A 72,089-nucleotide genomic window follows, 5' to 3' on the forward strand; every position below is an offset into this window, starting at 1 on the left:
TCTTCCTTCGCCGTTTTGGGAAGGTTTGACTCCTTCGCGACGTTTCCCGTAGTCGGCAGCGGAGCGGCGTGCTGGGAACGCCCTACGCGGGCGGCAACCCTCCCTACAGCCGCGGGCGCCGGCAAGCCGGCGTCCCCGACTGCAGGCGGTGCCGCGGGCGAGGGCAGCTGCGACGGCTGCGGTGCCGGTGCGGCCTCCCCTGCAAGCGGCCGTGGCCTCTCGGAGGGGGCGGCCGGCTTCCCCTTAGCAACGTCCGCGAAGCTGCGGCTCGGGTTTACGCGGCTGGCGCGTTTCCCGCTCTCGAATGCGGCGCATTCCCGGTAACAGGCGATATGGTCCCCATTACAGTTGCAGCACGTCGGTCGCTCCTCCTTCTTCTTCGGGCAGTCACGCGACGGGTGCTCCTCGGCGCACTTGCAGCAACGCACAGGCATCCTGCAGAACTTTGCCACGTGGTCCATGCGTTGGCAGTTGAAGCACTGGGCTCCCCTGCCTTTCGCGCGGAGTGGCTCGACTTTCACGTCGAAGTCGGCAATGTTTTCAACCTGAAAAATTTTCCGGTTGTCCACATTGTCGACTAAAACCACAAGGAACAAGGGCATGTCCCTGTGGGTCCTGAGCGACCTCATCAGGCCGACGTGGCGGGTCTGGAAGCCGAGTTCCTCCAGCTGCCGCTGTAGGAACGCCGGTTCCATCTTCAGCGGCAGGTAACGAACGACTACCTTCAGCTGCTTCAGCTGCTCCGTACTCTGCGTGAAGCAGTACAACTTCTCGGTCTCACAGAGTTGCATGAGTTTCGCATGGTCCTCTATGCACTCTGCTCTGACCTTGTATATGTCGGTCCCTGCGAACATCTTCCGCGGTTTTGCGACGGAGTACAGCTTCTCTCTAAGCTCGCTGTACTCCTTACTCCACTGGATGGTAATCAGCGGAGGGCGGCAGGGCGGTTTCGTTGCCGTGGTCGGTGTTATTCCGTCCCCGTCGGTCTCGGCTACTTCCGGTAGGTCTGCAAACCGGTTTGCAGCCTCGACCTGTTCTGGCGTCACCGGTCCAAACGACCTGGGTCTCGCTGTGTGGCGCCGGGAGGGCGCGATGAAGCCTTCTTCATCCGGCTTCCTCGGCGATGCGGTCGTCGTCCTGCGGCGTACCCTCATCTTCTTCCGCCTGGCGCGACCGGAACTTGCCTAGGGGGAGGCAGTGTCCTCTACGGCCGCGGCTGGGCGCTTCCGTGATGTTTTCTCGACCTCGGCAGGCTCGTCAGGTGTTGCCAGCCTGGACGTTGGTGAGGGCGTGGCGGCTTCAGTAGCCACCACGGCTGGTGCGACTGCTGGCGCGGCAGCTGTCGTGGCAACTGCGACAGGCAATTACTTCTCGCGACCCACAGGTACCAGGGACCGGAGTCTCGTTAGTACCTTCACCCTGTCCACTTCGGTTCCCATGGCCAGACGTTGCATGACGATGCAACTCTCATCGGGAGTCAGCATGGCGATGGCGGCGGCAAATTCCTCCTTTGTCAGGGGGATCGGCGGCTCGATCCGTCGTCTCGGCAGAGAGAGTGTGCGGGAGCGGCGCCGTCCGTTCGCGGAAGTTTCCACGTCCGTCCTACGACCGCGAGCAACACTCTCACTCGTCGTCCTCGTCGGTGATGGGGGGCCAGACGCTGCCGTCATCCGGGAAACTTCCCTTAAACCGCCATCTGCCTCACCCTGCGTCTCGCCGGAGCGATCGTCTCGTTCGAGCTCCTCCTCCATGTCGTAACCCCGAACACGACAATTTTGCCTCTTTTGAAAAACACGACAGTTTGCTTTCTCAGAGAATGGGGTCACGCCACGTGGATTTTGCCGCACGAGTTCCTAAAGGCCCTTGCAGGCTGATGTCGACTCTGAAAGAGAAAACGCTGGTTAGCGAGAACACGCAAGGCGAGTAGCCGATTGCGTGAACCCGCGCAACCGATCGCTACAAAATCACGAGCGAGAGGTTTGCCTCGGCAGCTTCAGCACAGAGCGTCCGCACACTTCTGCAGCCACAGCGCAAGTGTGACCCTGATTGCCGAGAAGCTGGAGCGGGGCTTATATATCCCCCCCCCCCTCCTCCAATGTGGTATTCTGTACGCAGTCCATGCCCAGGTGAGGCATGCAGTAGTACTGTGTCCGCTCCTCCCACTGTCAAGCCATTCTGTGCAAAGTTTGCACTGAAAACACATGCTGATGACGTCTCCATTGTCGCTCTGCCTGCCCCTAAAGACAGTTCATTGTGGGATATTTCCTTCCTCCTTTTAATCACACCCAATGCCAGCTACACGACCTAACTGAGGATGTAGTTGCTATCACAATCGATCACGGTTCTCTTACTCGAATCTCAATAGATTCTCTAGGGACACAGTCCCAGAAGTTAGACATCTGTGTCAGAACCTTAGTATGGGTGTGACCCACTTCATGTAATTCTTATAGTAAATGTTCTGTGATTGCTGGTTTTCTAGACTACTGCAAGCTAGTGTGCCATTGGTGTTCTCAGCAATAATGTTCAAAGTCCATACTGTCTGACCTATGAAAGACATGTCACATTGACAGGGGATCTGATAGATCCTGGATATCCACAGTCCAAGGTCATCCTTGGCACTACCAAGTAGTGCTTGTGTTTTAGCCAGTGTGCAGAAGACAGTCTTCACTTGATGTTTCCAAAAAATTCGACCCATCTTTCCATATGATACCCCACAAAATGAAGTAAATACAAAGGCAGCATCCTTCTGAGGTTCCTCTTCTGTTTCCACCAGCTGTACAGTCGATGTAGGATGTAGAGCTATTGCAACTTTGTGTAGCCGTTTTTCCAGAATACTGTCCACAGGTGTTGAAGCTCTTCTTTTAGGCTCATACTGTCAGAGAGGGTGCAACTCCTGTGTACCAATGTTTTGAGCACACCATTCCTCTGTGCCAGGCAGTGGCAGCTGTCCGTATGTAAGTAGAGTCCAGTTTGTGCCTTCTTGTGGTACATACTGGGGTCCAAAGTGCCATCTGCTCTTCTTTTTTATCAGGTCATCCAGAAAGGTTAGCACACCATCCACCTTGACTTCCATTGTAAAACTGACATTCAGGTATATGACATTGAGGGAATCTTTTGACTTCTCTCTTTGATGCGGCCATGTAATGAAGGTATCATTGACATAGAGGAAGAAACAGCGAGGTTTCCATTCGGCTGTTTCCGGAGGGCCCTCCTCAAAATGTTTCAATGTTCCATGCACGTACTGGCAACAACTGGTGAAATGGACCCTCTATGGCTACTCCTTCTGTATGCTCATATGAACCACTGTCAAAAAGAAAGTATGTTGATGTCAAGACATGCCCAGAAAGGATATTCACTCTTACATCAAATTTCTGGCCAATAAGTTCCAAAGATTCTTGAAAAAGCACTCTTAAAAAGAGAGACAATGTTGAAGCTCACAAGTACCGGTATGTCAGCGTCACTAAGCATGAACTTGTCAAGGTACCCAACAAAATCCATGGAGCTGCGAGTATGTGAACATTTTCCGATGTAAGGGCTAAGCATATCCTTCAGGTATTTAGTGAGTGAGAACACCAGGGCACCAATGTTGCTAACAGTGAGACATAAAGGCACTCCATCTTTGTGAAACTTCAGAAATCCATTAAATGTCAGTGGAACAGCTGTTCTTGTTGAAGCTTCTTAATAACTTCACCTGGCAAGCTGGAATCTTTGTGAAGCACCATGGTCTTCCTCACCACTCTCTTGGCAGGCTCAGTGTCAGTCTTATATACTTTGTCTCCTAGCAGGCTCCACATATTCTCAAAGTAATCCTTGTGGGATATGACCTCTGCTGGGTTACCTTTGTCATCTGATAAGACCACAATACCTAGATCATCTCTTAACTCTCGTACGGCTGCAATACTGGTAGTAAAAGTTGCTGTAATCACTAAGGAGGGTTAATATGCCATTAACGACTTCAGGAGTAGCTAATTTGAAGAAGCCTGGAAAAAGGATGTGACCATAGCCTTTTCAGTAGCATTGTAACAGGACTAAAACCAATACATTTAGGAAAGCATAAAACTCACAGGGTAAAGATGGATTTGAGACCCACTCCCCATGTTTTTTCTAAACATTTGCCTTTAAAACAAATACATTCTTTATGTATTAATACCAACTTTGAAAAAGTTTTTCCCTCTGTGATGTCGGTATCTCAAAACTTGGAAGCATTTAGCAGCTTCTCATGTTGATGAAAATCACTGTGGAGTACATGGCTGAGTGTATGTCCCATTGTACCAGTTATTAAGGCTTTCACCCACTCTGTTCATGAAAGGACCACAGGAACAATGACTTCTTAGCACACTGACTGCTGCACACATAGTGATGGATGTTTCACTGCCACACCAGGTGAGACCAGACCAGAACACAGTGTCAGACATAAAGCACTGCTGCAGCCACTGGTGGCCTCATGCTTCTCTGTGCATTCTGTAATTAGTCCCATCTCGTCTTTGCAACATAAACAGCAATGATCCCAACACACTTCCCTGGGGCACATCTGTAGTTATTTCTACATCTATCAGTGACTCTCCATCCAAGATACACATGTGATCAAAAGTATCCGGACACACTCAAAAATATATGTTTTTCATATTAGGTTCTTTGTGCTGCCACCTACTGCCAGGTACTCCATATCAGCAACCTCAGTATACATTAGACATTGTGAGAGAGCAGAATTGGGCACTCCACAGAACTCATGGACTTCAAATGTGGTCAAGTCATTGGGTGTCACTTGTGTCATACACAAGAGATGCGAGATTTCCACACTTCTAAACATTCCTAGGTCCACTGTTTCCAATGTGATAGTGAAGTGGAAACATGGAAGGGACATATACTGCACAGAAGCGTACAAGCCAACCTCGTCTGTGACCGACAGAGATGCCGACAGTTGAAGAGGGGTCCTAATGTGTAATAGGCAGACATCTATCCAGACCATCACACAGGAATTCCAAACTGCATCAGGATCTACTGAATGTGCTATGACAGTTATGTCGGAGGTGAAAAAACTTGGATTTGATGTTCAAGCTGTTGAAACCTGTTGTGACTACGACCGGAAAGGTCACGGAGTGGCCGAGAAAGCGCAGCGGGACCAAACAGAGTGGGCCGTGCACAAACGAATAAACGGAAAGGATGGACACGAAACGATGACAGACGACGGAGAAAGACCTTACGACAACAACACGCAAGACACAATGGAGTGACAAAGACAACCAAATGAATCCAAGATGTCCACAATTAACGAGACCAAAGTACGATAAACACACTGTCTTGTCGAGGCAATATGTCGAGACACACACAACAATTAGACTTGCTGGCAGAGCGAGAGGCCAGCTCTTAAATTCTCTATCGGGGGCGCCGCTATTGGCTGCTGGAACCACATGTTCCACTGTGGCACCCTCACACTATATGTAGGCCAGTACGCGCACACTGCCACAGCTCTTTTTGACAGTGGTTCATATGAGCATACAGAAGGAGTAGCCATAGAGGGTCCATTTCACTAGTTGTTGCCAGTACGTGCATGGAACATTGAAACATTTTGAGGAGGGCCCTCCGGAAACAGCCGAATGGAAACCTAGCTGTTTCTTCCTCTATGTCAATGATACCTGCATCAGATGATGCAGAGGTCTCTAGAGGTCTTTGACATACATGACATCTGGCGGGGATTCAAATTCCGTGGTGCGCCGTACCAGACAAGCGGCTGCTCATAAGCCACACATCAAGTTGGTAAATGCCAAACAAGAAATCACTTGGTATAAGGAGCGTAAACTTTGGACGTTTGAACAGTGAAAAAACGTTGTGTGGAGTGACGAATCACAGTACACAATGTGGCGATCCGATGGCAGGGTGTGGGTATTGCGAATGCCCGGTAAACATCATCTGCCAGCGTGTGTAGTGCCAACAGTAAAATTCGGAGGTGGTAGTTTTATGGTGTGGACGTGTTTTTCATGGAGGGGGCTTGCACCCCTTGTTGTTTTGCATGGCACTATCACAGCACAGGTGTACATTGATGTTTTAACCACCTTCTTGCTTCCCACTGTTGAAGAGCAATTCAGGGATGGCAATTGCATCTTTCAACATGATCAAGCACCTGTTCATTATGCACGGCCGGTGGCAGAGTGGTTACATGACAGTAACATGCCTGTAATGGACTGGCCTGTGCAGAGTCCTGACCTGAATCCTACAGAACACCTCTGGGAAGTTTCACACCTCTGGGATGTTTTGGAATGCTGACTTCACGCCAGGCCTCACAGACCGACATCAATATCTCTCCTCAGTGCAGCACTCCGTGAAGAATGGGCTCCCTTTCCCCAAGAAACCATCCAGCACCTGATTGAACATATTCCTACGAGAGTGGAAGCTGTCAACAAGGCTAAGGGTGGGCCAACGCCATATTGAATTGCAGCATTACCGATGGAGGGCCCCATGAACTTGTAAGTCATTTACAGTGAGGTGTCCGGATACTTTTGATCACATAGTGTAACATGCTGTGTTCTCCCCACCAAGAGAACCTCAACCCAATCACAGGTCTCACTGGATATTCCACATGAGTGCACTTTCAATAATAAGCACATATTATGGTACTGAGTGTAACATGCTGTGTCCTCCCCACCAAGAGAACCTCAACCCAATCACAGGTCTCACTTTTGGAAGTCAAGCAACAGGCATCTGTCTGACTACTTTGATCCATGGCTTTCAGGATGTCACGTACGCAAAAAAGTGCAAGTTGCGTTTTACATGATTGATGTTTTCGGAACATGTGCTGGTTGGTATGCAGAGGGCCATTCCGTTCAAGATATCCAATCATCTTTCAGCTCAGAATATGTTCTAAGATTCTACAGGAAATGGATATCAAGGATATTAGATGGCATTTTTGTGGATCACTTCTGCTGCCCTTCCTTAATTACGGACAAAAACAATGAATTACTTGTTGTTCAATATAACTCAGCCTTAATTCTTGTTTTATCCCTTAAAGCAAGGGTCACAACAAGGTGAGAGACCATTATTGTCCATTCATAAAATTATTTGATTTTATAACTCTTTTCTTTTTTTCATGTTAACAAGCTAAGGTTTTCCCTCCCCACCTCCCAAGACCAGATCTTGATATGAGAGTATTCTTTTATTTTCATGAAAATAAGTGATTCACACCAGACCAGCAATGTTAAGCAGTAACATAAACGAGACTTTAAAAGGAATAACTGTTCCCGGATAAAAAGAAAAGACTATATAAAATAATGGTCTTGTCTCAGGTTCTCTCATTTCATGTTATTAAGAAGGAACTGCAAGAGAGTATTATAGTATGTCTCAAAGAAAATATAGAAATTCATTTAACAATATCATTCTCTTTTAAATAAAACTGATCCAGCTTTGCAGTGCTGACATATTCTCAGCGTGAGTTGTAGAGCAAAAGCTGTGTAGAAAATATGCTTCAGAAGGTTATTAGCTGTAATGTTCTTGCAGAAACAATCTGAATAGGGATAAAAATAAGTCAGACAACTGAAAATTACATTGTGGCAGTATACAGCTTTTTTTATCTTCACTGACAATGTTGATAAACACATGGAAAAAATTGTAGGGGCACCACCGTTTAGGATAGCGAAAGTTAGTTTTGTGCAGTATTCTGAGCACAAGTTACATCCAGGTGTGGGCCAGATCGCAGTGAGTTACAAATAACAACCGTTCCGAAGTAGAATAGAGGCCACAGGACCATCAAATTGCTGAGAGAATATACGTAGCAGTTTTGCATGTCGCAAATCACAGGCAGAAGGGGCCCACTGGCCAACCTAGCGTGTTATGAGTATGTGACGTGAAGCAGCATGTATGGCAAAACAGAGGCGCACAGCCACGTATAAATAGGTGCAGATTTCTAATGAGATTGATTCAAGTGTGGCAGCTCTCCTGGACGGTGGGGCGTGTCACACCACCAGCTACACGCAACAGATGGGGCACCAGCGTTCCAGTGCATGGCGGGTCGCTGGTTCAACCCTCTGAGGCCGACCCGGCGTCCGTAACCAGCCAGCGGCTGGCCACTCCACGACTCGCTACCATGGGCAGTCGTCCTGGCTTCCGACACATGCCGGAGGCATCCTGAGGCGAGGGACGCAGATTTGGATGCCGGATCATGGGCACTTGCTGTCACTGCGATCTCAGCTACGCCGGCAAGAAGCATGCAGCTGGCTGCCTGCAGCTCACACCAAGCGGCACTGAGTTGGCAGGGATGCAGATCACTGAGTCATTGCCGGCATCCTGACGATGACGATGACGCAACTACGTTGGCTGACACATCGTGCATGCACAGTTCGCTGAGGCAGCCATTCCGCGCCAAGCTGTTTCGCAGACAGCGAAGTGGGGTCCTCAGCATTGCGGGACCCGGAGATGCAGACTGAGGGGAACACGGCACTGTAGTTGGAAAGCTCGGACGAGTCTTAATACAGTGCCTTCTACCTCTTCCCGCTGCGTTTGGTCGTCCTGATATATTTGGTGGCAGAAGTTGCCACTACATTTGGTATCAGAATAGTGGACGTCGTCTGTCCAGTACGTCGTTCAAGCCCACCGCCTGCATTACATTCACAATATGTGGTGAGTTTTGACCAGTTTTCTTTTGAGTATTGGACGTTTTCTTTCCTTTTTGTGTTTTTTGGGTATGGCTCATGGCAGGCCATTTTAGATGTTTTGCGTAGGCATATATATTTTTTTTTTTTTGTCAGAATAAGTGTTAGTGTATTTGTGGCAGTAACATTTATTTTATTTTATTTTATTTTGTTTTTTCATGGCATTTGATTACTTTTGCATTGGTTTGAGTATGATGTTGCTGAGTATGATGATACTGAGGTGTAGGGAGTCAGGTTATTCTTATACTTAAATGTTTTGTTTTGGGACTAACTGGGAACGAAAGCAACGCAATGCCAGAGTCAGGGACGTGAGGTGTGTCGGAACCAGAAGCGGTAAGGATTTTGTTGGAAAAAGTAGCAACATTGACAGTAGACAATAAACAGTAGAGAAATGAATTAACATCTAGAGGTGAACGGGAAACCGCATCTGATCAGTCGTTGTAGCCTAGGGTGCTGGAGATTGATCCAGCTGCTGCGAGTTTGATTATTCTGTTTTCTGGCAAGGCATCTGAGGATGTACGTTCATTTGTGGAGGACTTGGAGACTTCAGCAGTGATGAATGGTTGGTCTGATGAGCAGTTGTTACTTATAGCCAAGATTAGATTATTGGGTGAAGCGAAAACATATGTAAGGTGTTCTGAGGCCTTCAGGAAGGCTGGACCGTTTAAGCAGTTAAAGGAAGGGCTTTTACAAAGATGCAAAAAACAGAATAGCGCTGAGTGCTTTAGAGAAAGGGGGAGCGATGGAGAAATCTGCAGACAGGGTAAGGGAAATTAATGAGTATACTTATGAGCTGGTCAGAGCGATGAAGCGAATAGTGTTCTGTTGCAGGAGGCTGAGCAAAGGGCACTTGATGTATTTTTGAGAGGGTTACCGGTGCATATGTCATGGAAAGTGCATGAAGGGACTCCGAAAGATTTGTATTCAGCCATTCAGCTGGCAATTCAGTGTGAGGAAACAGACATGGCAACAGGGGTATGCGAGAGGCAAACAGTGTTTACAGCGGGTGTGAAATGTTTTAAGTGTGGTCGTACGGGACATGTGCAGAGGCAATGTATCCAGTCACTGAGGAATAAAGAAAGGGGTGGAAATCGGCAGTGGGGAGGATGGAGAAGTGGAGATAGAAGAGGTAGACAAGTGTTAAATGGTAGAGGGGCCCCAAGACCCATCTAAGGGAGCTCCCATAATTTCAATGCTACAAATACGTATGCAGAGGTGGAATGTTCAGTGGCAGTATCCATAGAAACTAAAAAGTTTAAGATTTTGTTGGACACAGGAGTGCAGGTGTCAGCGGATACTATTAATATAATGGGACAAAGGAAGTTAGACCCACCATGTTATAGGTTGCACGGAGTGAGGGATGAGGTGGTCATGCCTTTGGGGTCAGTGACAGTTGACTTTCGAATAGAGAAAGTCCGATTTAATGCATGCATGGAGGTAGTACCATGGGTAAGCGAGGGCTACAAAATGATCCTAGGAGTAGATTTCTTGCATCAATGCATCAACATCATGCCAAAATTGACCTTGGACAATGAACTGTGGAACTTGGTGGAATGTTATTTCAGCTAGGGGCAACTGTTGTCAATGTAGAGCTGTCACGAGGGGCATTCAACATAATGAAAAAACCAATTGAACTGCATACATTAGCATTAAGGCTTAATTCACATGGATGTGTGTATAGTGGCACCGGGAAGTCACTTTGGGTAAGTGTGGAGTCAAATCTACCTGTGGGTACAGTATGTGTTATTGAACCATTGGAGGATAATGAAGTTTTGGGTCCATTGGGCTGTTTTGTGAAACATAGTGTTGTATGCGTACAGGAGGGGAACGACAGGTGAGTAGTTCCCGTGAACATGGATAATTTTAGTGCTGTAGATGCAAATTTGAGGAAAGGAGTTTTAGTAGCAAATTTGGATGTGCCAGATGACGAAGACTGGAGTTCGAGAGGCAGCCGAAGCGATCAACCACTAACTGCCAATATAACTGCATTGCGTGACAAAATTAAGCATTTGAAAGCAGTAGGAAGAGAGCATATGGAAGAATTGTTGTGGGAATTAAAGGATTTGTTTTTCCACAAGGGCCATTACCAGCAACTCCATTAGTTCAACATAGGATACCAACATGGAATGAAGCACCTGTTTACCATAAACCATACAGAATACTGAGGTATTTGCAGCAGATTGTGGAGGTTTTCACTGATCAGCAGCTTGTGGATGGTATTATAGAGCATAGTAATAGTTGCTGGGGACCGGGCATTGTTGTTGTACCTAAAAGATCTATCGATGGAACTAAGAAATACAGGTTCTGTTGTGAATACCGATACCTCAATAATAAGACAGTAATGGATGCATACCCCATTCCAAACATATCGGAGACTTTGGATCACTTAGGACAGTGCCAGTACTTTTCGACGATGGATTTGACAAGTGGTTATCATCAGTTAGAGGTGGCTCCAGAGGATCGTCCAAAAACTGCTTTCTCTACTCCTGGAGGCCATTACCAGTACATTAGAATGCCATTCGGTTTGAAGAATGCTCCGGCAACATTTCAGAGGTTGCTAGACAGTTTCTTGAGGGGTTTGAAACCACACCAGAGTCTGGTCTACTTGGATGACATTACAGTGTTTTCAAGTAGTATGGACCAACATAGACAGCAGTTAAGGGAAGTCTTTATGAGGTTAAGAGCAGCTCATTTGACGTTGAGCCTGGAGAAGTGTCATTTTGCATTAGAAGAAGTACAATATTTGGGTCACATTATCAGTAAGGACAGAGTATGGAAAGATCCGAGTTTGGTACAGACCGTAATGGATTTTTGGAAACTGAAAATAGTTAAGGAAGTGCAGTCATTCATCACAATTTGCAATTTATATCGAAAGTTTGTGAAGGGTTTTACAGATTTAGCACAGCTATTGATGCGATTGTTACGGAAGGGTGTGAAATTTGACAAACTGAAAGAAGTGTTAACAACTAGTCCAGTTCTTGTGTTTCCAGATTTTGAAAAGGAGTTTATACTAGCATGTGATGTATCGAATCAAGTATTAGGGTGTGTTCTTAGTCAGGAAACTGACGGGAAAGAACATCTTGTAGCCTATGCGTCTAGGCAGTTGAATGTAGCAGAGAGGAATTACTCAACAACAGAGAGCGAGATGCTTAGCATACTCTATGGAATCACATATTTTAAATGTTATTTATATGGGAGAAGATTTCGTGTAGTGACAGATCAGGCTGCATTGAAGTGGTTGTTGGGGTTGAAGGATCTGTCCACTAGACTTACTAAATGAGGTGTGAGGTTCAGTGAATTCGACTACGAGGTGGTGCACAAGCCTGGGAAGAAGCACGGTAATGCAGATGCACTAAGTAGGAAGGTGGCAAAAGTACAAGTCATAGGTTATGACCTAGGAGTATGGCAAGAATTACAGGACGGAGACAACGATTGCAAATTGTATTGGACACAGCCACAATTTAATGTGTACGACGGTCTTCTGTGCAGGGAAACAAAGTTAGGGCCAAGGGTAATAGTGCCAGCGAAGTTGAGGGGAGAGGTTTTAAAGGAAGCACATGATCACTTGTTATCTGGTCATGGAGGGTGTAGAGTGATGAATAGGAGAGTGGCGGAGAGGTATTGGTGGAGAGGTAGGAAACTAGATGTGGATCAGTATGTCAAGAATTGTATACCATGTGCACAGAGAGCAGATTTGTGTTGGAAACAGATACAGCTACAACAATTACCAGAAGCAACATGTCGATTTTCTTTGTTGGGGATTGATGTCTTAGGACCTTTCAGGCAAACACCATCGGAGAACAGTTCGTTCTGACAATAATAGACCATTTTTTGAGGTATGTGGAGATGGAGGCTATGCCAAATCAACAGACAGCAATGGTTGCACGAGCATTAGTAAACAACTGGATTTTGAAGTTTTGTGTATGAGAGACAATAATTACTGACCAAGAGATCAACTTCATGTCAGATTTAATGAAGGAACTGTGTAAATTGTTGAACATAAGAAGTTGAAGACGAGCATGTTGCATCCACAGGCCAACAGGACAGAACGGGTACACAGAACAATCGGGAAGATGCTGAGTTTTTATGTGGATTCTCATCACCATCAGTGGGACGAATATTTGAAGCATATTGTATGTGTGTATAATGCAAAAGTCCATACAATTACTGGTTTGTCTCCATATGAGGTAGTGTATGGGCGAAAAATGCCGTCACTGTTTGATTTGGTGAGGCTACAGAAAGGAAGGACCGGTGAATCTGTACACCAAATAGCAAGGACAATTCGAGATGTTTGGAAAAAGGATACATAAGGTGAATACAAAGGCTTTGGAAAGGCAGGAAGACACAGTAAAGCGGAAAGGAACTTTACCGCAGTATAGAGTGGGGCAATGGGTAATTCTGTCCAGCCCCTATACACAAAAAGGGAAAACGAAGAAGTTCCTCATGAGGTATCAAGGGCCATACCAAGTTGTTGAAACCACATCTCCCATTAATGTTAAGCTTCAGCTGCCAACTAGAATAACGATAGTACACATTGGGCGGATACAGCCATTTAAGGGTTGCCCAGATGTGATTCCAGACATGTCTCAGGAACGAAAGAGGAAGAAAGAGAGAGTGAAGAGAGGTGCTAAGCACACAGAAAACCAGGAAGATAGAGTACAGCATGAAGTACCGTATGCTTTGCGATCCAGAAAGTAGTAGAGTATTTGTAGTTTTTTTGTTTTCATGTCATGTATATTGGGTTTGCGTAGAGTGATTAGGCCTTGTATTTTCATATGTTGTATGTATTTATGAGTGAGCCTGCCTGGGCAGTCTTTTTGAAGAGGGAGGAATTGTAATGGTTTGTAGAAGTAAAAACTGAGGAAGTATTGCTGATCTCTGCAGTTAACAGCCGGTACGTCGAGATGGCAAGGGAGGAATTATGAAGCTGCCATAGAGGGAAGGTAACGGTACGTCCAGCCAGAGTGGTAAGTACCAATCCGGACACATGCATGGTGCAGTTATTTGTAGCCAGGGGGAAAGGAATAGGCTGTTCAAGAGACATTGTGGAGCCGAAATTTAGCTTGCAACGGGTCAGGATGCATTGGATCTTCTCCACCTGCGAGAATTTGATAGTAGTAGCAAGTTGTTTTGAGTGGGGAGTATTTGCAGAAGCAAAACATATAGAGCTCGAGGGGAGCAGGATTTTAATCAAGTAACATAACAGGACCAACCTTCCACTTGCCAGCGTCAATTTCAGGAGTCATGCAATTGAATGTTACGCAGCCACAGCTGTACTGGCCAGAAGCAACTTTAGAATTTTTGCCAAGGCAGAATCTGTCCTTGTTAAATCAAACTCTGGAGCCAGGTCTGTTGATATCTGTAAACCAGTTCATTTTAGAGCAAGAGGGGCACATGTCAGCCAAACAGCTTGTGCAACATGTCACTCAGTATAGGGAAAGGCAACGGCAAACAACGATCATTTTGAGCACCTCTGTGCCACGTGTCATCGCAGCCTTAACTTTGTTATGTGTTGTTTTCTTTCTGATCAGGCGGAGAGCTAACTCCAAGAAGGAACCGAGTGTACTCCAAGTCCTAGTGTATTGGATACCAAGGGCGTGAGACGAATAGCTAAGGGTTTGACTGAGCAGTGGTCGCCCAGTAAGGAATTTTTACATTTTGGTTTATGGCATGGTTTTAAGGGGCACTAGACCACATTTAAGTTTTCTAGCAGTAAGGAAATATGGGTGCCGACCAAAACAAGTTAAGAGCTAGTTAAGGGTCGACCCGGGGACCGGGTCTTTCCGAAGAGGGGAATAATGTAGTGATACCACCATATAGGATACGGAAAGTTAATTTTGTGGAATATACTGAGCACAAGTCACATCCAGGTGCAGGCCGGATTGCAGTGAGTTACAAATACCAACGGTTGCAAAGTAGAATAGAGGCCACAGCACCATCATTATTGCTGAAAGAGTAAACTTAGCAGTTTTGCATGTCGCAAATCACAGGCAGAAGGGGTCCACTCGCCAACCTAGCGTGTTATGAGTATGTGACGCGAAGCAGTGCGTATGGCAAAACAGAGGTGCACAGCTGTGTATAAATAGGTGCCGATTTCTAACAAGATTGATTCAAGTGTGAAAGCTCTCCTGGACGGTGGGGTGTGTAAGACCAGAAATTGATCTTCTCATGCTAAGCTCATCATTTTGGAGGTATATTTCATCAATACATTTTAAAAAGCTACATATTTCAGAATTAGTGACAGCAAACTGATGAACTCATTAATTTCAACTCAAGAAAGCCTGTTCTGTTCATTATATTCTTCCTAATAATTTCAACAGTGCCAAAAACTGATACATTAGCGTGTAAGTTTACTATGTCTGAGGACACAAATGTCATGCCTGCTGATATTGGTACGTTAAGAATGTTATTGGGCAATTCACAACTATTTTTGACTGGATATTGTCTACCAAAGTGAAAATATTTCTTTAAGAAACTGAAACATTTCCTGGGAACTTTAGTGAAAGGATCACCTCTTCTGTCAACATTTGGTCCTCACAGGCTTCTTTATGGATATTAAGCTGTGCCCTAAAGTGTAGATGTACATGGATTCGTGACCTTAAGCTGCAGTATTTCTCTGGGTGGGAACAATTCTCTATATATTCTTTTTGGATTTTCACTCATTTTTTTCTGTGCTTCCAAGGTTAGATCCCTATTGAATATTATTGTCATTGAAAAACATTTCAGTCTTAGTTATATATTCAGCTTTCCCCACTGGTACCACCAAGTTTCCTTTATTAACCCTACTAATGATGGCACCTCCATCACTAGCATTGATTCTATCCACAATTAATTTTTCATTACTCTTATTATTAGAAGACCTGTTAGATTCACTATTAATAATTTTGTTTACAGCTACTGCAATCTTACTTTGTTCTATCTTTGAAGTCTAGAGAATAAATAGCATATAACACATTCACAATAGTATCTTTAATGGCTCTAAAATTAATTTTAGTTTTCATGTTATATTTCAAGAGTTTGCTTAACATTACTTGCTCCTGTTCATTTAACTTAATGTTTGTCAAATTCACCACTTTTGGATGAAAACTTAACTTCCACTCACTATCTGTAATAAAACCTACACACTGGCCCATTAACTTCAGAATTTTCCTGTCATGTTTCAGTCTTGTTTCATTAGCTACTTTGTCAACATTGTCCCTTACGACACTAAATAAAAAATCAAACATTACAGAAGTTACAAGCTCTGCTGGCTCAAAGTGTAATCTATACAGGTTTTTGTCTCTTTTTTAATGAACAACCCTCTAATTGCACTTCTCATAATCACAGTCTCTCATATTCATTTGCACTTTAGTAATTTTTGATTCCTGAACTTGCTGCTGAACCTGTCTTGTATGTACCTTGGCACCATTTTCTTTACAATACATAGCTTATTTAACAAGACGTGTTGGATGGAATTAGCAAGCCCAATCCTAAGATTCTTGTATTTGTGGTATGTTGCACATACCCAGCTGTTCACAACAGTTCCCATGGAGAATCTTAGGATCACGCCTGCTAATAACATCCAGCACATCATATCTAAAAATTTATGTATTGCAAAGAAAGTGAGATGGTGCACTCAGCCCTTGTGATTCCAACTGGGGAGCTACTTGCTTGAGAAGTAGTGGCTCTGGTTATGAGAGCTTACAGCGGGTGGGCGAGTGGTGTGCTGAGCATGTGCCCCTCCATATTCTTGTATTCACAGCTACACCAAAAACAGGGGACAGTGATTCTGTCACATAATTTTATTGATTTATTAGATGAATTTTCCTTCTGATACAGCACCAAAAGCATAAATGATATGGCCAGTTTTTGGTGAATAAAAAGGTAAGTTAAGCTGAGTCAACTGTTGTTTTTCTTTGTTATGTACGTTACTATGTTTTGTAGTTTACTATCTATTTTTAAATTGATATTTTCACTTCATATTGACATGATAAATAAATAAATAATAAATGACTAGTTAGCTCTAGCTGCAATGTTCGCAATTTTGTTTGGTAGAGAGAGAGAGAGAGAGAGAGAGAGAGAGAGAAGACATTTCACTGGACCATAAACAAGTTGTGTAATCTGAAGCACAAAGCTGTTATCAACACTGCCTTAACAGTAAATGTCCTGGTTGCAATTTCTAAACCTTCCACACGAAACATGTATTTTCAGTAGTTTCCAAATCCCTCCAAGATAGATCTGCAAGAAGTTGGCATTAAGAACTACAAGAATATCAAGTATAACCAATAATGTTGATCATTAACAGTCAAGTACTGACGTGAAATGTCTTGCGTTCTCAGTGATGGCTTGGGCTTGTAATTGAGTAAGTCTAAATGAATTGCTCACAATAGGATTCCATTTATTTGTATACACATGCCAAGTAAACATACATCCATTTGATATAAAAGATCTGAAAAAGAAAAATTACAGAAGAAGTCTTAAATATGCAACTAACATCAATTTGCAATTTGTTTGGTACTCAGCCCAAATATCATGGGACCATATAATTTAAGTTAATGCTTTGAAAACAACTCTTGACGTCACAGGCAAGAGAGCTGCAGTTAGGACAAATCCTGCTTCCACACAAACTCTGCCTTGTATGGAGGCCCCATGTCACAGCTGGCAGCACAGGTAAACACAGCCAGTGTTCCCCAGTCCACACTCCGCTCACAACTGTCAAGCCCAAGGTGGTTCAGGAGTTGAGGGAGAATCTGAGAACAGAAAAAAAATCCACAACTTCAATTGTGAGCAAGGTGAGAATGTATAACTGCAAATATTACAGTTGCAGAATTGATGTATATCAAGGGTGTCTGAAGCAGACTGAGCTCGGAATCTCCCGTGGCACTGGCGATGCTGCAGGATGGGCGGCAGTTCTTTATGTCACAGTAGGGGGTAAGAACTAACTGCCTATCAAAGGGGTTGGGATGACGGTGAGACAGCAGTGTAGCCCACAACACACAAATACCTGTATATACTTACTGACTTGCAGCAAACTTCACACATACTTTCAAATCTTCATGAAACTCCTTCACACTGACAATCCCCGCAAAATGATGAAAGGAGAAAAGTTTATCACTTACTACATTTGTAATGTTCATGCAATAAAACTGCAACATGAAATTGCTGTTTTTATTTATTACTTGTTTACTACTAACACTATTCGCAACAGATTTTGGAGACAGTATCCACCTATGCTGCTGAATGTACCTGGAAAAATATGTCATTGTATAACACACAGTTCAGGAGATAAATTTCATACCATGACCTATGTGGAAATAAGACTGCAAGGTGAAATTTGCTAGAGATACAGGTAAAATAACTGAACAAATACATGTGAAATAGTTTAAACATCTGTTGAATACGCATGTGCAGACAAAGCCACGGGCAAAAAGTTCATTTCAAACCAGTGGAATGATTTCAACTAAATTTGGTGCACATATTAGTTATGATATGGGCAGAAATGCCGTGGGTAAGAACCTTCAGCCTCCTGTTCAGGTGGAAGTGGTTTAGGGAAGGATATGGACAGACAGAGAGGGGGCACAGGAGGTGAAAACCACAGGTGGGTGTGGCAGGAGGCGGCGGACACCACAGGGTGGGTGTGGCAGGAGGTAACGGACAACACAGGCGGGTCTTCCAGGACGAGGCACAACAGGTGGGTCTGGCTGAAGAGAGACGGACACGACTGAGTGGTAGGAGGAGACTGACACGGGGAACACAGGAAGACAACGTGATACTGGCTCACTGAGGCAGAAATACTGGCAATGACAAATGTCTTGGACTATATGTTATTCCGAAACATTTGTTCACATTGTGAAGAACCAGTGTTAACAATGGAACAGTATTCCAGGGTAGTCACCCAACAATAAACCTAAATTTATATTTCCCACCATACTAATCCTCTAACTGATGTCGTCGTCGGTACTCTACTCTGTCAACTGTCTCTAGTAAACAGTCTTAATCTCAAAATTGCCAAGGCATCAAAACAAAGTGCAGAGAGTGATAAAAGAGGTGTGATTGTCAAAGGCCTTCACACTGGATAATCAGCAGCAGCTGCAATTCACTTCTTTACATATGCCATACCTCTAGTTTATGATATATTGCTTCAGAACAGTTAAGCCAAAATTGCAGTGTACTTTTGAGGAAGCACCTCCAGAAAGACGCATTGTGGGGAACCCCCAAAGTTGGCAAAAAAGCTCAAGTGCCGATTTTTGGAGAGTCTGAAGCAATCATTGCCATAGTTGGTGAAGATTACACTTGTAAGCAAGCTGACAATACTTAAAATTTGGCAGCAGGGAGGATCTTTGGTACAATTCCTACATGCTGGAAGTACTGATAAGGAGAAATGACCACTGGCCAGCACATAATCATGGTTGCCACAAGTTTTCCCATGACTAATTTTGAGATCTGTCATAAATTGACAAAAAGGCTTCTGTATTTCTCTCCCGTGTGAGCAAAAATCTCAAGTACTAACATCAACATCTCTTGTAATGAACTATTTTTAGATGTAGAAAGCAAGTTAGGGAATGACCACTGTTGTTATTTTATTTCAATAAAACTAAAGACATTTGGTGACAAAAATATGAATTACCTTGGAGCTGCAAGACAGATTTGAAACACCTTCACCAATTTCAGAAATAACCACAGAAAATAGTAGGCCTCTTGAAGGCAGTGTATAAGGGAGGGAAGAGTTGTATAAACCAACACTATAGGTGACCACCAATAAAATGTTGGTTCTACTATGTTTGTTACTGTCGGTTATTACCCACTATGTTATGTCTATTATTTTACAGGTATTGTGTGATTTTTCTTTTCAGAAATATAAGAGTACATAGCTTACAAACCGCTGGCGACTTCCACAGTTTTCTTCTTCTTATCGCCCATACTTTCTAATATATAAATTGTTTTCCTAGTGCCAAAATGTAATAAAATATATAACATTTCTATAAGACACCACACTGTACAATGTACTTGCAGTGAGAAAGTCACAGTTCTGAAATCCACTGCCCAAGGCCTCAGGCCTGCCAAGGAGCACCGCCGTCCTGGGTCCTTGGTTAAACCATGAAAATCCACCGTATTATGCCAGACATAAACAGACCTGGCCTGTGGGCAGACCAGTGAGACTAGGCCCAATGGGCAGGGCATACACATTAGTGGGAAACAGTGGACTTCAGATTGGCACACCCAGTCCGTTAGAGATACCCACAAAATGGCCTGTGGTTTTGGCCTCTCGTGAAAGTCCACTCATGTGGCCAGCTATTCACTTGTCACAGACACCAAGTTTATGAAATGAGACCGCAGTGATTAATCCATACAACGGGTAACTTGCACAAGCACTTTGTGAATCAATAATAATGAGGATAGGTAGCAACTCACCGTAAAGATGATTGCTGGGCCACAGACAGGCACGTAGAAAAGACAATAACATCCTCACAACTAAATTTCTGGCCATAGCTTTTGTCATAAAACAAGAGCCACACACACATTCACACACAACTCGTGCACACATGACCGCCGTCTCCAGCTGCTGCGTCAACAACCTTTGAGAATCAGATCCAAACAAACCATTCCTCACACCTCCATGCCTCTCAGCAGCTGCTAGACCAGTGGCAACGTTGTGACTCGCCGATCTTTCAAAGTGCCGCCACGCAGTTACACGCGTCCTCTAAATGCGGCGCTGTCTGCCAGCCATGCAGCAACAGCGCCACCTAAGTGGCCAGCCAGCCAGCGGCTGCTAGACTTGGGCTTAGTACTGATTTGACTGTTACAGTGTATACACGTCTTATTTTGTTTACTTGATCTGTGACTTACATGTATGTGTCATCCTTGAAATATATTTGTTCAACTTGACGTTATAACAATTAACGACGAGGTAGTGAATTTTTCTTTTTCATCGTTGACCCGCAGGTTTCCATGGCTACTTTAGAGCAACTATTGCCAGGTCTCAGTGAACAGCAAACGCTTCTCACATCGGCGATTCGTGATTTCGTCACGACATCCAATGCGGGTCGTCTCTCGTTGTTGTCTATACCTCCTTTTCCTCCTTATGATGAGACGGCGGAAGACTGGTCTGATTACGAAAAACGTCTTCGACAGCACATCTTGGCATTTCATGTCGCGGACGAACAAACGTGTAAGTCTCTGTTCCTGTCATGGATTTCACCTCAAATGTATTAGTTGTTGTTGCAATTGGCTCCTTTGACAGATCCTGCATCTTTGTCCTTTGCTGAAATGTGCTCACTTCTGTCCATCTATTTTCAAAAGCAAACGCATGTGGTAGCCTCTCGTGTTGCCTTTTATAGTTGTCAAAACCAACCAAATCAATCCTATCGCGCTTGGGCTGCTGAATTTGACGGCCTCAGTAGAAAGTGTCAATTTGTTACTGATGTTCACAAAGAATCCTATGCCGATTCCATGTTACAGGATGCTATTATCCGGTCGGCGCCCGACAAAGACGTTAGGGAATGTGCCCTTCAGTTGGCAAATCCGACTCTAGATGAAGTCCTATCCATCGCGCAGTCTTTTGAAATTTCTCGCGCTGCTGGAGCGCAAATAGAGGCATGGGGTGACGTCGGGGAAGTTCAACCACTGTGCGCTGTTGACGAAGCGTGCAGCGAGCGTATCCCCGCCGGCCGGTGTGGCCGCAGTACGCTCCCAAGTGCAGCCTCGGCCTAACCGTAAACAAACCTCTAAGAAACTGCAGCAAAACCCTTCATGTCCGTGGTGTTTTATGAAACATTCACGGGAGGATTGTCCCCAATGTTGGGCCCTGTGTCACAAATGCAAAAAGAAGGGTCATGTGTCATCCGTTTGCAAATCAGACCACATACCTGATGTTCATGAACTCAGGGAAGTTATTCCTCACTGTCCAAATACTTGGTTGGGATGTTCGCATGCAGGTGGATACTGGTTCTGCTGCCACTATCATCAATTCTCAGATATATCTTCAGTTGGGTTCTCCAATCCTATCACCTGTCAATAGGCAATTACGGACGTACAATAAACAGAAGATTTCTCTCTTAGGACAATTCGATGCTGAGGTATCTTACAAATCCGTCGTTCACACTGTTCCCATATTTGTGGTCGACCATAGTAACACAGAGAATCTTTTTGGTTTCGATGCCTTTCGCGTTTTTGGGTTCTCCATAGATGACTCTGTCAATATCGTCTCTGATGCTATTCCTTATGCTCAATTGGATTCCTTGTCGATGACATTTTCGTCCCTTTTTTCTCCTGGGTTAAGCCGTGCAAACGACTTAGAAGCTCATATCACGCTTAAATCCACTGCTTGGCCTAACATAGAAGAAGTGAAGAGGCGGAGGTGTGGGGGGAAAGGTGGGGGGAGGATGGGGAATTGGGAAGGATGGAAAGATGTGGAAAAGGAAGGTATGCAGCCCGGAAAGGAAAGAGAGCCGCACTAGCTTGGGGTCTTGGCTCGCCACGCACATTTCCACAAAAGAGTTGTGGATCCCCTGTGGAGTCTGATTTTGATAAAGGCCTTACTGGCTGAAAGCTATATTTGTGACAGTCTTTTTGTTGTGCCTATCTGTGAGTAGCAACTATCCTTTTCATAATATTGTCACATTCCATACTGGATTTTCCTTTGTTTAGCTTTCCTACAACCTACAACATTTGGCTCTGTCAGTTGCTGGTGGGTGGTTGACTGCTAGTCTGATTTGTCCCGGGAAGTGGGGGGGGGGGGGGGGGGGGGACGGGCTCCTTGGCAGGTGACATCTTGTCTAACAACATTGGAGGAGGAGGAATCTCCGGCTACGCGCATGGAGTGATTACCAACAGTCTTGTGGGTGTGGGGGTTGAGGGAGCTGGTGTCCCCTCCCTTAACAAAAAATAGAGACTGATCTGCTGCTAGGGCCAGGAGTTGCTGTTGGAGATGTCGTTACATTGGGTGTGTATTCTGTCACAACTTTTGCAAAGTTTGCCATCATATCAATAGGCTGGAGTCATCCAACCATTTTCTTAGCATCTTGATAAGACAAGGATGAAGTGTTTTGTATTCCTTGATTTTCTTCTCCCTCACCAAAACTCAACTTGGCAGCACATGAGGGGAATGGTGCTCTGGGAGGGGGGGATACTGTAAAGGCTTCTGTCATGTGTTGTCCTGCCACTTGCCCCATGAGCACACTCACTGGTACAGCAGGGGGGGCATATGTCCACACCTATGACACTTAAAACAGCTCATGGAAGGAGGTAAATGGTGCTTAACATCACACCTATAAGCTATGACCTTAAGTTTCTAAGGTAAAATATTTTCATTGAAGGCTAGGATGAAAGCTTCAGTGCCCACCTTATTGTCCTTAGGTCCTCTCTGGACATAAACAAAATGGACTCCACACTTCTCAAGGTTAGTTCGGATTCTTGATCTGTTTGTAGCGTTAGGTCATGATAGAAGATGACACCTTGAATCTTGTTGAATCTGTTATAAGGAGAGGGGTAACTGGTGTAACCCTGAGCTTGTCGCAGGTGGCATTCAATTTTTTGATCAACAGAGATCCATTTCTCATCTTCTCTACTCCAGCAACTTCTCTGGATCGATCCTCAATATTTTCAATGAAGAAGAGTGACTTTGTTGCACAGATACTCCATCTATTCTGAAGCATACCAAGAATTTAGTTACTTGTCCGCCTCCATTTCTCCTAGCCTGACACTCATGCAATGGTGTGATCAAACACGGAAACATAATGGGATTGTATGGCTCTGCACTAAAATTTTGCTTTCTATCTGCTGAGACAGCTGGCACAGCCACCAGTATGGCTGAGTTTGATTCATTCCACTGTGGACTGTCCGCCCTAATGACACTCACTCTGACTGGAGGCTCTCCACACAGGCACCACTCTGGCACAGCGAAGGCTACCAGTTGCTCAGAGTCCCGGTGCCCAAGACTGGACAAGCACCTACTCCTTGGCACACCTGGGAAGGTAATAACTTAGGCAACAGCAGTGCAATTTCTGTGTTGTCAGGGGGCTACAATTGTGGTGTACATGCCGACCCCTCCCCAACAACAGATTGGCTATCACACTGGATTTTGGACAAGAACAGAAATCCATTCGAATAGTAAGTACAACAGATCACAGCGCATGGTGAAACCATGTAAGGTGCCCTTCCTCAATTGGTCTACACTTCAGTGAATTTGGCAAAGTGGATGTCAAACTTTAAAAAGCAACCACAAATAACTAAGCCAAAAAGGTTGAGTGAAAGGTTATGAAACAAGAGGAATAATAATGGTGGAGGTTTCAACATAAAAGCTCCATTAGGTATAAGACTCGTTTTTATCACCTCTTACAATATTTAAGGAGTGACTGCCAGTTTATTCTAGCCCCTGAAACCACAGGAGGGAAGGGGGGAGGGGGGGGGAGTGGAGGGGGGAGGAAGGAAGAAGGGAAGGGACATAATAGCAACACTGCTGTGTTCCCAGTTTCCCTTTGACAGAGCACATGTTTTCTCATGTGGAGATGGAATAAACATGAATACAGCCATTTTGCTTGCACTGGATGACCTTTGTACATTTTTTCCACCTGAAGTGTGGACTGCAGCATCGAACTTTTTCCAGATGTTGCTCTTCAGCTACTAGAGTACAAATGCAACTCTATATATTGCAACAATTTTCATCTTACACTCTACACAGTATTATGAAACACATATTCGTTAGAGGCCATTTGATGCTGACAATCTGTCTTTTCACTCTGTCAGTGCTACTTCACAACAGCATGATTATGACTGCAACTTCTGTACTAAACGATGACTACAATCACTCCAAAGTGCTTCAGTACGAGAACATTTGGGCACGCATAATTTCCTGGGAATGTAGAGCGTGCAACAAGCACATTGCTTCCCGCCATCAGTGGGAACCTTTGCACTTTTTAGTGGGAGACAGGCAACTGGGGCCCATGTGTATTTCATTGTGTAATGTGTTGAGGTTATGCTGTGAACTGATTTGTGTGCAACAATGTCTACTCACTCCAAAGGAAGCACACTTCAATTTATAGATGGCCACAGACAAAGAAAAGTCTGTACGGAATGTTACTTCTAAAGATTTTTGAATAAAAATTTTAGATGTGATGCTCTGAACATCAAGTATTTGATAAAAAGTATAAGATCAAATTACTGTCAGGAATAAGACACCGTAAGTTTCAGAAATAATAACTGAAATCCTTTGTTTTGAAATGCAAAATAAATAGTTCAAACTGGTATATAAGTCGACGGTTACTAGCTAGCAAAATGTTATTTCCAGCCTTCTCACTGCAGTTTTGCAAGCAGGAAAACTAAAATCTTGCTGTGACCTCCTCCTGAAATTTGCAAAACAAAACGTTGTCACTTTGTATTTCCCATACTGGTGCATTTGCTATTTAGACACTACTTTTTTTCTACAAATGCTTTTGCATTTTCTTTTTCAATCACCTTTTCATCTCAATTAATGCAGCACAAGGTTCCAAGCAAAGAAGGATGATGATGATGATGATGATGATGATGATGATGATGATGTTTGGTTTGTGGGGCACTCAATTGTGCGGTTATCAGCAATCATACAAATCCCCAATCTTTACACAGTCCAATCTCGGGAGGTTCACAAATGATGATGAAATGAAGGACAACACAAACACCCAGTCCCCGGGCAGAGAAAATCCCCAACCCAGCTGGGAATCGAACCTGGGACCCCGTGATCCAGAGGCAGTAACGCTAGCCACTAGACCACGAGCTGCAGACAAGCAAAGAAGGGGATATGTAGCAGACTGCCTGTCTGGAATGGGGCAATGCATGGACATGTGAATATCCTTGCTTACTTGTGTTCTTTCCACCAATTTTTGTGTGCGCCCTTTTAATCCTGTATGTATGCGACTGCACTTGAGAAAAGGGAGATTGTGTGGACATGCCTTTAGATTTATGCTTGCTCTATTGATGATATTTGTTTTATGTGCATTAAGCCATGATCCAAAACATAATTCTCTGCCAAAAATTTTGTCTTCCAATACGGGAGACATCATCAGAGACTCCAATGAATTATGAAGCAGTTACAGTCAGAAATAAGCTCAACAAGCTGAACTATTTATACACATCCATGCAACAGTTGGCTTGTGATACCAGACCACTGCCCAAGATTGCAGAGTCATGCCCATGTATATTGTGGATCTTGTAGTGGAGCAGAGTTTAACAGAAAAGAAAAAGGATTAAAATTAGACAAGTTGTGGACCTTAGGATTACATAAAATAAGCAGCACTAACTCTTCCCCAATACAAGCTCCGTAACACACCAGCGAGACACCATGATTTTAGGCAGTGGTCTGATGTCACAAATCGATCATAGAATAGATAAATATAATCGGTTTGTCTTCCTGAGTTTCAGACTAACTGCTTTCTAAGTTTTTAATACCTCTGATGATGTCTCCAGCTTCGGAAGATGAAATGTCAGTCAGAGAATTATGTCTTGGACCACTTTCTCCTACCTCATTTCTAGCCTCCAGTGCACATGTGTACGCTTAATAACTGACACATACCTGAAACTCAAAATTCCTGTCTGCTCCACAATACTGACAGGGTGGTACTGTCAAAGGGTCTGCCACATTTGCAATCCACAGTGGCTCCCCGCCCCTTTCGTAGCGAAGCACTTGGCGTGGATGTCGATTTGTACATTTCTTGAAGTGGTGGAAAGTTCGGTCATCCGATTGCTCAGATCTTGCCATACGTAGGAGGTCTTCATCCACCTGACTGTTACCTGCACAACAGTCATTCATTTAAGTCAGATCCTAGTTTACTTCCAGCCAGTAAAATGTACGTGTGTGTGTGTGTGTGTGTGTGTGTGTGTGTGTGTGTGTGTGTGTGGAAATGGAAAGCTGCAAAAACAATTAAATACAAATATAATTGGTCCCAGGTTCAGTTCCAAAATTGACTACCCATTCTTTGGTAATCAAGATATTCACAAAGTACTTTTGGCTGTAAAAGATAAATAACCTCACCAGGAAAAACATTAGTTATCCCCTTAAAAGTAGACATAGTAGAATTGGCACCAGGTGTTTCTGTGACCCTCCACTGTGAAAGTAAAACATGGCAGTCAAGTGGTGTGTATGTACCAGTCAGATGCATGAAATCAGCACGGTAAGAGGGAGTCATGATACAGTCACACAAAGGAGCTATTGTGTTTGGACGTGCCTACAATCACATCATGAAGGAACCTGCCCAATGTGTTGGTGCATTGACGTGGTCTTTCCTTAGTGTGTACAAGTAGTGGTGTAATACTGTCACAGTGAAAGAACATTGGTTGTAAAAAAGAATCCTATCTGATTGGGATCGAAGACAAGTGCTACCTCTTGTTAGTGACAAGTGGTTTCAAATCCAGCAGGAACTGCTGCTGTCAATGGATGCGCGTCTATCTCAACTGCTTTCTGATTGAACATTCCTACGGGAACTGCATGCAAAGGACATTAGGAGTTTGGAACGTCACAGAAAGCCGCTGCCCATAGTCACACAAGAAGCTGCAGGTCTTCAGCGGACCAAACAATACAGAAACTGGACAATATCCGACTGGAGGCATGTAGAATGGTCTGAGAAGATTCGATCTGTCCTATTTTCAAATCATACAAGATGATGAGAGCCTGGGTTGAGGCCTTTTTCAAGGCTAGAGGCAATGTTAAATGACACACCAGCCTAAAGACTGTGCCTTCATTTCATAGTACAGAGAAAGTTTAGCCTAGCTCAGCAGGTGGCGCCAAGTCTGCAGTAGTTCATTGTGCCGCACCAGCACCACCTGTAAGCAGCAAGTGAAAGTCTGTGATGATGTGTAGTCAGTGATGCACCAAAGGAACAGTGGGGTTTAAGAGATGGCTGACAGCTGGCAACAAAAATGAGCAGTCCTGAAGGTTAGAACTATGGGCCAGCCATTGCTGCCTTGGTTTCAGAAGAGCCTTTTCCTCGTTGCTCCTTGACAGCACAGATAGTGGAGGAATTTTGTGCTGCGATGTATGGATCCAAGGTGAACCAAAGGCCAGAGCAAGTTTGTTTTGTCTGCCCACAGTGTGGCTGGCTGTGAGCTGACAACAAGCAGAACAGGTATGAGTGTAAAGGAGTTTAATTGGGTACTGATTTTGTACTATATACTGCCTTTAACTGACTTGTGTCTAGCTGGTTCTGCCTGGATATCCAATGATCAATGTTATATTATGAAACTCCCTGGCAGATTAAAACTGTGTGCTGGACCGAGACTCGAACTTGGGACCTTTGCCTATTGTGGGCAAGTACTCAACCAACTGAGCTACCCAAGCACGACTCACTCTGGAATGTTATATCATCATTTAATTATATACTGTCTCAGAGCTTTTATGCATGTCTGCCTAGCACTCCATTTTTGTGGAATCTTTGGGCTAGTATCTAATGGTATTAATTTTGCTATTTTGGTACTATTGTTATTGACATTTTATTCTAAAATTTTGTTCTGCTCACTGGATTTTAATTCTTTGAATTGGTCTATTGCATTTAATTCTGTAATTTTGATACTGTCCTTTTTTTCTTTAGATCTTCTTCTCTCATGGTTCCAGAGTTCTTCCCGACTTGAATTTTGCAGTAGTTTGTTATTAAGTGATTTCTATTAAGGTTCTGCCTATATATAGTGAACTTTTATCACTTATAGCAGAATATTTTTGTGATTCTAGTGTAATAAATTGCACTGTCTGATAAAGGTACATGCCATCACAACCCTCCGTCACTTCCATTCCTCAGCCTATGCTGCTGTTAATACTACCTCCCAGGATCCACCCTCCTCTGCTGTTTCACACCGAGGCTAATGCTATGGCATTAGCTTTCCCATGCCATTCAAAAGTTTTGTCTGTAACATTCCTTTTATTTGTTTGGCAGTAGTTTTTTCAAGCCAATTTTTAATCTTATGCAAAACAGATAAATCATTTTCTTGTACAACACCACTAGCTCTTTCTACTGAAACAAAAATAAATATTCAGTAATGGGTCACCAAAGTATTCATAAATTCGACAAAAAATGTTGGCAACATATTTACTTATTAATGAGTCTAGAATACTTTCAAAATAACAGCTTCATCTGTTATAACTGATAACAGTTATTTTTCTGTGGAACTACTAAAGGACACTAGGCATACTACATAATTCGTTTGCTGAACAATTGGTGCAGTCACAAAATGGTTGAAAATTTGTTGCAGTTGATTATTTCCCTAAATCTGACCTCATGTGGCACAAAAACTGTGAATGATGCAGCCTTGAAATTTTAACTGTTTGAAGGGCATAAGTTTTGCATCTGACCCTAGTAAATCCTTTTGATAACTATTAGTTTCAATTCTAAGCATCTTAAATTTAGCCAAAACTGTAATAGAGATCAAGATTTAGCCACCCCCTATTGAAAGCCTCCTATAACCATGCTTTTTTTTATCTATAGCTTAAATTTTTCACACATTGGTTTTCTTATACAGCGAAGTTCAGTGCAAAACTTCAACCAGAGTGGAGATGGCCACGTGGGGCCAATGGTCCACGTGATGTGGAACGATCAATATGCACATGTTTTGTCCCCTCCCACCAGTTCTCTTTAATCTACACTATTACACTAAGACAAGACATTGTTTAATGTTGCTACCAAAAATCTCACAAAGCTCTCAAAAAATTTACTCCAAATTCATGCGCAATGCTCTAATAAACATTCAGATGTACACGGACTACATTTTTAACAATAATATACCGGTTTTCTGTTACAATCAATTGCGAGGAAGAACATTCTCTGCTGTGAAAAAGTATGGTTTAGTTTCCTTTCTCACAGTCATTTTTAACTATGATAGCAGGACAATTAAACCAGTTGACAAATTGTTTCTCCCATACATAATCTCTCCCCTTACATATGATTTTAAACAAAGATTGTATACACAACAATGTGCTGTTTTGTTTTCTTCCTCTCAGTCAGTTTTAACAGAAAACAGGAAAGCTGTATTTATGGCTTACTGGATTGCAATTAGAACATTACTACAGAATCTGAATCGCCCAAAAATTTGTACTCATATCCATTTGCAGATTAAAACTATGCAAAATACCTTAGCATCATTGAAGCTACTATCATCAAATATTCAGCTGTTGGAGAGGTCTCGTTCCCACGCCATATACCGATCAGCCCAACTGGTTTACCCACTCATTTTATGTGAGTTCAGTTCCCAATCAAGGTTTTGTTTGCAATAACAATAAACAAGATTCAAGGAGGGGGGAGGGGGGGGGGGAGAGAGAGACAGAGAGAGAGAGAGAGAGAGAGAGAGAGAGAGAGAGAGAGACAGAGAGAGAGAGAGAGCGAGCGAGCGGGGCCAGAGGAGGAGATGGACAAAGAGACTGGGGAAGGGAGGGCGAGTGGGAGGGGGAGGGGGAGGAAGAGGAGGAGATAGAATTAAAGGGGGAGGAGGAAATGGACAAAGAAAGGAGCAAGGAGGAGGAGGAGGAGGAGGAGGACAAAGAATGAGAAAAGAGAAGGAGATAAGGATGTGTATCCAATTCCAACACTAATATAGCAATAGCCAAGTATTGCTGGGTTCGCTAGTCTACAAATATTATCGTCAGTCGTTTGACATGCACAGCTCCATAAATGCTTCATCTAGACTTTTTTTGCATTATGGTCTACGGTGATTCATGTCCAAGCCACTCCTGTATGTTTGCTGAGCAAGCCTTAGTTTTTGATAGTTTTCACGTTAAAAGCCCGTGCCCCACTTCCATTTGTCAGAACTTTTAATACACACTGAATGGAAAATTTCTGTTTCACACACATAACTATAGTCTCAGACACACTATTCACCACTACATTCTTTTGTTTATCTCCTTTCCTTTCCAAACCTTTTGCTACTTGAGACAGTGTAGACGCAGAATTGTTTACCTTATATAGGAATGTTCAGACTGTGCACTACAGGATTTGCATTGTTTGTAATATTTGTGTCATGTCTTGCCTTTAGGTACTGGGGGACATGGGGCTGAAACACTAGCTTCAGTGTGCAGAACAGTTACAGACAATTAATATGGGTCTGGACAAGGTGAGCAAAGCTTAACTCATAAAGCTGTTTTATCAAAACAAGAGCAATAGTGCTGCTGCACCTCATGAGTGTCAGCATATTAAAGGAATATGGAAGGTCCTGTTTCCACATCAGGGTTGAAGAACATGATTAGAAAGTTCAAATTAACTGGTGATTTGGGAACTGCCCATTGGAGAGGCCACACAACATGTTGTTGAAGAAGTTGCTGTTGCAATGGCTGAGAATGCTGGATGAAATTTGTGATCTTCAAGCAGTGCATGGGCTGTGTCATGACAGCTGAACATTCCACAGTCCACCATTTGAAAAGTTCTGTGAACAATTGTGAAATGGCATCCATACAAATTTCACATTACTCATTCACTTTTGACATGTGACACAGACATTCATGTTGTCTTCGCTCTTACATTTTTTGCAAGTGTTGAAGTTGTTGATGTGTGACCTTTGAACACTTTTTGTAGTGACGAAGCACACTTTATGCTCGCTGGGGCAGTGAACACTCAAAATTATCGCTTCTGGGGATCATCACCCCCAATGAACATTCACGAACAGTTTGTAAGTCCACACGTGGATACACTGAAACAACGGTCATGTGTGCACAAGTGGGTACCAACCAACAACTGGGAATTGTGTTCTTTGTTCACAGGGTTATTGCTAACAGGCATAATTTAGACACCTCATTTTGAAATTTATTACTAAAGGATAGAAATTTTAAAAATACCAATTTTCCTAAAAGAAATGTGTATGCATTCACTCACTCCTCCAATAAAATCCTTCATGAGATATATCAAAATAAATCAAACGTAACTTGTTTCCTTTCATTGTGCACATTAATTCTGCACTAAGCTTAAAATTGTTGGCAAGTTGCAATCCCAACAATCACTTGACTAGAGAAATGTCCACCAAAACCTGACGCATTACTCTCCACTGCAAGAAAGTGCCTTGAGGCACAGGAAGAATTACAAAGGTGGAAACAGGTAGTGGTGCAAGAATCAGCCAGTTCAAGAGGTTAATGGCAGAAAGACATCCCAAGCACAGAGGTTGGAAGCGACAAGGTAGGTTGGACTAAAATAAAACATCAAAAAGGTTGGATGGGTAAGACACATGTGCGCACCACTAGCCCACAAACAAATGTCCATTAAGTGTCTTCCGTCTCAGAAACCATTTGGAATAGAGCTCATGTCCATAAGAAGCTTTTTGCTTCACATGAGCATTCCTGTCACTTCTCTGAATACTGACCATTTCTCCTGGGATACCCTGCATATCTGAAAATACTATGCATGTTAAAACTGTGCTGATTTTTTGAACACTCTCTTTCTCTCTCTCTCTCTCTCTCTCTCTCTCTCTCTCTCTCTCTCTCAGGATACAAGAATTAGGACTGATTATCATATACAAGGAATAAGTCTTCATGCAACTGATAAAATTCCGATAACTGCTTTGTTACAATGAACTCCCAACTGGCACAAAAAACACAGGTGACATCACTGTTTGGAAGTAATTAAAATGTCATTTAAGAACACTGTGTCCATATAGTATTAAAGAGTATATAGGAGCTAGGTAATAAACCTTCAGAATAAAATCATAAGTACATTAGTCAAAGAATGCAATTACTACTAATAAGTTTTTGTTCCTGTGTGCAAATATCTTCTGCTTTTTAAAATCTGTTTCATGCACAAAAGGAAACAAATACAGTGGTAACAATAGAAATGTGGACAAGTTGAAGTGCCGACAGCAGAGGAGAAAAGAATGTACAGCTATGAGTAGAAAACTGCATTTATGGTATTGTGCATTAGTGCTAATTCACAAAAAAAAAAAAAAAAAAAAAAAAAAATAGTGTTTGCATTTTGTATAAAATTGTTTCTCAGTGATTCTGTTGTACGGCATACAAGAATATTTGATCTGCTTTGATATGACTTATAACTTATTGTCTAAGGTTTCCTTATCCCTAGCCAGAACCCAGTCCCACATAGTCATCCTGTGTTGTTGCTTGGCTCATGAAACCCTCCAAATGGCCTTACCATCAAATTACCCATATCCAACTGCAACACCACCCCTTCCAAAATGACATCCATCCATTCATGTTTGCAAAATCATGTCAATAAGGCCCAAACTTCCTTGCAATACCTCCTCTGCATCCATACAATTCTCCTGCTATGCAATGCTAAATCCGTGGATCCCATATCACATACAAACTCCTGCCCTTCACAAACTACAGCAGCATGACCACCACCTCAAAAAATACTCTCCTCCCTGCTCACTTCCCACTCCCACCTTGGGAAAGCACTATCCACCATCTCTGCAACAACCTCCATGCCTCCCACACGCCCCCTCATAGCTGAAAAATGGTGCCTTCAAACCTACTACATTTACCCCACGCTCAAAAACTCCCTCCCGCCACCATACAGAATCTAGAACCTAAACAGACTGAAAACACAGTCACGAATCTATCCTGCAAAAGCCTTAGCCTCACAGATACATCAGTCTCTTCCAAAGGTCTCACCTTTTGTCTGACTCCCAAATTCAGTCTGGCAGGACTTGCTAAAGACCTTCTCTCCTTTTCCTGGTCCTTATAGTGGAAACACTTTCGCCACCAACTATACCAATCACACTCCACCAAAGACCAATGTTGAACCCTGCCGGACTCAGTTCACTCCTCCATACAACCTTGATCCATCCTCACTGTCCCCAAGAATCACCCCCTGTAAATTTTCCACAATTTCTTAAACTCAAGCCTTGCTTCACCATCATTCCCCAAATTACTCAACATGCCAGCTAATCTTACATCTGCAGAAAGAACTGCAATCCACCAACTAAAAACTAACCATGACCTTATAATCTTACTTGCTGCTAAAGGCTCCACCATTGTTGCTTTGAACCGCAAGGGTCACCTGGCAGAAGGACTCCGCCAGCTGCCAGATTTCTCTCCAGTCACTCTTCAAATCCTTAGGTCTATCTCAGAAGCTCTTCCCAAACTCCATCTCTCTCTTTACCCTTACCACTCCCCACACTCCTACCTTCTACATGCTTCCTGAAGTCCATAAACCCAACCACCCAGGACACCTATTGTGTCAGGTTACTGTGCCCCAAAAGAGAGACTCTCTGCTCTTGTAGGCCAACTACTTCAGCCTATTACCTGCAAACTACCCTCCTACATAAAAGATACCAAACATTTCCTCCACTGACTCTCCGCCGTTACTGTTCCTTTACCGCATGGTGCCCTGCTCGTCACTATTGATGCCGCTTCCCTTTACACTAATATCTGTAATGCCCATGGCCTTACTGCACTGAGCACTACATTTCCCAATGCCTGAGAGATTTCAAACCATCAGCCTCCTTCGTAGTCATCATGACCACCTATATCCTCACCCACAATTACTTCTCCTTTGAAGGCATTACCTACAGACAAAACTGGCACCATCCTATGCCAAGCTATTCAAGGGCCATCTAAAGGAATCCTTCCCAAACACCCAGAATCCCTAACCCTCACTTGGTTCAGATTCACTGGTGACATCTTCGTGATCTGGATTAAGAATGAGGACACCCTATCCACATTCCTCCAGTACCTCAATACCTTCTCCCCTATTTACTTCACCCAAGCCACATTTCTCAATGTTGACCTCCACCTCAAAGATGGCTACATCAGTACCTCTGTCCAAATCAAACCTACCAACCACCAACAGTACCTCCACTTCGACAGCTGCCACCCATTCCACACCACGACATCCCTTCAATACAACCTAGTCACCCATGCTGTCGCATCTGCAGTGACAAGCAGTCCCTCGCAAAATATACTGAGGGTCTCACTGAGGCCTTCACAGACCACAATTACCCTTATAACCTTGTCTCCTGCACCTTATCTTTCCAGTCACCCACCATCTCAGAAAGTCCCACTGTCTAGACACAGAGGAGCATTCCCCTCCTTAGTACCACCTAGGACTGGAGCAACTGAATTACATTCTCTGCCAGGGTTTCAACTACCTCTTGTCGTGCCCTGAAATGAGAAATCTCCTATCCAGTATCCTTCCCACCCCTGTCACAGTGGTATTCCGCTGCCCACCTAAATTACACAATATCCTCATCCAGCCATACACAACCCCTGTTCGCAAGCTCTTGCCTAATGGGTCATACCCCTGTAATAGACCTATATGCAAGATCTGTCCCATACATCGTCCCATCACCACCAGCTACTCCAGTCCAGTCACAAACATCACCTATCCCATCAAAGGCAGAGCTACCTGTCAAACCAGTCATGTGATCTACAAGCTAAGCTGCGATCACTGTGCTGCATTCTACGTGGGCTTGACCACCAACAACCTGTCTGTCCGCATAAATGGCCACCGATAAACTGTGGCCAAGAAACAGCTGGACCACTCAGTTGCTAAGCACACTGCCCTCACAACATTCTATTTCAATGACTGCTTCACAGCCTGTGTCATCTGGATCCTTCCAGCCAACACCAGCTGCTCTGAACAATGCACATGGGAACTCTCCTTGCAGTATATCCCACATTCCCATACCTCTCCTGGCCCTAATTTAACTTGTCATTGTTTACCCATCTATCGCCTTCCCTGTTGCCATTTCAGCACTACACAGCCCCCTGTTCTACCAACTCACACACAGTCTATTTACTTCTCTCCTTTTCCACTGCCCCCCCCCCTCCCTCTAACCTTCAAACTGTACCTAGGTGTCCTACCTCCTCTCCACTATGTCCCTGTGTGCTCCACAAGCAGAACTTTCTGTCCCTCCACCTCTACCATGCTATCACTCCCCCATCCTGCCCCTGCCACCTCCTTACTCCCACCACTCACAGTGCTTCTCTCATCATGCACTGCTACTCACAGTCTAGCCTCGGCAGCCAGAGACAGTGGTCATGAGAGTGAGAGCTGCAAATGCGTGAGTGGATGTATATGTTGTCTAATTCCAATGAAAGCCTTTGTGACCAAACGCTTACTTGTTTGATAGACTGTTTGTGGTGCCTGTCTGCGACTCAGCATCTCTGCTATATGGTGAGTAGGTCTCTTACGCTTTTCATAATACTGTCATTATTCCATCCTGAATTTTTCATTGTTGTACATTTAGAATTTCTCCGTAACATGAGTACCTGCACGTGCACCCACACCCTGCCTCAAGAACTGCTTCATGCATGCTGAATTGCCTGCGACGGCATTCTGGCGCTGTGCTGAATATTTTGGACATTGCAAGTTATGCGTTGTACAATCCGTACATCCAATCTCTCCAGTTCATCTGTGCTCTTAGTGCATGGTAGCATAATAGTTCATTCACAAAAGTTCGCAAAGAAAATGAAGTGCTTGCTGTAAGACACTTTTGATGTACATGAAAAAGTTTCAAGTACATAAAAAAAATTAATTTTTCCCACAAAAACTTCAAGGACAAAAATCAGTGTTCTTGAATACAAAATCTTTCATTTACACTGAAACATTTATCAAATAGTGAAGAGACAAATCTTCACTATTTTTTATTAGCTGGCACTACATATGCAGTACAGTTACTTCAGGCATGGAATATATATTGTTGCACATGAAGACTCACATCTATCTGCTGCTAGCATACAATGTCTGGAGAGTTACTTCAAACTCTGAATCTTTAAGTGTTTAAATAGCTTTTATTTTCAATTCTTTTTGACATCCCTACGCACCTCTCATGATCAAAGATCTTGATACTCAAATATCATTGTTTCTGTTATGTGGGGATAATTTTAGCATATTGTAAGCAGAAGAGTATGTACAGTTTTTGTTTCACTGGCCCTATGAATGCTGTTGTTAATTAATCATGAACAAGGAAAATATACAGCATCATCTGGAACAGCAAGTCTGTTTCTTGCCAGCATATTTCATCATTTGGAGAAATGCTCCAAAGTAGGAAATTTAATTGTTTCAATATTTTTTACAATACTCAGTATGCATTTTCAAACCGTGTTTGCATTCACACACTACTTCCACAGTCAAAAAAATCAGAGTACCCATATTTAATTTTCTGTCGTGTTGGAATAATTTCATGACATAATAAAGTGATTAACATTTTCAGTTTTTATTTAACTGGTGGAATGAATCCTGTGCATTTATGTCACATGCAGAATAGATATTTTAGCATCTGAAACATACAGTCTGTTTTCTGCCAGTGAAATGTATGAATTTTTTTACACCCACTGTACCTATTTTCCACACTTTTTGATCCAGGATTTGTACCATCACTGGAAAAGTTAAAAATAGTTTTTGTGTTGTCCTTTTTGTACATTTTTTTGTTTCTTGTATTTTTTTTCTTTTTTAAAAGAATTCATCCAGAAGTGTAAATTTCAATCATTAGGTTTAGCTCTCAATGATTAGTGATGCTTCTTTGTGTGGTAAAGCTTGAAACAGGTAACAACACATAATGGTACATTGCAAGTTTTGCCGTGTTATCTGATTTCCTAGTGCACTTTCTATTTCATCCAAACTACTCATCTATGCACTAGCATACTTTTCTTTGAATTTTGACCCACAAAAACATCTAAAAAAGGCCTGCCTGTAAAATGTAGTGGATTCTCATTACTGGTACTCCTTCCTCTATCAGCTTTTTTCAGTTCTGTTGCCTATTTTTCCAAGTGTTTCCCTAAAACAAGAGAGGTGAATCTCTGAGTGCCTTTTCTGCCCTGTAATCGATCTGTGAAGATCTTGAGCATTTAAAATGCTCTAATCCAGGATGTAAAAAAATTACTTTTATAACATTTCACAATCTTATGTACTGATCCTACTTAGCTCTGTTGACTGCCACAACAGTCAATTGAACCCATAATAAAGTTATAATCTACACTACATAGGGGTTTCTCAATTTCTTTCACCAATATTACTATCAATCTTCCCTGTTTCAATCATTTGTATTATTTTGGATACCGACAACATCCATATTCCTCTTTTATTGCACCACTTCATAGCAAGTATCTTATTAGTTGACAAACCTGATTTCTCCTTGTTTCAATTTCCTCTGTAATTTTGGCATGCTACATCTATTTGTAAGGAGAGCGCCACATGCTGTTGTTCCGTGGCTGTAAAACCAAAAGAATAGGTCTGGGCTGGAATACCAATTTGACACACAAAGCTATGTCCCGTTTCATCTATAGTCTCATTAGTGTAACCCCTATATTGCCACTTTTCCCTAAGTTGTAGAACCCAATTTCTGTTGTTGCTTCTGTATATACAAGGAAATCCAAATTGTAACCAGTCTGACATTCATAGAGCACAAATGTGTTCACTCTGAATCAACATTGCTTGGATAGAATAAATTGTTTAAAAGATAATCAACATTTCTACAATACGAGACTCATCAATGCAAAGTTTCTGATGTGGGATAAATGTACTGTGAAACGTCTTACGAACTTTATCGACTACATCACAAATTTTAAACAGTTACCTCCAGTACCCACAGTGTCATTAAATTGCAGCATTGTCAAAAGTAAAATAAAATGATTTCAGGACATAATTTCACTGTAAACTGGACCAATGCAATCACCAGTTAGTTCCAGTTTTTTAACTAATCAAATAGCAACAAAACAATAAAGTTCCTCGAATGCAGTATCTTTCCATTTCGGCAGTTGAGATATACACATTCTGGAGTATTTGTGCTGGTGTATACATAAAATCAATTCGTTTCATCTGCTATAAACAGCAAGAGATCTTCTGACAGAAACGTCATAATGAAATTGGTCAAACGCGAGTAGGACTTGCACTCTGAGGAATCCACACAAATGTAATTGTTTATATAGATTGATCATGAATCCCAGGAATTGACGATCTTGACAATTTTTGCCTGTTATCGATATCGATACCAGCAAGTTACCAGTCCCAGAAGTTCCAAGACATTCAAGAATGTTTTAATTTTAAGTTTAAATTTTTTGTGTAACGTAGCATTTGCTATTGTAATTCCTGAGAAAATGGGATCTTAAAACAGGGACAGACAGACAGTCAGTCAGATAACAACGAACAAAAAATATGCATAATTTTATGTGATAATTACACATAAACAGTTTCTGTATTCTTCCTTTATTTATGCTATGAATCCTTGCTTATTGCCAAATTTCATGATTGTAGGTTATAGGGAAGTACCTATGGGTTTTGGTGAAAGTTTGTGAGTATCAAAACATGTGGCATAAATGGCTGTATCTTTTGATTGTATTGACTTGGCAGCTCATATTTTTTTACCTGTTAAGGGAATATATACCAGTATGCGATGTAAATTTCAACTTGATACGTCTACCCCTACTGAGAAAAATGCTTCTTGACAGACACGTAGACATACAACAAAGTGAGCTTATAAGGGTTCTGTTTTTACCGACAGAGGTACAGAATCCTAAAACTGACAGAATGCTTATGACATTAACCAGTTGACATTTATGTCCTAAAGTCAAGTCATCAAACACATACTTTGATGGTTGGAAATTTGTTTGTTTCCAATCAAAAGTGTCACTAAGGGATGCTCTTTCCCAAAACATTTTGCTGTCACTTTCTAATTCAGATCCTGAACAATTGTCGACAGCACCTCTTGCAGAAGCATCAAACTGGTGTGCTGTACCAGCCGATTTGCATAGAATGCTGAGAACTAATAATTCCAGATTCTGCTGAAGATTAATCACTGCTACAGACACGTGAAAATTCACACCTACTGTCTCCAGGATATTTCTATTCGTGCATGGTAATCTGACATTTCTCTCATGGGCAAAAGAATGCAAAATTAAGTCTGATGAAAACACACAAGGTGAAGTCAAAATCTGCAACAAGTGATCACAGCAGCAAATGCAGATGCACATGCAAACTATGCAGCTGGAACTCTGAACAGCTACTGAAAGAATGGTGCAGAAATTCAGTTGTGTGTGTTAAAACATTAGATGTATGCACTGCAACATGTCCATAGCACTTGGGGAGCAACAGAACATGAGTTAACTTTTCCACAGGAGTGAAAAGGTTAAAAAAATGTTCTTGAATTTCTGTATGTGATGCTAATGTATAAGCAAATTATGTAGCTACCTAAAAATTGTATGAACTTGCTGGATATTATATCATTGTAGAAAATTATTAATGAACAAATAAACTACTACTACTACTACTACTACTACTACTTGTTATAGATCTACATCTATACTCTGCAAACCACCATGAAGTGTATGCAGGGGGTACGTCCCATTGTAACACTTATTAGGGTTCCATCCCATTCCAGTCATGAATGGAGTGTGGGGAGAATGACTGACGGAATGTCTCTGTGCAAGCTGTAATTATTCCAAAAATATCCTCACAATCCCTATGTGAGCGATATGCAGGGGGCTCAATAATGCATATCATGAAGCAGAACGTTCAGGGATGTGGAACGACTCTAGTAATACATTAACAGCCAGGGGCAAGCATTACTGGCTGCTTCTGCATAGTTGTTAACAACAAATTATGACTATGGCTAATCTACTTAAATTATAATTATGGTAATTATTTCTTGATTACTTTGTACATATATACATACATGTAATATATTTCCACCCCAAGAAACTCAAAAACACACCCCTTGTCAACCAAGTACCACCCAGACCCTGAGTACCTCAATAATTTATTCCATCTATGCTATGACTTTCACAAGTCAAGTCTTGAAAAGAGGTCCTCCATCTCCTATCTTCCCCAAAGCACCTGTTGCCACCTTTCATCAGTTATCTAACGTCCATAACACCCTAGCCAAACACTGTGACATTTCCAAACCATTATCCTGATCCCTGTGCAGGTTGAGACATAGCAGTGTGCAGTCATAACACAGTGATTGCAAAAGTCAATGATTAACAAATTAAACAATTACACATGATAATTAAGAAAATAATTAGAAGAAAAACATATTAACTGATGTAGCATTTTTTATTACACTAAGAATGGTGAAAACTGCATTATGATCCGAGTATATATGGAGATATTTGAGTTTTAATTCAGTAAGCCTATCAGAATTAACTCGGAGGAGGCTGGAGTGTGAGGAGGCCAGAGAGCACATTTGGGAGTACCAGAGGCGGCAGCCTTAAGTATTGCCAGTAAGCATGGCAAGCGAAGGCGGTGGGGTCTGGAAAGTTGGAGAGTAAATGCAGGGACACAGAAAAAGGACCTGAAGCAAAAGTTAAGATGCAGTTTATAGGGGCAGACATTCCTTCATTTACGTTCCTGTGTCCTTAGGTGGGCCCAGCCCAAAGGAAAAATAGTCCACCTCACATTTTATTGTAGCAGATACTAGAGGATTTCCTGTTTTAGTTAGTAAAGCTTAGAATTTGATCCCATGTCAGTAAATCGAGGATAATGATACAGACACAAGCAGAATTAATATTTTTTAACTGACATTATGGCCAGCAAGAATCAGGAAAGTGGGGTGATACACGATTGTTAGATGCTGCTTGGCATCTGGACCAGATAGACATGTGCCAAGTGTCACTCTGTCATGGTTGCACAATGAGCTTTGCTTGTGCACATACTGTGCTGGTAATGTTGTCTAAGTAAAGTCACACAGGCAGTGATATTTAAGACTGTGTTTTAAGCATATTTCTGCTGGTTACAAACTGCTGAGACTTAGATACAAGTAGTTAATCAGTAAAGATTATGGTATGTGTAAAGTATCATTAAACAGTCTGCCAAAATGTGATAAGTCTCATGTGGCAAAGAGCATTAACTGCATATCCCCCAACATACATTAGCTGTGGTGTGGTACTTACAAAAGAAATTCTTATGTGAGTGAAGTTCCATGTGTAGCCTTTGCGCCACTCTCATTTGAGCAATCTCTGTAAATTTGGAAAAGCATCATTTTTTATTTTGTTTCAATGTAATTACGAATGTACAACCACTTACTTTGAGGACACTGGGCCTCCACAATACAGATAACCTTTACAAGAATTAGTTTCTCTTTATTTGTGATTGTATTAAAATTCCCCAAGTGTGCTTATGCTGGAAACTTAAGTAGGCAGAATCCACATGTTGGATGGCAGCAGTTGCCCTACAGGTGAGTTTGACAGATTGCCAAAGTTCAAGAGCACAGTACAGGCAGGTAGGTCAGTGTCTGTATATGCACATGCACCCCTGTAAAATGCTGCTTACTGTAACAGTGTGTTATGTCCAACAGTATGCTGTAAATTTGGGCTTGACATTCTAATTTCTCCCAGAGTATGCCAATGCATTTGAGTTGCGTTCATCAACAACATAAGTGTTGGATTCACAGTAAAAATTAATCTGACCACAAGACGATATTGGATATGTTTCAAATCATCATCAATATGAAACTTGCCCTGGACATCTGCACACTACAACCAACTCCATCTCCACCACTTTTAAGATCCCACAATACCAAAGGCACGGTGTGGTGTCACCGGCAGACACCACACTTGCTAGGTGGTAGCTTAAATCGGCCGCGGTCCATTAGTACATGTCGGACCCGCGTGTCGCCACTGTGTGATCGTAGACCGAGCGCCACCACACGGCAGGTCTCGAGAGACTTACTAGCACTCCCCCCAGTTGTACAACGACGTTGCTAGCGACTACACGGACGAAGCCTTTCTCTCATTTGCCGAGAGACAGTTAGAATAGCCTTCAGCTAAGTTAATGGCTACAACCTAGCAAGGCGCAATTTGTAACATTGCATGTACCTCAAGATAGAGTCTCACTTGTATCATCAAGAATGCTGTATACCAAAGGACGATATAAAAGTTAAGTGTTCCAAAGCTACGTTCTTTTCTTTATCGCACTCATTACGAATCCTGTTCCAGACTTAACGCAAGACGGCGTGAGTTGACGCGTGCCCTTTCGGCTACTTCACTGTGGACTGGCTTCCTTGTCAGTCCACTACACATGGTAACTTGTGAAACAACACATTATCTATCAGCTAAACTGTGTCCACTGCACACCATTTAATGTATGCATGAGGGCTTTTAAGCTGGCTGATCACACAAAAGGAGAACTGTTCTGTCTTGGTCACATACAGTCCCGTTGTTCTGCACAATGTCTCAAAGCACCTGAGTGCCAGCTACTGCTACATGACACACAACATTTGTATGCTTCCATCCAATACTAGCTTCTCCCAAACTTTGGATATGGGAACTTACCCAGCAACATGTCCTCACATTCCAACCCTCTTCACTGACATCCCCCACCCCCCTTGTTGAGAGTAAAAATACATTTGACTCAGACCACTATTAAATGATCTTCCACTTCATTTTAATAATTTTATGTTAAATTAAAATTTAAGATCATTTGACTGCAGTCAGACATGAACTCACTCTTACTTTCAATTTAACATTTGACTGTTCCCACAGTTCCGTCATCGATGGAAAGTTTGAACACCCTCCCTCTGCCCTAATTCTTAATTGCACTCTTCATCTCTATTCCCCTTAATCTTTCTTTACTTCTCACTCTGTTCTTATCTCCGGACAAACAGGTAAAGTGGTCACCAAGGAATTGTCTCTTACCTTCACTCTCTCTGACATCCCCCCTCCATCTTCGTCTATCTCACCCTGCTACAAGGGGTGGGGCCTGTCCTTACCCTGAGAACTGAGTGACCTGCCCTTCCTTGTACCCTTTTAAACCAGTCCCCATCATCTCTCTCTGTCCACCCCAATGACAGAACTACTAGTAAGGAAAATTAGGTAGTGTGACACTTTTTTATTTGTCTATCGATGGCACTACATATTTCGGCTCCCAATGGTAAGTGCTTGCCAACAATTCTGTCTTGTAATTTATACATATGTATATGGAGAAGAGATTGACATAAATCGTTAACTGTTCTCTGTGTCATCTTTCGTGAAGAAGAAAAATTATAGCATGATTCACATTTTGTGGAATTGTCTTCCATTCAGACATTCTGTAAACAATTTGAAAAATCCTTCTGCATTAGTATGCCTCTCACTTTAATGATTTGAAACACATTCTCCAGACACATTGTCTTCATAGCTCAAATTGCTTATCATTTTATCTGACAATACTTCCAAAATGAAATTACGTCCATAATTCTTTATCCATGTTTCTGATTCATCTTCAGAAGTTTACAAACATTTAAAGAACTCTGAATGAATGCTTGCACTATTTTCTCTCGTTACTGTGTCATTTTTAATAATGAAAGAAGTTGTTTTATTATTTTCATCATACTTGTATTGTTTCTCTAACCACATTTTCATTGTAACAATTTATTTGTACACAAAATTGAAGTACTTCATCATAATAGTCGATGGGACCAGTGGCCAATAGAAACAAGCATACTGAGTGGCAGTTTGGAGCAGCTATATTGTTATCAGAATGGTTTTTCTGCCTCCAATTAAAAATCTGATGGGAAGAGAAAACTACAGCATGTGGCAGTTTGCTGTTTGAACTTACCTAGAACACAAACTGTTGTGAGATGGAGTTAATGGCAAAATACAAATGTAACTGAAATGTACACAAAAAGAGCTTAAGTTCTACTCTCTGTCCACCTTTCAATATATGTTTCACCTGCAAGATACCAGTACAGCTAAAGAAGCTTGGGACAAGCTAAAGCAAGACTATGAAGCCTCTGTCCTCTTCTGACAAACAGGGTTATTAAAGACCCATCTGACAACCAGACCTGAAAATTGTTCATCATTAGAACAGCAGCTTGAAATTTTGCCAAATAAGTTCTGGGCAGAAGGACTATACCTTGGACAAAAAAGAAGCTGAATCTTTGACATCTCAAAATTTTTTGAAGCAGTGCATGTGTTCACATTCCGGGAAATCAGCTGGCAAAGTTGGGACAGATGTAGTACTTAGTGTGCATTGGTAGGATACTGTGAAGAATCAAAGGTACACAGGATTTTTTAACCAATTTGCAGAAGAATCATAAAAAACAGGGATGATGTTCTTTATGAAGATACTTCTAAACAGCGTAAGAAAAACTGAGTTACATGAACCAAGTTGATTGTCCAGCTTGAGACTACTACATCAAGTTACAGGCCCAGCTCAATGAATACTAGCTGCATTGAGGTATCTAGTCCAGATGATGCAAATGATAATTAGCAACTGCAACAACACAAGCCAGTACAAAAGTCAAGAATTTCAAAGCAAAAAATCTGTATAACTTGAGTACTTGCCCATCTAAACAGTCAGCTGACTCTGAACCTTGGTCACTGGAAGAAGCAATGATGTGAGACAACACTGAAAATTGGCTGAAGGCAATAAAATCCCAAGCTGCAATCCCACAAAGGGAACCACACTTGCGACTCTCCCTGTTTCCCTTCGAGCAAGAAACCAACAAAAGCAAAATGCATCTTTAAAACTAAGAAAGATCTGAAAGGCCGCATTTTATATAATAGAGCAGAGCCAATAATAAAAGGTCATCCTTAGAAACAAAGCCTTAACTATGATGAAATGTGTGTTCCAGATACAGGGTACAACTCATTAATGTATTTTATTTGCTATGGCTTATGAACATGACCTAGACACTGATCACCTAGCTGTTGTCACAGCTTTCTTACACAGTGACTTAAATGAAGGCATCTATGTGAAAGCTTCGGAAGTAGCACCAGTTATGAAGACAGTGACAGATACTGGTATTAGAAGACTAAAAATGACAGTATATGGATTGAAGGAACATGGCCACTGTTGAAACCTGAAATTAGCCAGAAAACTGTTGAACATAGACATTTTAATAAGTGCTGTTTGTGTGAATGGTATAGTTATTCTTAGTCACAATCAATAAAAGAAAAATATCTTCAAGAAGAAACAAGTTAATAATTCAAACTGAGTGACTCTGGTAATCCACTAACTGTTTGGGTATCTGATTACTAGGAACTACAATGGATGTTTTCTGTGGATAGATCTGACAAACTGTGTGGGTTAAGTTCTCAACAAATTCAATAAGAAAGACTTTAACGCAATCTCTATGATTGCTCATTAGTCCAAAAAAAGAAGAAGATCAAGAAGCTATGAAAGATCATAACCTATCATCAAGTGACAGGAAGCTTCTTTTCTGCTCAATTATGTACAAGTCCTGGCCTATCTTTAGATATCCCCAAGGTACCAAGAACATGAAGCTAGTGCTTTCTAAAATGGAGGACTACCACATAATATGTCACTCTGATAGGTTGGGCCAGACAGTCCAAGGGCAGAAAGTTGACAGCTGGGTATCTGTTTAAACATGAAGGAGTGGGAGGATTCTGAAACACAAAGGGACAGCCAACTCTAACTTTAGGTGCAACTGATGCAGAATATAGGCCCCGACCACAGTGGGTCAAGAGGTTCCATGGCTTCAAAGATTAGACAGCTTGAAATACCTCTGAACCCCATGGAGGATCACACCAAATTACTGTGCGACGAGTCAGCAACTGACGTGTTAGTTGGTTGGTTTAAAAGAGGGGGGAAGGGACCAAACAGCTAGGTCATCGGTCCCTTGTTCCGAATAAAACAATGTCACAAGGGTGAGAATACAACAAGCAAGACTGACAACACAAACTGGAGAGAAAGGAAAAACCACAAGAATGTTGGAAGGGCAACAAACATTTAAATGGAAAAAAGGGGAGAAGAAAACCACAGAAACGCAAGAAACATGTAGAAGAGATTAAAACAACAAAGCAGATTACATGGCTGGCTGACCATGAGAATAAAAAAGAGAAGCCAGCCACTCCGCAACACATTAAAACCTCCACCCTAAAAGCACTGGGGTGGCGGACACAGAGGGACAAAGGACATATGTTACAATTTAGATCAAATGATGATAAAACCCACCCGCACGAATAAAATGTAAAACGAAATCAGCCGAAGAGGCATTGTCAGATAAAATTGGCAGCAATGATTCCGGTAACTGAAGATTTCGACGCAGGGCAGTCAAAGTGGGACAGTGCACCAGAATATGGGCCACTACAACCGGGCGCTGCATCAACACTGAGGCAGGTCTTCAGAGTGCAGGAGGTAGCCGTGGGTCGCCCGAGTGTGGCCACTGTGGAGCCAGCAGAGAACCACAGAGTCTCTGCGAGAGGCCTGCATGGAGAACTGCCACACATTCGTAGTCTCCTTAATGGTGATGTAAAAACAAATGCAGGTCAGTTATTGGAATGCTCATCTCCATAAGCGGTTTCCGTGTAACCTGTTTGGCCAGCCTGTCAGCAAGTTCGTTGCCTGGGATTCCAGTGTGTCCTGATGTCTACACAAACACCACTGCACCAGGGCTTACATGGACTCCTGGATGGTCGCTATCAATGGACGACGCGGGTAACACTGGTCGATAGCTTGTAGGCTGCTCAAGGAGTCAGTACACAGAAGAAACAACTCCCCAGGGTATGAACGGATATGCTCAAGAGCACGAGATATAGCCACCAGCTCTGCAGTGAAAACACTGCAGTCATCAGGCAAGGAATGCTGTTCAATATGTCCTCCATGGACATACGCAAAGCCGATGTGACCATCAGCCATCGAGCCAACGGTGTTAATCACTTCATGGCCTCGGTACACATCAAGAATAGAGATGAAGTGACAGCGGAGAGCCACGGGGTGAACTGAGTCCTTTGGGCCATGTGAAAGGTCCAGGCGAAGCCGCGGGCTAGGTGTACACCATGGAGGTGTACGCAGTTGGACTTCGAGTATAAGTGGTAAAGGCAAGGACTCCAGTTCAGATAGAAGGGATCAGATGCAATTGTAAGCCCTGACCTGGGCCGCTGATGTGGGAGATGAAGCGCCGTGGGTGGGAAAAGGAGATCGTAATTTGGATGCACAGGAGAACTATGAATGTGTGCAACGTAACTGGTGATCAGTTGAGCATGCCTGACCAGCAATGGAGGAACTCCAACTTCCGCAAGGACGCTGGTCACCGGACTCGGCCTAAAAGCTCCCGTTGCTAGTCGAACACCACAGTGGTGCACTGGGTTGAGTAAACGCAATGCTGAGGGCGCTGCCAAACCATAAACCAGACTCCCATAGTCAGGTGGTATTGAACAAGGGCTGCAGTTGGTGTTGCTCAGGCAGCGGAGGGCATTGAGGTGGTGCCAGCACATCCACTTAAGCTGATGAAGGTGAGGAAGCCAAGTCAAATGGGCATCAAAAACCAGTCCTAAAACTCGATACGTCTCCACTACAATGAGGGAATCATCAGTAAGGTAAAGTTCTCGTTCCTGATGAACGGAATGATGCCAACAGAAGTGGCTCCCAAAACTGAAAGCTGTGGGCTAGAGCCCATGACTGTGCCTTGTGGGTGGCTCCCTGTAAGTGCCACTCAGCAACACCAGTGCTGGTGGAGCAGTACGAAATGCAGAAGTCGTCTGCATACAGACAGGGTGAGATGGACAGCCCTACAGCTGCTGCTAGACCATTAATGGCCACTAAAAATAGAGATACGCTCAATACAGAGCCCTATGGGACCCCATTTTCCTGGATATGGGGAAACTATGGGAGGCACCAACTTGGACATGGAAAATATGAAGCGACAGGAAATTCTAGATAAAAATCGGGAGCGGGCCTCGGATATCCCACTCGTATAATGTGCCACGGATATGTTGTCACCAGGTGGTGTCATACGCTTTTTGTAAATTAAAAACGACAGCAACAAGGTATTGGCATCTGGAAAAGGCTGTTCGGATGGCAGACTTGAGGGCACAAGATCATCAGTGGTAGAGCGGCCCAGGTGGAAGCCGCCCTGGCATGGAGCCAGTAGGCCACATGACTCCATGACCCAACCTAAATGCCGACACACCTTACATTCCGGCAGCTTACAAAGAATGTTGGTGAGGCTGATGGGCCAATAGTTATCCACATCAAGTGGGTTTTAGGGTTTGAGCAATGGTATGATGGTGCTCTCCCGCCAGTGTGATGGAAAAATGCCATCGCACCAGATCCAGTTGAAGGTCACGAGATGTCGCTTGTAGTCAGACGAGAGATGATTAATCATCTGATTGTGGATCCGATCAGGCCCAGGAGCTGTGTCGGGGCAATGTGCAAGGGCACTGAGGAGGTCCCATTCTGTAAATGGGGCATTATAGGGTTCACTGTTGTGTGTAGTGAACAAGAGAACTTTCTCTTCCATCCGCTGTCTGAGAGTGCGAAAGGCTAGGGGGTAATTCTGGAACGCAGAGGCGCGAGCATAGTGCTCAGCAAAGTGCTCGGCAATCACATTTGCTTTGGTAGATAACATGCCATTTACGTTAACACCAGGAACACCTTTGGGGTCTGGCACCCAAAAACTTGTTTGACCTTTGCCCAGTCTTGGGAAGGTGACGTATGGCACCCAATGGTCGACACATACCTCTTCCAACACTCCTGTTTCCGCCTTTTGATAAGCTGGCGAACGTGAGCATGGAGCCGTTTAAAGGATATGAGGTTCTCCACGGAAGGGTGCTGCTTATGCCGCTGTAGAGCTCACCGACACTCCTCAATTGCCTCAGCGACTTCCAGTGACCACCAAGGGACTGTCTTTCGCCGGAGGCACCCTAAAGAATGAAGGATAGCGCTTTCCGTCACAGGAACGATCGTTGTAGTTTCCTGCTCAACCACCACATCAATGTTACCGTGTGGGGGAGATTCAACAGTGACAGCAGATGTGAAAGTTTCCCAGTCTGCCTTGTTTAAAGCCCATCTGGGCAAGCATCTGTGGGCCTGACGCTGAGGCAGTGACAGGAAGATGGGGAAGTGGTCACTACCATACAGGTCGTCATGTGCTCTCCAGTGGATAGATGGGAGAAGGCCAGGACTGCAAACCAAGAGATCAATGGCCGAACATGTGCCATGTGCCACACTGAAATGTGTGGCGGCCCAGTATTTAAGAGGCACAGGTCGAGTTGTGACAGTAAACTTTCGACATATCTGCCTCAGCCAGTAAGAACTGTGTCACCCCACAAAGGGTTCTGAGCGTTAAAATCTCCAAAAAGTAGGAAAGGTTTCGAGAGATGATCAATCAGTGCAGCCAATGCGTTTAAGGGTACTGCACCATCTGGAGGAAGATATACATTGCAGACAGTCATTTCCTGCATCGTCCATATCCTGACAGCCACAGCTTCAAGAGGGGTTTGAAGGGGCACAGGTTCACTGCATACTGAGTTCAGGACATAGATGCAAACTCCACCTGACACACTATTATAGTTGCTACGGTTCCTGTAACATCCCTTATAGCCAAGGTGGGGAGGGTTCCGCATTGCCGGGAACCAGGTTTCCTGGAGGGCAATGAAGAAAGCAGGTGAAAAACTTAACAGTTGCCATAGCTCAGCCAGGTGGTGGGAAAACTGCTGCAATTCCACTGGAGGATGAGGTTACTGTGAGGCCAGGAAGGCATGAAGTGCGCAAGAAGGCAGGTTATGCCTCAGGGTCACCTGCTGCCATTGATTGAGTATTTGTAGCCATTTCTATGGTGGATGAGGCCTCAGTGAGATCCAGGTCTGCAGGGGACACTAAGATCTCCACTGCATCCTCAAATGCAGAACTGATAGGGAGTGGTGGTTTTGGGGCCATCAGGCCATCAGAGGGTCCTGTTTCTTAGCAGACTATTTCTTAGTTTGCCTGCTCTCTCCTCTTTAGGGGCTTGCTGGGAAGATGTCTCTGAAGCAACTTCAGGCACAGAGAAAGACCATGAAGATCTTCGTCCAGCAGCTGTTGGTTCCTTGAGCCACTGGCGAGTGTCTGCCATGGCATCAGTGGAGACCTTGGAAGAGAGGGTCCCAAGGGACCCCTTCCGCACAAGAGGAGCCGGAGGAGTTGTTGCTTCTCTGGCAGGGGAGGAGGGGATCGATGTCCCCTGCATTTGGGGGGATCTTGCTCCCAAAGTAGGTGCTTTCGGAGCAACAGAGGAAGATTTGCCCCCTACCATCAAGGGGCAGATGTATTCTGGTGGCCCGGAGGGTCCACTGTTTGTGGCACAGAGTGAGGAACCACAGGCACTTGGGATGGCGATGGTGATGTAGCTGCAGCGTATGTTGACACCAACCGAATGGGGTGTCGTCTTTCGAATTTACGTTTAGCCTCTGTGTAAGTCAACAGGTCCAGGGTCTTGTACTCCATAATCTTCTGCTCCTTTGGGAGTACTGGGAAGTCTGGCAAGCAGGGGAAGTGGTGCTCTCTACAGGTGATGTAAGTGGGAGGTGGCGCACATGGAGTATCTGGTTGCACTAGATGTTCGTAGTCTCAACATGTGGTGCTGGAAGTGGAGTGGGTAGACATTTGCCCAAATTTCCAGCACTTAAAGCACTGCATAGGGGGAGGGACGTATGGTTCAACATCACAGCGGTAAACCATCACCTTGACCTTTTCAGGCAATGAATCACCCTCAAAGGCCAAGATGAAAGCACCAGTAGCAACCCTGTTGTCTTTGGGTCCCCTGTAGACCTGCCAGATGAAATGAACACCCCCGTTCTAAATTGGCGAGGAGCTCGTTGTCAGACTGCTCGGGGTGGTCACAATGGAAAATAATCCCCAGGACCTTGTTGAGGCTTTTACGGTGAGTGACAGAAACAGGAATATTACCCAGCTTTTCACAGGCGAGTAATGCTCGGGTTTGGGCTGGGGATGCTGTCTGAATTAAGACCACGCCATTTCACATCTTGGACAGCACTGTCACTTCTCCAAACTTATCCTCAAGGTGTTCAATGAAAAATTGAGGCTTTGTCAGTAGAAAAAAAGGGTCTCCATCAGTTCTGCTACAGACTAAAAACCGAGGCAAATATGGCTCTCTCCATTCTGTAGCTCTACATTCCTCTCATTGTGTAGCAAGGGAGGGAAACGATTTAGGGTCATACCTGTCAGCATTGTATTCTATCTTGCCCTTCTTAGAGACTGCTGGTGCCGTACAATCACCAGCAAGATGTGACTTAGTCCACTTCACTGCGGGTCATCTGCCCTGATGCCACCTACTCTGATCAGGGGCTCTCCCCACAGACACCACCCAGCCACAGCAAAGGCCAACTGGCATGATGGCCGTTTCCGAGAGTCTTGATGCTCCAAGAAGACAGGCATCTACTCCTTGGCATACGTGGGGAGCTCACAGCTCAGGCATCAGCAGTGCAATTCCTGTGTTGTCAGGGGGCTACCACCAAATGGATACATGATGGCCCCACCATAACAGACTGGCTACCGTGCTGGATATTGGGTGGAGGGAAATCCAATATTGTCATGGGGGTGAAAGAGGACAGGAGACAACGGAAGAAGATGACATACCCGGAAAGTGTCCTCACACAAATAGTTGACTCGCAGATGGAGATGCAAAGCCATGACAAGAGATTCAGGGGTTCGAATCTAAAGGCACTCGTGCACCACGTAAGGCCTCCTTCCCCATACTGCCTGCACTTCTGTAGAATTTTGAAAGTGGCAGGTCAAACCATAGAATGGGACCTGAACTCACAGGGCCAAAAAGTGTGAGACTCCTTTTAGTCGCCTCTTATGACAGGCAGGAATACCTCGGGCCTATTCTAACCCCCAGACCCACAGGGGGAAACTGACTTGTATAAGGTTATTTGCTACAAGAGTTGAACCAAAAATACAGGCACAAAGCACCACTTTACACTTTATAAGAGAGAAAATAGTCATCCCAGGTGACTAGAGACAGAATGCTGACAAGCATGACGATAAAACCTCAGGCATGGTCTCATCATCATCTCCTGCAAAAAGATTTTGGACTACACCCCCTGCCCCTCCTGGAATGATTCCAATGAGGGTTGTTTGTTAAAGTATCTTTCGCTTGCTAGAAGGAAGTATGGATACTTTGAGGTTTTCACTTCTTGTATCAGAAGTTCACGATTACAGTTCTATCTTGTTACAATGTGCAAACAAAATTACAATGTGCATTCAAATCAAATAACACCTATAAATGACTTAACACAGATTGCTTACAAAACAGTCCTAGATTAAGCCTGTTGCTAAAATGTATGAGACCCTAACCAAGCAATATTAAACACACCATCACAAATAACAGCAGCACAAAGGTTTCTTACACCCACGGAAGAGGGTTATGGAAATGCTCAAAGACTTCAACAGGCAGATGTTGAAGGTAGACGTCAACAATCCAGCAAAACTCAGGGTTGTCAAGTGAAATACCCTGATATTTTTCTGATTTCCAGACAAGTTTTAGCATTTTTCTTCCCAAATTATGAGAGTTCAAGGGTAAGTTAAGACGTAAGTTGACAATCTGTCTTTGCAGCTACAGTACAAGAAACAACAGTGCAAACAAGGAAATATCTTAAAAAGCTTGCAAGCAGATGCATTTCCTGATGTGAGCAAAAAACTTAAGTACTAACATCAACAACATTTGTGATGAACTGTTTTTCCATGGAGAAAGCAAGCCAACTGGTACGTGTGTTTCATTACGACCACTAATGTTATTTTATTTTAATAAAACGAAACACATTTGGTGACAAAAATATGCAATTCCTTGGCGTCAAAAAGACAGGTTTAAAATACCTTCACTGATTTCAGAAATAACCTCAGAAAAAAAGCAGGCCTCTTGAAAGAAGTTTATAAGTTGGGGAAGAATTGTGTAAACCAACACTGAGGTGACTGCCACTAAAATGTTGGTACTACTATGTTCATTATATCTACTATTTTTCAGGTTTTGTGTGATTTTTCTTTTGAAAAACCACCAGCGACTGACAACTTTCTTCTTCTTATAATCTATACTTTCTAACATATAAGCTATTTTTGAAGTGCCAAAATGTACTGAACAAATAAAATTTCTATAAAATGCCACACTGTGCAACATACTTGCAGTGAGAGTCACAATCACTGAAATCCAGCACCCATGGCCTATAGCCTGCTCAGGAGCACTGCAGTCGTGGGTCCATGGATAAACCACGCAAATCCGCTGCATTATGCCACACACAAACAGACCCGACCTGCAGGCAGATCAGTGAGACTACATCTGACGAGCAGGTCCTGCTCGTTAGCGTGAACTGAATGGCTTCAGATCAGGGCCAATCCATTACAGATACCCACAGAAATGATCTGTGGTTTTGACCTGTCACAGAAATCCAGTCATGTGGCCAGCTATTCAAGAGCCACAGACAGCATGTTGATGAAGTGTGACCACAGTGATCAATCTGTGTAACAGATAACTTGTTCAAATACTCTGAGGATCAATAATAATGAGGATAGGTAGTAACTCACCATAAAGATGGTTGCCGAGCCACAGGCAGGCATGTAGAAAAGACAATCAACTCTCACAACTAAAATTCCAGCCAGTTTTTGTCAGAAAATGAGAGCAGACACACAGTTACACAATCACTCAGACACAACTCATGCACACATGACCACTGTCTTCAGCTGCTGTGTCAACATCTCTGAAAATCAGATCCAAACAAACCATTCCTCATAATTACCTGCCTCTCGTCAGCAGCTGCTAAGGTTAGTGGCAATAAGTGGTGGTAGCACTGACTACAAGTTGAGGGGAGTGGCAGGAAAGGGAGAATCAATAGTCGTGAGGGAGTAGGGAAGTGGCACACGTACTCAGCTGCACCCAGCCAGCGACAATGAATGACACCGCAGTAAACAAACAATTTCATCTATTGAGACAAAAACGAGATTTTTCCAGCCTCTCTCTCTGGATGTCCGCCCCCCCCCCCTCCCCCAAATTTCCCTGACACGTTTGACATTCCCTGATTTCCAGACCTTGTGGCAACCCTGAAAACTGTACTTACAAATGTTCAAAAACTGGTATTAGGTGAGGAATCGAGAAATATACTATATCTCCCTACATATTGTTCCCACAGGAACCACAAAGACAAGCCAAGACAACACAACACTAATTACAGTGCACACAGAGAGATTTGAGCAGTAATTCTTCCCACACCCTACATGGAAATGGAATGGGAAGAAATCTTAAAACGTGGTACAATGACAGGATCCCCTGCCATGCACCTCACAGTGGTTTGCAAAGTACGGATGTATATATGTACCTCCAATCATCATCCGATATTTTAAAACAGCTTTGTTTTAATCAGCAAATTCTGTTACGTTTTAATTACAATTTGTTTGAAATGGTTTCCTTTTCCTCAACAGCAGCATACCTGCCATGACTTTAGCTTTAGTACCTTAATTAAATAATCACACTTAAATAAATTTTTGCTACATTTCCAATTTCTTGCCCAATGCAAATGTTTATTTCTAGTTTTGTATCTATTATCACCTTACAACCACATGCAATTTTAAAGCAGTTAATGACTATCACATTATCACATCTTGTAGAAATTCACAGTTGTTGCAGTAATGGCTAATGTATGACCTCATTTCTGTATCACACCTGACACTTCCCACTTTTTGGCTTACTTTTACATTAAAAACTGCCACTATGATACTGTAATAAGATCTGATGCCACTTTTACCAGCTTCCATAACACCACACTGAGGTCTTCTACTTTCTCATCAAAATGTGAGCAAACCCGTGCACTCTTGAATGATTTCCATACAATGTCTTGGTCATATTTTAAAGAGGTATTGATATTATTCCTTAGTGCAATAGACTGGTGATTAATTATTATGACTCTAATGGACTTAAATCTTATCCATCACTTTTATATAAGAACCCACTGCAAACGTCAGTTGCATTGCTTTGATAGAACAGTACTCTACAGCTTTCCAATTAATTGTTATAGATCTAAGAATCTATCATCAGGAGTACAAAATTAAATAAATTTAAACTGAAAGTTATCGCAAAATATCGTGGCAGTTACTTGGCTCTGTGGTAGATTATCATCTGCTAACCTTAACAGTTAAAAAATGCAGTGCATCAGTCAACTGAGGCTTCTGATCCCACCCATCTGCTTTGACCTGTGGCTGTGTGCGATGGCGCCCTGTGGTGGTGTAATGGTTTCATTTGAACTTTTGTTTTGGTAGAGCGGAGTTGTTGGCAGTGTCTGTGACTGAAGGATTGAAATTGTTTTCCGTGAGTTATAAATTTTTCTGTGTGTGTGCATTTTCAATAGGTGTTATTGGTTTGCTGTTTGTGGTGCAGTAAGACATTTAATTTATTGGTGGCTGCTTTTGTTAGGTATGGATGTGACGATCCAGTTCAACAGCACAAGGTTGTGGGCAGAGATGGGGGAGGACACAATGTCTCTGATTGTTTCTGCAAATGTTTGGATTGATAGCAGAGATTGTCAAATTTAGTGTCTACTGAAAAAATATGAGGTCGGCAAGAGTTCCGGCATCTCGGACCAGGGATGGGTACATGTGGCGGGGTCGAAAGGACAACCTCGCTCCATTAATGTGGTACCTGGTTCAAGAAATCTGGGTTGGCCACGAGAGAGATTGTTTTGATGACTTACTATTTTTGTTATTGGTCCTCTGGTGCGCAAGAGACTGGAGTGAGTGAGAGGACAGTGTTAGATTGGTTTTCTTTTTGTAGCGAAGTGTGTTCTCAGTATGTGAAGTATAGGGATAAATTGGGTGTGCTGGGGGTGGTGGTTGAGATACACTAATCACAGCTTGGGAAGAGGAAATATGGGAGGGGTAAGTCTCTGGTTGTTTATGGGTGTGGGGGGTTGTTATGTTAGGGGGGGGAGGAGGGGGTGTACTGATTGTGTTTTCAGGGTTTGGGGGGGGGGGTGTACTAAGAGGGAATTGGTGGGGTTAATTGAAGAGTATATTGAGGAGGGGAGTAGTGTAGTTTCAGATGCTTTTGGGGAAGAGGGGTTATGATCATATAGTTGTAAACCATAGTTTAGAGTTTAAAAATTACAAAACTGGGCATGACTAATACAACAGAGGGATTTTGGGGAGCGGTTAAATAACTGGTACAGAGTGGGAAGTGTCACTATTCTAACCTGCAATCTCATTTAGATGAGTACTGCTGCCAGGGGAGTGTTCTTGGGCATTGTTGTATTTTTCTGAGGGCAGTGAGTAAGACGTATAGTTCAAGGGTGGTTAGTTGAGGGGGTTTGGTATGGGGGGGAGGGGGGGGAGTTATGTGTAATGGTTGTGGATTTAGGTGAGTGGGTTGCAGAGCAGGGGGGGGGGGGTACTTATTTCATGATTATGTTGCAAAGGATCTTTTTTGTTGCAGTTGTTTTTGAACTGTAATATGTGATAGAGTTTTGTTTAGTTCGTGGTTTTTACTTGTTGGCAGATTTTTTTTTTTTTTTGGGCGGGGGGGGGGGGGGGTTAAGTTTGGGGGAGGGAGCAGGGGCTGGAGTTGGTAGATTGTGGGTGGTTTGTGCTTTTCTTTGTGAGTGTGTGTGGTTTTTCTGTGGGTTATTAGGGTGGCCAAACTAGTGTGTAGCTCGGGAATTTGTTGGTGGTACGTTGTTCGTCCCCCCCCCCCCCCCCCCCCCCCCCCGCCCGCGAGTTGTGGGAGTTTTGAGGTGCTGTGAGTTTTGTTTTATTTATCGAAGCTGTTTGGTTTTTTGGCATCGTCAGCTGTGGTTGACCTACATAGGTGAAGGGAAGTTACAGATTCCTGTGGATTTTGTGGGTGTAGCGGAGAGTGGGAATTTTGTGCTGTGTTTCCTTTTTTTGTCGGCGTTTTGTGGGGTTTGTGGTCGTGGTGCGCGTTTTTTATGTTTATATTTACCTTGTCGCCACCCTAAAACCCATAGTTTCCTGCGCTTGCCACGTTAGTTAGATTATATTTTTGGAGGGAGATGTTACTGTCGTATTTATATGTATGTACGTTTTTGTTGTCGTGTTTATGTAGTGACGTCATAAGCGCCATATTGGAGACGCTGAGAATGGTCATTTCCGCCATACTGATGGCATCATGGGTCAAAGGAGATGGGTGGAATCGGACGCTTCTGTAATCCCGCTTTTGTGTTTTTCACCTTTCTGGCGTGTTTCCAGCGACAGTCTCTTCGTCCTCCTCTTATGATATGTTGACACCCCCCCCCCCTCCTCCCTACACACACTGTTCTGCACACTACCCAACGGTTAGAAACGCTGTCTTCGTAGATGGCGAGAAAAGTATAGCAACAGAAAAAGACAGTAACGCATTAGGCGCACTGATAGTAATAAACACAAAAAAAGAAAAGCGTGTAACAATATATGACCGTCATATTATATTGGACATGAAACACTATTCCCAGGTTACTTGCCTTGGAAGGTGGCTTCAACTTTGTCAACTGAGGTAGGGGTCTCCTCTCCGTTCTCTTCGTCGCTGAGCGACGAACTACTTGAATCGGAAGAACCGGCCTCCACCCCCACCAATAACTCGAATTCTGGTAGTAACAATTCGCTCTTTGCAACTACTACGTTGTTTTCTGCATAAAAGAGTGTCCATTAACAATTTAATCTCTTTAGGAAACGAAGTATTTATTTATTTATTTTTTTTTTTTTCCAAATTACTACTTGCCTTCACATACTTCTTTGTGACCTGCTTTCCAATCCGAAACTTGGTGCTGCCTACTACAGTAATTAGCTTTCTTGCACTTTGCACAATGACTCGTACTTTTACATCCACATACGATGCACAGTTTACAGTATGTACTCGCACATATCTCTTTACACCAATTCTCTTCGTACACTGGTGGGTCATAGGAGTAAAAAGCATTTTTCCGTGGCAACTGACACCGAAAAACTTTGAGATTTACGTTGGTGTTATTTTCGCAACAGTCAGGACTCAAACATAAAAATACGAATATTGTACGATGAAAGCAATTTTCCTGATCCTCAATAGGGGCGTACACTTGGCACAGAAAAATACAGGGATTCCCGCACTTCCGACACTTTAAATCTTCTGCATCTGGTATGTTAAAATCAAGCCAAGCAGGATATCCGCCAACTTTGCTCGGGAAGAATCTACTATCTAGTTTCCAACGATCAACACAAGTCTCAACATAACCTACGGACAATTCACACGAGTCTTCGCTGGAAGCTGACATCTTCGCATTTCAAAGATTTTCCGCAGACGTCTGGAGATTGAGAACTAGCGTCTATGGGACTACCGAATGATCCGACAGATGTCCCTAGGTTCGTTCGAGATACAGTTGCAATCCTTGGAACCACGCTAATGCGCTCGATGGAGGCATTCTCCCAGTTCCCGTGGTTCGTGACTGCGCGAAAGCTGTTCGAGTTGCGGCCAGTGGGCGGTCCCAACTAGTTTCGACTGATCAGAGGAAATTCTTCTACCTAGCTCCAAAGCATTTCATAAGCCTGCTTCAAAGAGATCATCGCACGCATGTGCAGAGTTTTTTGTGTTCAGTCTCGTAGCATTCTCGTTGAAGGTTAACAGTTCTAGGTTCCTGCTAGCCTTGTAGAGGAACTGTATATTTGAAACTTGTGAAAATTTAATGCAGCCTTGTGCAATTTTACTCCCTTTAGGGATTTTTCTGTAGAAATGTGTTGCATATACAGAAGGGTCCAAAAAAAAGTATCCACTGTTTAAAAGTCCATAACTGGCAAACTAATTGACGGAGTTGTCTCATCTTTGGTAGTGTAATACCTGGGGTATCACAAGTAAAAGGATCTCATTATCCTTTAAACACACTTTCAAAATGAATAATTTTTTTCTCTTCCACACAAGGCTCCGATCACAATAGCCGATAATTGGGGTCACATACCACAATCATTGCTATAAATGACACGCACACATTAAGCTGGCTCACTTTATAGAGGGGAGGTGGCATAGGTAGAAAGACGCATGCTATGCTGGTACACATATATTAGGGAAATGAAGCTGCATGCTAGATTCTTAACCAATGGACACATTGCGGCAATTGCCTACCAAATAAACCAATGATATTTTTTCTTCAAATCAGATAATTTCTGGCATTTGTAAACTTTAGGCATTTATTACGTCGTCGTTCATTAGCACTGGTACTAATTATCTGCAAAGCATTGTCAAGCAGCAATAATAGTTGGGTAACCAAAATCAGTGAGGCAAGCGGATCAATTTTTTCATCATATGCATATAATCAAAATATGTAAAAGAAAACAGGATCTTTATGAAGAAAGTGGTAATTAAGAAAGCATTCAGTTAACATTTTGTATCACTTGTTCTCCAGGAAGTGCCGATAACAAATGAAACTCGACACCACTTACGTATTTTTTTATGCTTCGCACAATGCATTTCGAGAATTACTCGTCATCATGATCAAATATTTACATTAGTATTTTTGTGTTGTGCTGCCTGTCTTGCACTGTAGCCGTCTTTTAGTGGTTTTATGATACAGTCCCTTCTCTATTATGCAGAATACAAGACTCAAACCAACACTCTTACTGATTGTTAAATTTCACAGTGTGTGTGAAAACTTGGACTGTTTCTTCATCATAATCGATGTTTTTGGAAAGCCTGCAACTGTCACTCATTCATTAAATATCGTAATGAAACTCGACACCGCTTACGTATTTTTTTATGCTTCGCACAATGCATTTCGAGAATTACTCGTCATCATGATCAAATATTTACATTAGTATTTTTGTGTTGTGCTGCCTGTCTTGCACTGTAGCCGTCTTTTAGTGGTTTTATGATACAGTCCCTTCTCTATTATGCAGAATACAAGACACAAACCATCACTCTTACTGATTGTTAAATTTCACAGTGTGTGTGTGTGTTTTGTATAATGTGTAGACAGAGTGCAGTATCATAACCTCGAAAAGATGACCCAATACAGCGCGAGAGAGGCACAACACACATACAAACAGCACACAAAATGTCCGCCCCCGGTAGCTGAGTGGATACCGAATGACGTGGCGCAGTGGTTAGCACACTGGACTCGCATTCGGGAGGACGACGGTTCAATCCCGCGTCCGGCAATCCTGATTTAGGTTTTCCGTGATTTCCATATCGCTCCAGGCAAATACTGGGATGGTTCCTTTGAAAGGGCACGGATGACTTCCTTCCTCGTCCTTCCCTAATCTGATGAGACCGATGACCTCGCTGTTTGGTCTCTTCCCCCAAACAACCCACAACCCCCGTAAGTCCAGGATGGCATGCCATGAAGGGAACCAAAACTGGGCGTAAAATGTAGTCACACTGTGAAAGGTGGCTACACTGAGCCACAGCGCCAGAGATCGCGCTAGAGAGTATTGTTCCGCCGCCTCCACTGGCAGTGATTATTGAGATGTCATAGTGGGCAGTGCCTGTCGAGGACTCGTAGTAGTCAGTTCCTGTTGAGAGGTCGTGGTGGAGTGTGCTTGTCGAGATGTTGTAGTAAGGAGTGCTTGTTCCATGTTTTATGCAGTTGTTTGATGGGCTAGACAGCAGATGTTATTCGAATGGAAATATTGTAGTGATCAGAGTGCTTTTCGTCAATATATATGAAGGTAAAATATTCCGTGTTTTTTTTGTTTTTCATTATTTCAGTGTCTTAAATAATGCGTCATTACAGGTTCAGTCAACAAAGCATCTGGCTTGTGTTCTTGGATTAGAGTGTAATTCTGGTTCTCTTGAGTAATTATGGTATTTTTATTTTCTTTAATTAATTCAGTATAAATGATATTTAAAATTTCTTGTGTTATTGAAGAAGAACCGTGCCAGATGCGTACGTTGAGTCATACTTCCACACACAGAACAGTTACACTTGTGCTTTGGTTTCGTAGGTTTTATAGTTGCTGGGGACTTAATTAATTAATTGTGTTAATGAACATTTCCATTTCATTCTTTGTTGTTGTTCTATGCAGTCAGATTGCGTAATAATACTAGTCAGGGCCAACCGGTACGAGACTTCGTAATCGGACAAACAGCTACAAAAAATTAAAATTATTTGCATTTTATTTTAATTCAGCCCCCATGCAACTGCTTTGGGCATAACTTTTTACAGTTGCCCGTTAAGAACAATGGCTGCTAATTGGAAACAGGTGCTAGGAAAAATCAGAGGCAGCTTAATACTGCATGAAACGAGAGACTTAAATATCAAGCAAAGAATTAAACTAACAAACTGTGCAGTTCTTTCGAAAGCTGCATATGTCGCTCAGATTTTACCAACACCTCCAGACATAGTAAAATCTATAATGAGCACAATCTGTCGATACGTATGGAAAGGCCATATTTTTAGAGTAGCAGTAGGAACAACTACATCAAGACCCGAAAACGGAGGCCTAGGGCTGACAGACCTTTGGAAAAACACTGCCCTCTTCATTAAAAGAACACTGAAACTTATAGAGACACAGCAGAACAGCATAACTGTCGCTCTATTTGACCTTCTCAAACCCGGAAACATGTAGCCGCCAGTAGATGTTCACAACATAAATTACAACCTGAAGCATATTAAGGATTTTTATGTAGAATTAAGCTACTTGACACGCATTTTAACAGACAAAAACAAGAGGACAAGTAAATATATAGTAGAGAAGTTACGATCACGCGATAACCAAAATAAAATGGAGCTGAAGTATCCCAAGAAAAACTGGGAAAAAATATGGACAAATATAAATAACAAAACACTGACTATGGAAGTGCAAGCGTCATGGTACAGAGTTGTCAACAACATTATTAGTACCAATGAAAACTGTATTCAATAGGACTACAAGCAACCAATGTGTGCCAAAAATGTCACAATTTGGACTCCTTAAAGCATCGCTTCATCTGTAATGGATACAAGAATATTTGGAATGACATTGTATTGCAAGTCGCTTTTCTCAAACGGACCGAGGGAAGAGAAATCACATTAAACGATATACTCTTCCCAGAAGAAATTTCGTTTCCACCACAAAAAAACAATGTCATCTTGTGGCTATTCGGATTTTGTCAATTATGTTGTTAACAACAAAGGCAATGATAATCTACAAGAATATCGAGAATATATGAAAGACGAATACTTCAAAATATACCGGAACAAAGGCCATAAAAAGAAGTTCGGAAATATGATGCAAATTTTGTTTCAGGAACAAGGCATCGGTTAATATCTAAATGATATGAAATCGACCGAACAAGATAGACTGCCAAAGTAGGGGATTGCTGTTGAGGGTGAAGTACGGTGGGGACTTCGTGTGCCCCGGGACTGATACGGTAGCCGTAAAGGCCTCAACAGAACCCCAAAAATGCATGTTTTCCCAAGAAATAACAGGAGTCATGCCACAGCACAAGAATAGTAAGGAAAAACTATTCTCATGCAAAAGACGTGCATCACTGAAGAAGTTTAATTTCCAATCTTACTTTTTATTTTTGCTTCTCTCTCACTTTTGTTTAAATTCTAATGGAAGAATATATTGCGTTCCGTTAACGCAGTCAATAGTATTATAGAGAGAGTTATTTTCACCGTAATCAATTCGGATTACAATTTACGATTTTCTAACATTGTCTTCAAGATGCAATTAAGTTTCATAACCCATTAAAAACAAAGCAAAAAAAAGTGGGGCATTGAAGCTCGCCAAAGAAGGCGCATGAAGGAGAGCGAATGGAAGGGCTAGAAGGGGAGATGGGAGGCCCTAAAAAAGAAAAGAAAAAAAATATATAAAAAAAGAAAAAAAGTGGTCAGCGCGACATAATGTAATCCTAAGGGCCCAGGTTCGATTCCCAGCTGGGTCGGAGATTTTCTCCGCTCAGGGACTAGGTATTGTGTTGTCCTATTCATCATCATTTCATCCCCATCGAGGCACAAGTCGCCGAAGTGGTGTCAAATCGAAAGACTTGCACCAGGCGAACGGCCTACCCGACGGGAGGCCCTAGTCACACGACATTATTATTATTAGCACACAAAATACGTATGCAAATATTTCCACAAGCATGAAAGAATGACGTACCTGTCGCACTATTTCATTATTTGAATCAGAAGCATTTGAGCAACGCGAAAAGAGTATTATACAGGTGTCAATTAGCACTGCCACGGTCAGGAAACGAAACATGCGAAATGTACATTCAAGTTTACGTAAAGGGTTCTGACGGTCGATGTTATGCATTACTCAAACACTTATTGAGTATGTTATCTTGTTTGGTCACATTAGCGCTAGCGGACACTGATGCTCTCTTTGCATTGCTCAAACGTTTCTATTTCCCATTTCTTGGACTGATCACCTAACACCATGAGCAGCAGTGAAATAAAATAGTAACTGGAGAAGAGGTTGAGAAATCAGCCAAATAGTTACAAAACAAAGACTTATTAGCCCCTGACCTAGGTTTCTATACTTCTAAAAATATCTTCCTCAGAAGGAGAGGGTCTTGTTACACCACATGATGGTACATTAGATTAGATGAAGCTGAGTGGCCTTTGTCTGACAAATCTCTTCAGATTTACACAGTTGCTGTTTTGCACCCATGTTTAAGATTTTTTTTAACTAGAGAAATTCTGAATTATTCTTGTCATTTACCATTTTCCTCAGTAACATCCAGTTCTTTTACATATTTTAATTGTAGGCACATGCTGACAAATTGGATAAAACTGTCTCATTGATACATATGATTTTGTTGTGGTTGCAATGAGTACAGTTTAGAAACGTATCACTAGTGCTAATGGCATTAACTATATTCATGAACATTGTTGCAGACTAGTGTCAGTGAATTAAAACCTGTTTCTTAGAAAGCAACAACCAGAAAATGTCATATCAGTTTATGGGGTCAGTACCAACATGCTTGAGACATACATTAGCGCTTGCATGTCCTTCGACATTTTGTCATTGCACTGGTAGGGCTTTGATAACAGGTAAATCAATGGCACTTTAATTATAATTAAGAGTGAGATAGGTATTAGATCTTTCATTTTTGTGTGTTGCACTGCTGTAGCTTTAAAAGTGGGCATTAAATTTGCCCTTTTACACATCCAAACATTTTGAGGAGATAGTGCTTTGTGGCTCAATACCAACAGTTATTATAAATCTGAAGGCAGCTTCATTTCACCAGCATATAACGCATTGCTTGCATATTGATATAAATCACGTTACTGGCCATTTTTGGCCTTAGGCCATTTTAATGGTCTGAAATAATAATGCCAAACGCTCAGTAAAATGTGTAAGATACATCAGTGAAAAGCATTATACTAACACAATACTGCACAGTTTTTGTTTGAATTGGTGATGTGTGTGTGCTTCACTTAAAAAAACGTATTTTCAGCCACTTGTTCCTACACGTAAGGATGTTAAATGTTGCAAATATAATCTTGCACATACAAATTAACTTACTAACACAACTTTCACACCACTTCATGTAATCAAAAACATTACTCACATCTATTGTACTAATACCTGCACATTCGTTTAACAGCATAGTAGTACTTTTACACACTTATACATAAATATAACTACAAACAATCCTGCCAGAGGAACATCCACAATTGACCATTATAGTAGAGGCTGAAAATGCCACTTTGGTTGTAAGGTTACATCTAAAGCAATACTTTGAACCTCTACTACAAACATAACTGTAACAAATCATGGGAAACGCGCATCGTCCAAACAGTGTATTAACGCCTGACATTTTGCTAAGGCAAAGTTGTCGCCAGAGGAGCTGTGGTCATATGATCACAATATTGTGTATGTGACATTAACTCTTACCGAACTTCTTACATAATGGACTTTGACACTACTTACAACCATTACAGACAGAATCAAACATTCGTTATGGCTGCAAAGATGCTATGAGGTCTTATCAAATATTTTTAAGAAGTTTCTTCCACTTTATATGCCACTGCTGAAAATAACTTCTTTGGCATTTGTCATTTCACAAAACACAAAGTGGTACAACGAAACTGTCTCTTGTCACTATAGTAAAATAGTGTGTATATTTGATTTAAGTCCAATGTGACACTTATCTGTGAATTGTTAAAATTGTTTTCAGTGCTGTAAAGGTGTGTACAATACCGTCAAATGCTGAAATAATTTACATTCATTATTACTGTATACAGATATGCATCATTATGGTAATATTAGTTGCTCACATGTTCATTTCCCTAAAGTAGTACAATAAAATTAATAGTTTTCATCATTAAATGAATTAATGACCAAAAACTGTCAGATCTTGTCATCCAACCCTTCTATAGATGAAGGAAAAATTATTCATTTTGCTTTTCATACCTGTGATTCGTATGCACAACACATTTCTACTGTAAAATCCCTAAGGTGAAGAAAATTGCCCTAGTACATCTGAAATGTTCACAGGTCTGAGATATACTGCCCCTTCAACAAGAGGGCTTCCAGCGTGAACACAAAAAGCTATGCATATGTGTGAACTTTTCGCTTTGCAGTAAGATTATTAAATGGTTTGAAACTGTTAGTAGAAATTCCTGAAACCAGTCGAAATTGGTCATGACCATTCATTGTCCAGCACTCAAACCACTTGTGGCTAGTCATGATGCACAGTAGCTGGGAAAAAGTGTCGACCAAATGCATTCGCATGATTGTGACTGGTCCTGATCGTATATCAAAAGAACCTCTTACGACAGGCAGAGATCTCTATTTCTGTTATTATTATTATTGTATTGATTTAGATCATCTTCATACATACACTATAGGGAACACATTCCTAAATTTTCCTTCAGATTGAAGCTGTTATATGTATATTCAATTATATCACTCTAAAGAAGTTGTAAGCTAACCACATGTTTGCATAAAAATGTTTGATTCAGTTATATTAGAACAAAAAAGCCCTCGGTCACAAATATTACGTCAAAATTGACCAGGTTTCGATGCTACTATGAGCATCGTCTTCAGAATTAGACTAACTGTTCTAAAACATATTAAGTATATAATACATTTCCAAAAGAAACTACTCATCAATATGAACGCTCAGCCCCCTAAACTTTGGTCCCAGTTCAAAATTCATAAACCTAATCATCCAATACGTCCAATCTCCAATAGCATGAATAGCGCGTATCACGATTTGGCTCGATTTCTACATGAAACTTTGAAAAATCTTTCGTTTTCGAAAATAATTATTCTGTTCCTAACAGCCACGTTTTGGTCCAAAATATTAAAAACTTAGTGTGCAGTTCAGGCACCAAGCTCTTTTCCTTAGATATTAAAAATCTTCATACCAATGTCCCTGTACATGAGACGCTCATCATTGTGGAAGAAAATTTACGACAATTTAAAAAAGATCTATCAGATGAACAGATTACCAATTTTATGAATCTCATTAATGTCGTTGTCAAGTACAACTACTTTGAATTCAACGGACAACTGTACCAGCAGTCTGATGGGCTCGCTGTGGGCATGCCTTTAGCCGGCATCCTTGCCGACATCTTTATCAATTCCTTGGAAAAAAATCTGTTTAACCGTGTCTCAGCCGCTTCACTAGGTATCCTTTCTTACACAAGATACGTTGATGATATTCTAGTCATCTATAACGGTCCCGCCGATAGAATTGATCATATATTTAAACTTTTTACCGACCTCCATGAAAAAATTTCTTTCACTATTGAACTCGAAAACGAAAACCGCCAATTGCATTATTTAGACTTGCCGCTTACAATAGAAGACAATAACATAACTTTCAATATTTTTCTAAAAGAAACGTATACTGACCAAATCATGCCCGCTTCCACCGAGCCATCTCTATACCACTTTCAACAGAAAAGTTTAATGAGGAGATTAATTTACTTAAAACCATAGCAGTCAATAATGAATATATGCGTAACATAGTGGACGATATCCTAAAAAAGAAAACTGCAAGAACTACCATGCTCAACACCTCATGCACTGAAATTAACCCAAAAAACGTTTTTCTATTCCTTTCATGGGATCCATTTCCTATCATATTCAGCACATGCTTCGCAACAAATACAACTGCAATCAAAACTAGACATGATTGTCTTACTGGGAATTCCGCGATCGTTCATTAAATAAAATATGGCGTTTCAGTCTTCGATCGCTATTCTTTATTTTCAATTACCGGTTTCGGGCTAGCTGCCCATCTTCAGATCATATATTGCAGTTACACAGTAACTTGTCCGTACAGAACAATCGGTTTGTTGTCATAACCGATTGTTCTGTACGGACAAGTTACTCTGTCACTGCACTATATGATCTGAAGATGGGCAGCTAGCCAGAAACCGGTAATTTAAAATAAAGAATAGCGATCGAGGACTGAAACGTCATATTTTATATAACTGCAATGTTGCCTTCTCTACTAATAATAGTCTAAAGAGAAACTATATTCATAATCTGAAATCCATTCGCTCCCCTACAGAAAGTTCTGGTGTTTATAAGATCATCTGCGATACCTGCTCCTCCTGTTATATATGGCAAACTGGACGTGCTTTCACAATCAGACATAAAGAACATCTTTTGAGAAAGAACGGCACCAGTCCCCTAAATTCATCCTTTGGCGATCATCTCTTAACTACTGGACACGTGCCTAAAGCCATAGGCGATAACAATATTCTGCATATCGAAAAGATGGGGCGTAGGTTACATGTTTTAGAGGAATTGGAGATTTTCAAACATCTCTCTCGTCATGATGGTCTCATTCTCAACGAACAGCTGCAGCTGCGAAATAAAAACTTTTTCGGCTGTATAAACTGATTGCTTGATCTTTGATTCAGATTTCCTCATGCAATTTACTGAAATGTTGTTTACCTGTTACTTCTTTCCTGTTTTCATGTCATAACTAACGATTTTTACGTTACGAAATGTATCTCTGTTTAAAGCAGATAAATACGTAACTTCATCCTATTATTATTAGTACTTACTTTATGCCTGAATCAGCTGCATCACAATTTCATGTGTCTAATTTTGAATGTACAGTAGCCTAGTTGTTTCTACGGCTACTAGATAGCGCTCGTAGCAACACCCTGTTTACTTGCCCACACTTTCTAACGTGGGCACCTCAGTCTTGTTGCAACCCTTGTTCTCTAAAGTACGAGCAGCCCTTAGCAGCTGGCCATCTTACTTACAACTATTCATGACATCGCCTTTCCGGCTTAGATCTTGTTTAATGTGTGACTTGTAAGTACTGCATCTTCTTCCAGACAGCACAAACTTTAATTTTATTAATGTATTATATACTTAATATGTTTTAGAACAGTTAGTCTAATTCTGAAGACGACGCTCATAGTAGCGTCGAAACCTGGTCAATTTTAACTTAATATCTGTGACCGAGGGCTTATTTGTTCTAATATAATTGTGACATGGGCACTGAACCTTAGCAGCTATGTTCAAATATTTGATTCAGTTCTATAATTAACTTTTTGAGTCATTTGTTTGTTTTAGATTTCTGTATTTTTTCTTTTTTCTTTTTTTCTTTTTTTTTCTGTAAACCTGTGGTGGTATATGCACACCTTGTCGCATCTTCAAGATCTGGAATAGTGCAAAGCAACAAGCAGTAACAAGTCTTGGGACCTCCTTTAAAAAATTGATTCTGCTTTTCTTCTAGCGTTTGCACTGAAACAGGATGTGAACAAACTATGTTTGCCCACTCTCCATTGTTGCCAAATTTATTCAAGATAGCGGCTCCAAGATGGCAGTGGTAGATATGGCAACATCGCAATGATGTTATGGCTGGAAGTTCAAATTTTGGCGGGAAGATAGGTCAATGGGGCTACCTCCACTGACAGAACCCCATCTCCTCCCTTCTCCCCTCCCCCATAAAATTGCAGGAAGTTCAAATTCCAGCAGGACAACACAACACACCACGGCTACCTCCACTAACCTAAGAAAATGGCGGGAAAATAGGTCACTTGGGCTACCTCCACTATCCTAAGTCATCCGACCGCCACCTCTTCCTAGGAATTGGCTGGGAAAAGACTCAGCCTGTGCTGGATAGGATGGATGTAAGTGTTTGTTTTGCATGCAGTGTTTATTTAAACAATTTGAGGCAGTAGCTCCATCCAGTGTGTCCACCATAAGGTCTAGAATTAAACTGACCTAGTACACAGTACTGCCTCCAGAGGGCATCATCGCCCCACTGTGATGTAATCCAAGATGGCGGTCTGGGGGGAAAATGGCGGGAAAAGGACTCAGTCTGCGCTGGGAGGCTGGAGAGAGGAAGGAGTGTACTTTATTTATTTTGGAACAACTTATTTATGGACGGATTTCACATAGTTCATTTATTACTCTGATACAAAACACTCGCTCTGATGTGCTTGGGGTCACAATACATAGTTTACAGACTTGCAGACTACTCATAAACTGTCGAAATAATGCAGCACACTGATGTACAGACACGCAAACAACTCGTAAATTACCGAAATAATGCAGTACACAGCATATAGACCTGCACACTACTCATAAAACATCGAAATAATGCAGTACATTCATGTGCAGACACGAAAACAACCTGTAAATTCTAAAAAAATAATGCATGTAAAAGGCTCTGCAAACACGCTCGCAATGCTTCAACAGCCGAAAATAATACACTGCAGAAACACACATTGCATGTAAAAAACACTTTCGAACTATCATCAACCGCAACTATCAGAGGCTCCAATGCCCACACGTGCAGACGCCGCTATGAGTCACCGCCAGACACGAGCCAGCGCCAGAGTGCAAGCCACCACTCTCATGCTGCTGCCACGTACAGCAAGCAGGTGAAAGTCGCATCTATTTTCGGGTATACAGTTAGAGTTCTTCAAGTGTTATACTGACGTCACATGTGTGTGTAAATAAGAGGCAAGTCACACTCTGGGCTGCACACATGTGTTTACTGTTGCTGGTGTGAAACCTCTCTACCTATAAATACCGATGTCATAGGTCGCACTATACAAATCTGTTCCAATACTTCGCTTGAATAGCACAGGGTGCATCGTTCCTAGCGATCCTAACAGGAGATACGAGCTGCGTCTAGCCATGCACACATTTACCTGCCAAGCGTGGCTGACACATCGCCGTGAAATGTTCGCATGGTGACTCATCATCCAAAAGGTTCTCCATGTTATACTCACGACACATGGCTATGTAAATAAGAACCATGTCGACCTCTCGGAAATTGTAAAGTGCTGCAGAAATAGTTAACAGTCACTTTTGTAAGAGCTTTCGTGATGTCTCAGCTTGTCTGCATGGAAATTCTGGTCCTAATAGGAGCTGTTAAGGGGCTCCGGAAAGGCTCAAAATCATGAAAAGTTCAATTTTTACTTTTTTGCGTTTTCTGAATCTGCAGACTATTACCTTTTAATAGATATATAATTTATTCAATTCCAAAGACTACAACTATTTTTAAATTTTTTTTGAAATGTGTTCTACATGGGCATGACCCACTGTGGCGCTGTTAAAATGCTGTCAAATGGTGTTATTATTAACGTCCGTGTTCATCAGGTACATTTTAGTGATGTGAGATAAAGTATGTGTTGTGGCTAACCTGTGATGGTTCAATATATATCGCTGGTGTGATTGTCGATTGTTTCATGTTTATTTACTCTGTCGTTATCTCGAAAATATTCGTAATTAATTCTGTTTCTTGAGTCTCTGTTTTGTTGAAGTATAATAATGAGTAAAAGTAAAGTTATTATAAATCCTCTGAAGGCTTTTAAGAAAAGGAGAAATGTTGGAAAGCCAAAGGTATGTGTTATTACTGTAAACAATAAAGACGATGAAAATCCCCAACATTGCTTGTGTCCCAAAGAAGAAGACAGTTGGTGTAAATATAACAAAGGATTGCTAACTGGTGAAGTGTACACTCATAAGCATAGTCTGCCTCATGCAATAATGGAGGTGATAAAACCTATTTTCACAGACTTAGCAGCACCTGAACTGTTGAAAAAGTGTATTCACGGAAAAACTCAAAACCCCAATGAAAGTGTAAATAGTGTTATATGTTAGAGAATCCCCAAGACTGTATTTGCTGGAATAGAAACACTTCACTTTGGTGTGTATGATGCTGTTGCGACTTTCAATGATGGCAACATTGTAAGGTGCGAGGTATTTAGAAATATGGGAATGAAGATAGGTTCTAACATGGTACGAGCGATGCTTGCTTTAGACAAGGAACGCCTTCGGGCTGCAGACAGGGCTGTAAAGAGTCTAGAAATACAAGCAAGAGTAAACAGGAGGAGGAACAAGAGGAAGCTGGAGGAGGAGTTTGCAGAGGATGAAGATAATCCATCCTATGGACCTGGAATGCACTAAAAAGTTAATCCAATCTTTGTCGCTCGATTCCCAAAACTTTTATTTTCTCATACTAATTACATGTTTCCTAAGGATCTTCCAAACATATTTGTTTCAAACTTTCAGTAAATGTTACACAGTACCTTCTGCATAATTTAACACAGCCTTTTTCCAAAAAAACTGTATATTTTTGAATATATAAATAAAAAATTGCAAAAAAATGTTGTGAATTTTCATTACAATTGAAAAAAAATCATCTTTAATAACTGAACTAAAATTTTGTAAAATCCCTGTGTTAAGTTGTAGCCCATATTCCAATAAATAATCTGTAAAAAGTTCAACTTCCTACCTCAAATACTTTGTGAGGAAATATGTAATTTATAAGCGTTATTTTAACATTGCAAGTATAGGGCGTTCCGGAGCCCCTTAACAAAAATAGCCCAGAATAACACCGAATGCTTTCTCCCTCGTGACCATAACAAGACACCCTGTCCATTATTTATCAGTCCCTTCTAGGAATTGGTAAAGTGCTATCCCCATCGCTCTGACCCAGTAGCACTGCAACATCCTCCTCTGTCATCATCATCATCATCATCATTATCGTATGAGCCTT

At 42.3% G+C, this 72,089-nt stretch overlaps 1 protein-coding gene across 1 annotated transcript; it reads right to left on the minus strand.

Annotated features, from left to right (window-relative positions):
* Positions 1-16,994: 16,994 nt before the first annotated feature.
* Positions 16,995-58,678, minus strand: LOC126194793 (programmed cell death protein 2). Its single transcript, XM_049933098.1, has 4 exons — positions 57,921-58,678; positions 57,664-57,828; positions 26,167-26,384; positions 16,995-17,371 (listed from the first exon to the last, which is right to left on the minus strand). The coding sequence occupies exons 1-4, from the start codon at positions 58,447-58,449 to the stop codon at positions 17,222-17,224; spliced, it is 1,062 nt and encodes a 353-aa protein (XP_049789055.1). The 5' UTR covers positions 58,450-58,678; the 3' UTR covers positions 16,995-17,221.
* Positions 58,679-72,089: the final 13,411 nt, after the last annotated feature.

The sequence above is a fragment of the Schistocerca nitens genome, chromosome 7 (genome assembly GCF_023898315.1).
Source record: "Schistocerca nitens isolate TAMUIC-IGC-003100 chromosome 7, iqSchNite1.1, whole genome shotgun sequence".
NCBI lineage: Eukaryota > Metazoa > Arthropoda > Insecta > Orthoptera > Acrididae > Schistocerca > Schistocerca nitens.

Coding starts and splice junctions, on each gene's coding strand:
- LOC126194793 (XM_049933098.1), bottom strand. CDS start 58,449: ATGTCAGCTTCCAGCGAAGACTCGTGTGAATTGTCCGTAGGTTATGTT. Junction 26,385..57,663: donor AGTTGAAGCCACCTTCCAAG/GCAAGTAACCTG, acceptor ACTGTTGTGCAG/GTAACAGTCAGGTGGATGAA. Junction 17,372..26,166: donor ACAGGAATTTTGAGTTTCAG/GTATGTGTCAGT, acceptor TTCTGTTCTCAG/ATTCTCCCTCAACTCCTGAA.